Genomic DNA, 71,265 nt, shown 5'->3' with positions numbered 1-71,265 from the left:
TCGCCTTTGATTACAACAGTTCAAAGAAAAGGTCGTAAAACGGTTCAAAGAAGCGGTGCCTAGAGGGGAGTCTGGTCCTGCTTCCTCTCAGCTTTGTAGTTCTCGGGCATACGTGCCAACCTTGAGACCTCCGATTTCGGGAGGTGGGGGGCGTGGTCGGGGTGGGGTGGGGGGCGTGGTTAAGATATGTATAAGAAATACTTGACTTTCAGTGAATTCTAGCTATATATTTTTTTTTTATTACATATATATATATATAAGTAAATAAAATAAATACTTGAATTTCAGTGTTCATTTATTTACACATATACACACACATAACACTCATCTACTCATTGTTGAGTTAAGGGTTGAATTGTCCATCCTTGTTCTATTCTCTGTCACTATTTCAGAACACACACATTATACAAATATACATTATAAAATCAATAAGAAAACGGGAGCTCTAATTTGGGAGTCTGAATTAGGATCAGAAGTTCCTATATAAACATTGCGCACTCACGTCGCCTTTTTGTATTGATTACTGCAGCTGTGCACTGGATTCATCCACAAATACAAACTACAACTCACAAACACTTTAGAGTTAGGCTCCACCATCAGAATGTGTACTTAAACGTATAAAGATCACATGGATATTATTCAGTGAGTTGATTCACCAAAACTAACCTGTTATACAGGAGGAAAAAGTACACAGGACGTTTCAATTGTTCACAGACTGGTCGCGCTCATCAGAATGACAAGACACTTCCGGTCTGCAGGTGATAGCGTTCAATTGGGAAGAAACGCCCTACTGCCCTCTACTGACCAATGTGAATACTGATAAATGTGTAATGACAGCTCCAAAAACGAATTCAAACCACAAAATAAAATAAATAAATCAACACAAAAATGTGACACATTATGGGTGGGTCACATATGCATGTACAGTAGATGGCAGTATTGTCCTGTTTAAAAGTGTCACAACATTGCTGTTTACGGCAGACGAACTGCTTTACGGTAGACGGAAACTTGACTGCTGTTGTTGTGTGTTGTTACCGCGCTGGGAGGACGTTAATGAAACTGCCTAACAATAAACCCACATAAGAAACCAAGAACTCGCCCTCCATCATTAGCTGTTTATATTGTGGGAAAGCGGACGTGTGAACAGGCTGTCAACACGTCACTCAGGTCCGCATGGAGCTGGAGGGGGCGTGGCCTCCAGCTCCACCTGAATTTCGGGAGATTTCCGGGAGAAAATTTGTCCCGGGAGGTTTTCGGGAGAGGCGCTGAATTTCGGGAGTCTCCCGGAAAATCCGGGAGAGTTGGCAAGTATGTTCTCGGGTCAAAACAATATCTTTCTGTTGATTACAATACATCAAAGAAACAGAACACCTTCATGTTGCTTCCCATCCTACACAGTGGAGTTTTACAAGCCTTCTGCTTGGTAAGATTAAAGACAGATTTTGTCTGCTCGTCGGGAACTCATTGAAACACAAAGTTTTGTGATAACTTATATACAATTATTCTAACAGTTTGTATGCTTGAAATGCTTGATTTAGGGCAATAATATTTAAATATGTTAAAAAAAATGCGATTATGGTAAATAGGTTATACTTGTATAGCTCTTTTCTACCTTTAAGGTGCTCAAAGCGCTTTGACACTATTTCCACATTCACACACACATTCACACACTGATGGCGGGAGCTGCCATGCGAGGCGCTAACCACGACCCATCAGGAGCAAGGGTGAAGTGTCTTGCTCAAGGACACAACAGACGTGACGAGGTTGGTAGAAGGTGGGGATCAAACCAGGAACCCTCATGCTGCTGGCATGGCCACACTCCCAATTGCGCCACGCAGGCAAAAAGTTTGGACACACCTTCTCATTTCAATGCGTTTTCTTTATTTTCATGACTATTCACATTGTAGATTGTCACTGAAGGCATCAAAACGATGACACCTGTGAAGTGAAAACCCTATCAGGTGACTACCTCTTGAAGCTCATCGAGAGAATGCCAAGAGTGTGCAAAGCAGTAATCAGAGCAAAGGGTGGCTATTTTGAAAAACTAGAATATAAAACATTTCAGTTATTTCACCTTTTTTTGTTAAGTACATAACTCCACATGTGTTTATTCTTAGTTTTGATGCCTTCAGTGACAATCTACAATGTAAATAGTCATGAAAATAAAGAAAACACATTGAAGGAGAAAGTGTGTCCAAACTTTTGGCCTGTACTGTATATCCATCCATCCATTTTATACCGCTTGTCCCTCTCGGGGTCGCGGAGGGTGCTGGAGCCTATCCCAGCTGCAATCGGGCGGAAGGCGGGGTATATCCTGGACAAGTTGCCACCTCATCGCAGGGCCAACACAGATAGATATAGACAACATTCACACTTACATTCACACACTAGGGCCATTTAGTGTTGCCAATCAACCTATCGCCATGTGCATGTCTTTGGAGGTGGGAGGAAGCCGGAGTACCCGGAGGGAACCCACGCACCAACATGCAGATTCCACACAGAAATACCCAGAGCCCAGGGATTGCACCTAGGACCTTGGTATTGTGAGGCACACGCACTAACCCTTCTTCCACCGTACTGCCCTATACATATATATATATGTTTTAAAGGCGTCCATGCCTGGCTAACTTACCTCCTTTAAGTTCCTTCAACATATAACATTTCTCTCATTTCTGGTGTTTGTTTTTGCAGCATTTTTCTGTTGCATTTGTTTTATGGCATGTGTGTGTGTTAGGGTCATTTCTGTGTTTGGAGCCCGGCTAGCATAGTCATGAAATGCAAATATGAATTTATTTCTATAAGTTTACAAAATCAGCAGTTATTTTGACCTTCTTTTCCCAGCGTATATATTCTTAAGTTCCTCCTGCAGTGCCTGTTCTGTATGACTACCAGACGTTCACTGAGCTAAAGTCTCACGTGATTTGCTGACGTTTGGACTCCAAGTTTTGTTTGAGTTCCTGCAATAATATCTGATTTACTTTAAGACACGTCTGTGTCCACATTTGTGTGTCCAGTTGCCATGGTAACAACCACCTGCTGACCAGGCAAAATAGTTTGAGCTTAAATACAAAAAGCAGTGTGTGTGTGTGTTGTGTCGCTGTCCATGGTGCTGAAAACTACATGCTAACACTATTAGTTTGACAGATTGGCCAATTTAATGCAACCAAATTATTTTTGTTGACATTAAAGTTGTGTTTACACTCACTCATCACAGTATTTGGTACATAGGTGTCTCCATACTCACACCAACTTTAATATAAACAAACAGAAAATGTGTCGCATAGTCTGTGCACCTGCAAACACGTTTTGTATGCCATGTTTTTCAACCAATCTTGCTCCAATTTGTCAAACATGCACAGTGTATATTGCGTTTTTTCTTACTTACCATTGCATATACTGTCTATTTTTATTGTACTCATTTACATTTTTTAAATGGGACTATTTTATATATATTTTCCTCCAACACCTTTCCTTTATTCTTCCCTGCTTAATTCATAAGCATATTTCTTTTCTTTTTTTTATATATATTATTGAATTTTGCCTTTCTGTCAGAATGCTTCATTAATTATCTGTTGGTTGTACATGTATCCTAAATATTGTTACTTTTTGATATGATTAGCATTCTATTCATTCATATTTTATTCACACCTACTGAATTTTTTAAATCAAAATTTTAACATGTTCATTGCTTTTTCACATACCACTGCACACAATGTATTTTTTAAATCGACTGTTTTATCTATTTTACTAATTCAAACTTATTTTTAAAATTGATCATTAATTACATTTATTCTTAAGAACATTTTTGTAATCTTTGTTTCAACTTTATTTTTCAAACTACAAATTATTTACTTCAACACCTTTTTTTTTCTCCAATCCTTAATGTTTATGAATAGTGCATTTGTGTTAAAATTTTACTTCAGTACTTTTTTTTTAAATTTCTTCTATATATACTTAATATACAATCCATAGGTTTTTTTGGGTAATATTTTTATTTGTGTTATTACTTTTTTTTGGATTGCTTTTAAAGGGTCTTTGTCGAAATCTCAAGTTTTGTCGACTGATTTGCTTGTTAGCCAGTGAACGCTGGTAATCAAAGAGAGAAGGGGAGTGCTATTGCTGCTGGATCTAATAGAAACGTTATACTATACGTGTTCATTGCAAATATTTACATGAAATCAGAAGTGATGGCGTTAACAAACGGGGGCTGTATGTCCCTAAAAAGTATAAGCACAGGAAATAATGAAAAAAAAAAAAGCTGACGGACTACATCCTTTACAGTCAACATTGCCGCAGGTAAAAAAAAAAATGGAAACAAAGCAGCATCTTCACCAGGTTTCTTACGATGAGAAGACAAGCTCAGGTATAACGCCTGTTGCATGTGGTGCTCCTGATTGGCCGGAGCCGTGTTCCAGTTGCCAGGCAACCATGCAGCTGGGGCCTCTTGCCGACAGACGGACGTTAATGAAGGAAAAGGGTTGGGCCGGGTCGCTTTTTTTGTTTTCATGCCTCGCACGTCCTCCTGCCGCTGCGCACAGGTACATGCATTGAGACCCCCTGTACTTCCTCCTGTGTGTGTGAGTGTGTATTTGTGTGTGCAAGAGACAAGAGCTCCCGCTGGGAGCATTGATGCAATCATGTCTCATCGAAACCGACCCCCGGCTCTGAGTGGGGATGCAAAGACGCACACTCCAAACTTGATTCACGCTTAGTTCGTAAACACAATCTGCTGTTTTGTAAGTGTCTGACCAAACAGGTGGGAGTGAGACATCCTGACGCCGCCAGTGTCATCAGCACACATCAATAATTCACACGATGCTCCATTCCAGCAGACAACTGGTTATGAGAAGAGGGGTTGGGGTGGAGGGGTACACCCAGGACAAGTCACCACCTCATCGCATGGCCAACACAGATATAATTTTTTTATTTTCAAAACTTAATTTTGATTTGTTTATTGCGTCTTTTTACCCAACATTGTCTTTTACAAAGTCCTATTTTATTTATTTTACTTCTTAAAACATTTTTCAAATATTTTTTTATTTATATTTATTCATATTTGTTTAAAAAAATATATATATATACACACATATATATATATATATTTTAACATTTGTATTTTTCTTTTTCCTTAACACTGCATATACTGTCTTTTTAAGCTTGAGTACCGTTTTATTTGTTTTACTCAGTCAAACTTTAAATTTTTTTTAATTGATATTTCTATTTATTCTTAATTGTTTTTATCTTTTTTTTAACCTGCTTTCTCTTTTTTTGGCGATTGAAAGAGAGGACTGAGGTTTTCCCAGAAAGTAATGTCATGTCTACTTGTCCGTCGTCTGCTTCATTCTAACTACTGTTTTATTTATTAATTCAAAGTTTAAAATATTTTTTTAAATATTTATTCTTATTTATCTTTCTTTATCTTTATTTTATGGTGTTTATTGCTTCTTTTTAATTAACACTGCATGCACTGTCTTTTTCAAAACTACTGTTTTATTTATTTTACTTATTCCAAAAAATGTTGTACATTTGTTGAGTATATTTATTTCTATAAAATGAATAATTATTATAAATAATAAACTTTTTTTTCCCAACAATGCATATACTTTTACCTCATTTTGTTATGCTACATCCTTACTCCAAAATGAAATAAATCCATGTTTGGCCTTAACATTCTACACACAATACCCCATACTAATGACAATGTGAAAAGTTTAAAAAAAAATGTTTTTAATTAAAATTAAATAAAAAAACTTCACATGTACATAAGTATTCAGATTCTTTGCTCAATACTTTATTGATGCATCTTTAGTAGCAAATACAGCCTCATACGATGCCACAAGCTTAACACACCTATCTTTGGGCAGTTTCGCCTATTCCTCTTTGACCATTCCTTTTTGCAGCACCTTTCAAGCTCTATCAGGTTGGATGGGAAATGTTGGTTTACATCCAGGATGTTTCTGTATATTGCTACATTTATCTTAGTCTAGTCAAGGAGGTGACCAAGAACCCGATGGTCACTCTGTAAGAGTTACAGCATTCCTCTGTGGAGAGAGGAGAACCCTTCAGAAGGACAACCATCTCTGCAGCAATGCACCAATCAGGCCTGTAGGCTGGCCAGATGAAAGCCATTTATTGGTAACAAGTTTGCCAAAATGCACCTGATAGACTCTTAGACCATGAGAAAAAAAATGATCTGGTCTGATAAGACAAAAATTGAAATCTTTGGCGTGAATGCCAGGCATCATGTTTGGAGTACACCAGGCACCGCTCATCACCAGGCCAACACCATCCCTACAGTGAAGCCTGGTGGTGGCAGCATCATGCTGTGGGTATGGTTTTCAGCAGCAGGAACTGGGAGGCTAATCAGGATGGAGGGAAAGATGAATGCAGCAATGTACAGAGACATCCTGGATGAAAACCAACACTTCCCATCCAACCTGATGGAGCTTAAGAGGTGCTGCAAAGAGAAATAGGCAAAGTGGAATGGGTGAAACTACCCAAAGATAGGTGTGCCAAACGTGTGGCATTGTATTCAAAAAGATTTGAGGCTTTAATTGCTGCCAAGCACGCATCAACAAAGTATTGAGCAAAGGCTGTGGATACTTATGTACATGTGATGTAGTTTTTTTTTCTTATTACATTTGCAAAATAAAAAAATAATAAAAAAAATTACATTGTCATCATTGTCTGTAGAAGTTTAAGGAAAAAAAAAAAATGTATTCTATTTTGTAACATAAGAAAATGTGTAAAAGGTGAAGCCCCGTGAATAATTCCGGATGCACAGTGTTTGTTTATGAATAGCCGAGTTCTGTTCAAATGTTTACATCAGTATTTAATCATTCTTCTTCCATTTTTTCTTTATTCATTATTAATTATATATATTTTATTTATTTATTTGAACATTTTTCTTTAAAATCGCACAAGTTATGTACAGTTATCTTTTACTCATATTTTCCTATGAATAATGTTAAACTGTACATTACATTTACAATATAATAGAATGGAATAACATGTAGACATATTCATCCTTTAAATCTATAAAAGCCAACAATACACATTCTCTGTTATTTATCTGCTTCTTCCTTCTTCATGACAACATATTGTTAGCATGTCCATAAAAAGCAAAACGTAGACTCCGAGGTGACTGTACCTTTTTTGAGCTTGGAAAAGGTACAACATTCTCCAAACCCTGTGCATCTCCATGGCAACAAATATAATCAACCAAATACCCATCCCACTCAGATCCACAGGTGCACCCAGTGCAACCTGCAAGCTTTCGGAATGCAGATGACTCTTCCCGTGAATAGCATAACAGGAAAAAAAAGTCAATAAGACGACAAGAGAGAAGCTAATAGCGCCGTTTGTCCACCTTTTGGACGTTCCTTCCATGTGTGTTGAGCTGCTCCATGACTTATTCATGGTTACTTCCTGCTGGAGACGCAGGAAGGAAGGCCCGGGTGCAGATCGATTAAAGCCGGAGGGAAGAAAAGCTTTGCGTCTACCGGACTTACCGTATATTGGAATATTATCTTTTCATTCGTGGTATTGGACGAGCGTTTTCTGTGTGGTGCAGTAACGAGCAGTCATGTGCTTGCCGGAGCAACACCTGAGCTAATAGGAAACCCGAAGAAACGGGGTGTATAATGTGTACTTTCCTCTTAAAGTTACATTCTAAAACACAGAAATATCCCCAAAATCCTTGGCCAGTTAGCGTGTTGTTGAAAATGACATTTTTTATAAACTGGAACCCAAATGAACAGGAAACCGGTCCTTAATTAACCAGTAAAAAGGAGTTAAATTGTATTTTTCAACAAGAAGTGACCAAACATGGCAACTAGGGATGTCCGATAATGGCTTTTTGCCGATATCCGATATTCTCCAACTCTTTAATTACCGATACCGATATCAACCGATACTGATATATACAGTCGTGGAATTAACACATTATTATGCCTAGTTTGGACAACCAGGTATGGTGAAGATAAGGTCCTTTTTTAAGATATTAATAAAATAAAATAAGATAAATACATTAAAAACATTTTCTTGAATAAAAAGAAAGTAAAACAATATAAAAACAGTTATCGTATTTTTCGGACTATAAGTCGCAGTTTCTTTCATAGTTTGGCCGGGCTCCAGTGCGACTTACAGGTAAAAGCCAGTAAATTAGAATATTTTGAAAAACTTGATTTATTTCAGTAATTGCATTCAAAAGGTGTAACTTGTACATTATATTTATTCATTGCACACAGACTGATGCATTCAAATGTTTATTTCATTTAATTTTGATGATTTGAAGTGGCAACAAATGAAAATCCAAAATTCCGTGTGTCACAAAATTAGAATATTACTTAAGGCTAATACAAAAAAAGGGATTTTTAGAAATGTTGGCCAACTGAAAAGTATGAAAATGAAAAATATGAGCATGTACAATACTCAATACTTGGTTGGAGCTCCTTTTGCCTCAATTACTGCGTTAATGCGGCGTGGCATGGAGTCGATGAGTTTCTGGCACTGCTCAGGTGTTATGAGAGCCCAGGTTGCTCTGATAGTGGCCTTCAACTCTTCTGCGTTTTTGGGTCTGGCATTCTGCATCTTCCTTTTCACAATACCCCACAGATTTTCTATGGGGCTAAGGTCAGGGGAGTTGGCGGGCCAATTTAGAACAGAAATACCATGGTCCGTAAACCAGGCACGGGTAGATTTTGCGCTGTGTGCAGGCGCCAAGTCCTGTTGGAACTTGAAATCTCCATCTCCATAGAGCAGGTCAGCAGCAGGAAGCATGAAGTGCTCTAAAACTTGCTGGTAGACGGCTGCGTTGACCCTGGATCTCAGGAAACAGAGTGGACCGACACCAGCAGATGACATGGCACCCCAAACCATCACCCAACCATGCAAATTTTGCATTTCCTTTGGAAATCGAGGTCCCAGAGTCTGGAGGAAGACAGGAGAGGCACAGGATCCACGTTGCCTGAAGTCTAGTGTAAAGTTTCCACCATCAGTGATGGTTTGGGGTGCCATGTCATCTGCTGGTGTCGGTCCACTCTGTTTCCTGAGATCCAGGGTCAACGCAGCCGTCTACCAGCAAGTTTTAGAGCACTTCATGCTTCCTGCTGCTGACCTGCTCTATGGAGATGGAGATTTCAAGTTCCAACAGGACTTGGCGCCTGCACACAGCGCAAAATCTACCCGTGCCTGGTTTACGGACCATGGTATTTCTGTTCTAAATTGGCCCGCCAACTCCCCTGACCTTAGCCCCATAGAAAATCTGTGGGGTATTGTGAAAAGGAAGATGCAGAATGCCAGACCCAAAAACGCAGAAGAGTTGAAGGCCACTATCAGAGCAACCTGGGCTCTCATAACACCTGAGCAGTGCCAGAAACTCATCGACTCCATGCCACGCCGCATTAACGCAGTAATTGAGGCAAAAGGAGCTCCAACCAAGTATTGAGTATTGTACATGCTCATATTTTTCATTTTCATACTTTTCAGTTGGCCAACATTTCTAAAAATCCCTTTTTTGTATTAGCCTTAAGTAATATTCTAATTTTGTGACACACGGAATTTTGGATTTTCATTTGTTGCCACTTCAAATCATCAAAATTAAATGAAATAAACATTTGAATGCATCAGTCTGTGTGCAATGAATAAATATAATGTACAAGTTACACCTTTTGAATGCAATTACTGAAATAAATCAAGTTTTTCAAAATATTCTAATTTACTGGCTTTTACCTGTATATGTTTTTTTCCTTTTTTATAATGCATTTTCGGCAGGTGCAACTTATACTCTAGTGCGACTTATACTCCAAAAAATACGGTATATAGAAACTAGTAATTAATGAAAATGTGTAAAATTAACTGTTAAAGGTTAGTACTATTAGTGGACCAGCAGCACGCACAATCATGTGTGCTTACGGACTGTATCCCTTGCAGACTGTATTGATATATATTGATATATAATGTAGGAACCAGAATATTAATAACAGAAAGAAACAACCCTTTTGTGTGAATGAGTGTAAATGGGGGAGGGAGTTTTTTTGGGTTGGTGCACTAATTGTAAGTGTGTCTTGTGTTTTTTATTTTGATTTAATAAAAAAAATAAAATAAAAAAAAAAACAATACCGAAAAAACCCCCCGATACCACTCATTTCTGATATTACATTTTAAAGCATTTATCGGCCGATAATATCGGCAGGCCGATATTATCGGACATCTCTAATGGCAACCATCAAGGCGTCGCCCTACAAACAAGAGCAATCACGGCAGCTGATGACTGACAGGTGTAAGGAAGAGACAGACGCAAATTGATTGATTGCAGACAAGGAAGGCGACGGCGATGGCGCCCGCCCCGTGGCGGGCGTAATGGCCCTTTAAATCATCCGAGGACGCCGTGTGTAGTGTCAGCGCGGACGCCGAAGCCTCAACTCGGTCGTAGCCCGATGAGCGTCGCTTTAACAATGGCCGCACATGCACGGCGGCTGCTAGGGAGGGGTTGCCTAGCAACTAGTAACGGGCTGAGGTGTTTATCTTTACCCTCCGAACACGAGAAGAAGCTGGGGCCTTTTCTTTAATTGGCTCTTCAAGTGAAAATGGCGGGCGGGATACTCCATCACGTAAATCAACACGCCTTGGCGGCTTTACACTCCCAGCGCCCCCTTAAGGTGATAAAACTCCACAATCGATCAGCACCTCATCATTTATGCCATATTCCAATCCAAACATGGAAGACGGACGGCTCCATGTTTTTTCCATACACTGTTCAGACAAAAGTATTGGGACTCAGCTCCAAATCAGTGAACAAGTGGTATTTGTTTTTTGTTTAACTGCTGCGTTGTCTTTTTTTAAATGCCGGATTTTGCAGCGGAGCTTTTTTTCAAAAACTGAAATGCACAAGATTTTGACAAAGCTAACAAAATAGGCTTAATTTGCACCTAAATGTGTGCATAGTTGGGAAAAACAAATATTGATGTTTACTCGTTTTATTAATACGGAGTATCAGAATCAGAATCAGCTTTATTGTCATTACGCAAGGTAACGAGATTGAGGCCATTCCATACAGTGCGATGTGTGCATGCTAGAAAAACAATGTGCAAATATATAGAAATATAAAAAATGTAGAAGTGCAATGAATATGGTGTGAAATGAATATATACATGAAAAAAACAAAACAAAAACAGGGTGGTTGGTGGAATGGGTTATTGCACCGAAGAGAAGGCAGTTATGAGGGACAATGGGGCAGTCTGTTCAGGATGGTTATGGCCCTGGGGAAGAAGCTGTTCTTTAGCCTGTTTGTTTTGGTTTTAATGCACCTGTAGCGTTTCCCAGAGGGCAGCAGGTGGAACAGGTCAGAGCCAGGGTGGGTGCTGTCTTTGATGATGGCACTGGCTCTGTTGAGGCAGCGGGAGGTGTAGATGTCCGTCAGAGAGGGGAGAGGGCGGCCGATGATCTTCTGAGCCGTCTTGACCACTCTTTGCAGCCTCTCCCTGTCTGCTGCAGTGCAGCTGCCGTACCATACCGTAATACAGTAGGTCAGCAGGCTCTCGATGGACGAGCGGTAGAAGGTCAGCAGCAGGTCAGGCTTCAGGTTGTACTTCCCGAGGACTCTAAGGAAGTGTAGCCGCTGCTGAGCCTTCTTGATGATTGATGTGGTGTTGACTGTCCAGGAGAAGTCATTAGAGATGTGGACTCCAAGGTACCTGAAGGTGTGGACCCTCTCTACACGCTCGCCGTTGATGTAGAGGGGGGCAGGGTCGGTGCTGCTCCTCCTGAAGTCGACGATGATCTCTCTGGTCTTGCTGGTGTTGAGAGCGAGGTTGTTCTCCGAAGACCAGGCCGTCAGCTTCAGGACCTCCTCTCTGTAGGCAGCCTCGTCACCCCTGGAGATGAGCCCGACCACTGTGGTATCGTCGGCGAACTTGACGGTAAGGTTGTCACTGTGGGCCGGACTGCAGTCATGGGTGTAAAGGCAGTAGAGGAGGGGGCTCAGCACACAGCCCTGTGGGGAGCCGATGCCCAGCGTGCGGGAGGATGAGAGGTGCGGGCCAAGTCTCACATTCTGGGGTCGGTCCGTTAGGAAGTCCCTTATCCAGGCGTTTGTGAGAGGGGGGAGCCCAAGAGTGTCCAGTTCATTGCAGAGTCTGTCCGGGATTATTGTATTGAAGGCAGAGCTATAGTCCACAGAGAGCATCCGGACGTAGCTCTGCTGCTGCTCCAGGTGGTTCAGAGCAGAGTGGAGAGCAACAGCGATGGCGTCCTCTGTGGACCTGTTCGCCCAGTATGCGAACTGGTGGGGGTCGAAGTCTGGAGGGATATGGTCCTTGATGTGCTGGAGAACAAGTCGCTCGAAGCACTTCATGATTACTGGAGTGAGGGCCACTGGTCGGTAATCATTCAGGCTGGTGATGGGAGACTTCTTCGGCACCGGGATTATTGTAGATGACTTCAGGCAGGATGGGATGACTGCCTGAGCCAGGGAGAGGTTGAAGATCCTGGTGAGGGGGGGAGCGAGCTGGTGGGCGCACGTCCTGAGCACCTTTCCAGGTACTCCGTCTGGTCCGGTAGCCTTCCTGGGGTTCACAGCCAGGAGCACTCGTCTGACACTGTGCTCCTGTACAGTGAGTGGAGTGGCGCCGGAGCCCGGTGGTATGAAACCTAACTTACAAGTAGACACTAGATGGCAGTAAAAGCACATTCTAGAACAAACCTGGGCAAAATACGGCCTTTGAGCCACATGCGGTCCATTAAGATTTTCAATTCGGCCCGCCGGACGTTCTACATAGTTTTTTTTAGACCTTTAACATCAAAACTGTAGCCGCCATTATGATGTGCAGTGCTATTTTTAAATGACCGTACGTCTTGAACTATAGAAAGTATTTCAACGGTTGAAATCTGCGCTATTGAGTGTTGTACAAGTTATTACGGTCGTCTATGTCACAGCAGCTCTGACGAGGAACAAAGCAGAGTGGGTGGGGTTAGTTTTCAGAGCAGCCAGCCCCAAACACATGTGTCAGGAACAGATGGGTAAGCAAATGTGTACAACAAATGTAATAAATAAAAATAAAATCATATTGTAGGTGTTTATTACCCTTTGCGTTCATATTTTGCTGTTTGTTACATTTTTGTTGTGTTTTGCTTGATTGTAAAAGATACACAACTATCGAGGAGCTGGTTTGTGAAGTAAAAGAGGAACAATGTTCATATATTGTTAATAGGGATGTCCGATAATGGCTTTTTGCCGATATTGTCCAACTCTTTAATTACCGATACCGATATCAACCGATATATACAGTCGCGGCATTAACACATTATTATGCCTAATTTGGACAAACAGGTATGGTGAAGATAAGGTACTTTTAAAAAAAATTAAAAATAAGATAAATAAATTAAAAACATTTTCTTGAATAAAAAAGAAAGTAAAACAATATAAAAACAGTTACATAGAAACTAGTAATTAATGAAAATGAGTAAAATTAACTGTTAAAGGTTAGTACTATTAGTGGACCAGCAGCACGCACAATCATGTGTGCTTACGGACTGTATCCCTTGCAGACTGTATTGATATATATTGATATATAATGTAGGAACCAGAATATTAATAACAGAAAGAAACAACCCTTTTGTGTGAATGAGTGTAAATGGGGGAGGGAGGTTTTTTGGGTTGGTGCACTAATTGTAAGCGTATCTTGTGTTTTTTATGTTGATTTAATAAAAAAAAAACACGATACCGATAATAAAAAAACGATACCGATAATTTCTGATATTACATTTTAACGCATTTATCGGCCGATAATATATTATCGGACATCTCTAATTGTTAATATTCAGTGTTTTATTGTTCATAGTTAATATTGTAAATCACACTTTCTTCATTTTAATGTACATTTTGGGTGTCCCATTCCGTAAAAAAACTGTAAAATTCCATTCGGTTTTTTAGGTGGTCTGTCATAACATTTTTAGAATTCTATTAGACATTGTGACATTTGGTATTAGTGTTCCTGACAAAAAGGGACCCCAACACACATATACTGTACTTTACAGCAGATTTTTACAGCTAAATGTGTCTATATCAGTTATACACACATAAACATTGGTCCCCCAGACACATTTTTTCTCTCAATGTGGCCCCCGAGTCAAAATATTTGCCCAGCTCTGTTCTAGAATCACAGTGACAAATTAGTGTTTAATAAAAACAAACACCACCAGAGGCTCTCTTGTTGCCCGCTGTGTGCTCTGTCGTCCACAAGTTGCAGACATTTTCCACGCTTGTAAAATTCCTGTCCATCGTCAACTTTAATTTATGTTCCAAGAATTGCATTCATTCAGAACATCGCGTAACTGTTGAGCTTGATTTATGGCGGTGATTTTTGTCACTAAATGAAAGACGATGAGAGATTATCATCACACTTCAAGATCTCTAACATGAAACAAGAAGGTGCTAAATGTTTATATAGTACATTACCCAGAAGGCTTAGCGCTGTGTACAAAACAAGGTCAGCTACGAAGAACAGGGGGGCTTAGCCCCCAGGAGGTTCCTGTGATGCTCGCGCTGGCAAGATCTTTTCGCTCACAACTTTTTGGCACTGGATTAGAATTACACAACACTGAATACATCGAAATAGTTGATAGTGGAAGAAAGCTTTAGTCATCTTTAGTAAGCATGACATGTCATGCTTACTAAACACATAAGTCCAAACACATAAGGACAGTGTTGTTGCATGGAAAAGCTAGCAGGCAACGTGCAAACAAGGAAACATTGCACAGATGATAGCAGTGTAAACCAACTTGCACAGCACTACAGAGTTGACCTGAAAACATAGGCGGTTCTGGTAGAAAGAAACGTTCTTGCCTGGAAAACAAGGGGCTGGATGTCCACCCAAAGTTATGTTGTCTGTGCACAACATCTTTGACTCAGAATTTTTGCACTTGCAAGATTTTTTTTGCTTACGATTTGTTGTTACTGTATGAGAACTACACAGAAAATATTGAAGAAATCGTAAACTAATTTAAGACATTTAGACTACAGGTGTCAAATTCAAGGCCCACATGCAGGCCACACCTGGCCAGTAGGGATGGGTGATATGGACTATCACAATAACCTACCATTTATGGTGAAAACGCTAAAAGTGAAGATAAAAAACACCCATAGAACTCCACATTTTTGACTATGAGTCTGTCAGTGCATCCAGTCTTCAGAGCCCCCAAAACACGACTCTAACATAACACTAAGGCTATTAAACTACATCCATTAAGTTTAAGTAGCTGTAGTAGAATGCTTTGCTGATCATACGGTATGGAAGTTATTTTTCTCTCAGCAATATTATACACATTATTATTATGAGTTTTACATTACAAATCAATCAGATATTGTTGTGACGCGACTTCAGTGTGAACTCTCCTGCACTCCGGTCGCATAGTGGAGAATTAATCGAAATAGTGGGATACAAAATAATTAGTTGACATATTAGGCAAAAATAATGTTTAAGGAACTCACATCAACCAATGTTCCACCACTGATCCCCAATACGCTCCTCAGAGCAGACATCGAGGCAAATGTCTCGATAACTGCGGGAGACATCTTCTTTCATAATCTTCTCAGCGGTTTAGAAAATGTTGACTTTGATTGCACAGAATCCTTGAAATTGCCACAAATACGCCAGTACTGAGACGACTAGAATTGAAGCAGATTTACTTCTGTAAACACTGCAGGACGCACGTCATGACGCCACGTCTGTAATCGGATCAGTTTGCATTCACATTTGTGTCTGGACACATTTTTTTGTAATGTGAACGACTCCATAAAAAGATCAGATTTGACAAAAAAAATCTGAATTGGACACTGTTGTGAACGCACTGAACATAACCTTAATGCTGCTGTGGTCTGGTTCGACCTTGCTAAGGTAACAGTGAAAACATGGACTGGATTTTCAGTATAGTAATGCGGGCGTTACTGATGGAACAGATTGGATAATAAGCCCTGACAAAATGTCTTTCAATGATTTATAATCATACTGAATAATGACATGATATCATTATTTATTTAAACTCATATTCCTGCATATCTATATCGAAAAAAAAAAAAAGAAATCACACAAAATTATTTAGGGGGGCTTTAAAATAGGCCTAATGACACCAATGGTTGTATCACTAGAGCAGATCTGGGCAAAATACGACCAGTAACGATTTTTGTTTCCAAATACCTTTTTTTTTTTTTAAAGACCTTTAACATTAAAATTGTAGTGGGCATTATGATGTGCAGTGCCGTTTTCAAATTAACGTAAGTCTTTAAACATAAAAAGTATTTTAGTGGTTGGAATCTGCGCTTTTGAGTGATATACAGGTTATTATGGTAATATATGGTAGATAGCAAACGCAATCGGGGACTGGTTGTCAATGGCAACTCCTCCCCACTAACTCGTAATAAATGTTATCGCTCATAAATTCTTAAAGACTTTCGAAAAAAAAATCACATTCTCCAGCTGCATGACTTAGTGTTGAGTGACTGATGTGTACAATTAGGAGGGAAAAAGAGCACTAAACAGCTGGAATTGAGAATAGGCAATACATATATGCAACACTGCCATCTTGTGCGTGTAAAACAAACTGCAGCCGGCTTGTAAAGAAAAAAAATGCAAGAATCAGCCACAAAAATATGATTCTGTTCATTTCTTTCATGCACAATAACATGAATGGAACTGAACAAAAATAAATCAGCCCTTCAATATTTATATTCGCATGTTTTGGTTTAAGGTTATTTTTCCTAACTCTTTGTGGGCTCTCAAACATGAACTTGGCAAGCTGTGTTGTTGTGAGGCTGTAACTCGCCGGGAGGGGCGGGTTAGGGGGCACAGGTCACCTACTTGTCCCAAGTCCCGTGATGCAGGAATGCAGGCCTCCATTCACGCACAAATACTGCGCTATGGTCCAGAGATAGAAGTAGGAAGGTGTACTGTACTTGTATGAGTGTTGGATATGAACACGCTGTTGAGATGGAATGAAGCTGACATGCATTCAATGGTCAGACATGGGGAGGGGGGAAAGGGACAAGCGATGGTGGGGTCTCGCTGGATGTCTTGCTGTGCTTCACGTTTGTGCAGCTGTCTCCACATCATGGCCCCCTCCCCTTTCCCTTCTTCTGTGCACAAAACAAGTAAGCGTCCAGCCTATAAACGAGCATAATTACTGGGAAGAGTGCTGGCTTTGTTACCCCTTTTGGGTCAGGGTGGGCTTCCAGGCAGCCAATCAGGGAAGGAGGGAGAAGGGGGTATTTTGCTGTTTTTGCTAAACTTTCCTTCCTGCACAAGTTTCCAAAAGAGGCAGTGAAATCCCAAGGAGGAGGTTGCATACTAATAAGTAAGTAAAGTAGGGGGTCGTTTGGGGGGGCGTGCACCGTATACGACCGGGACCAAGATGGACGGGAGGCAGGCAAAGGAGGACGGCGAGCCGCAAGCGAAGGAAGGGGAGGCGGTGCACCTGCGCAGGGAGATCGGTTTGCTGCCCGCCGTGTCCTTCATCATCGGCACGGTGGTGGGCAGCGGCATCTTCATCGCCCCCAAGGGGGTGCTGATGAACAGCGGCAGCGTGGGCCTCTCCCTGCTGGTGTGGCTGCTGTGTGGCGTGCTCTCCTTGTTTGGTGAGATACTTCATATACTTCTCCTTTGGCTTGTCTCACTTCCTGTTTACTTTCCGATTTAGATGGCAGTCCGTTTAGGCGGCAAATTCCAATACTGTAGTTGGGCTTGGGGTTAATTGCACACTTCTGCTATGCCCCTATTAACACAAACTGCACTGAACTGCACTCACTTCCTGTTTTCTGCTCTGTATGTATTTGTGATTTTAGCCTGTTTAGGCAGCAAACTAATAAGCTTTGCATCAACTGCGTTCTCTGTTTGCTGAAAGTTGCGAAATGTAAATGAAATACCTTCATTTACAAACAATTTACGAAAACAACCACGCACAAAACTTCTGTCGCCTTCCGTTCATGTTTTGGTTTCAGCTGCAGCCCTTTTGGGCAGCAATTTACAAGGATTTGACCCTCTGCTGGTTGTTGACAAGTACCAAACTCTTTTAGCCCTCTTTTAGGAAAACTGTACAAAACAACCCAACCTAAGACTTTTTTCACTTTTTGTTCATGTTTTTATTAGACTGGCAACCCGTTTAAGTATCAAACTAGCAGGATTAGATCCTTTGCCGGTTGTTGACAAGTACTGAACTCCATTACCCCTCCTTTTAGGCAAACGGTTTGTACAAAGCAACCCAAAACAATACTTCCTCTTCATGTTTTTATTTCAGCGGCAGCCCGTTTAGGCAGTCATCTAACAGGATTTGAGCCACTTCCGGTTATTGACAAGTATTGAACTCTGTTACCTCTCTTTTAGGCAAACTGTACGAAACAATAATTATTCTTTTTTCACTTCCTCTTCATGTTTTTATTTCAGTGGCAGCCCGTTTAGGCAGCTAATAACAGGATTTGGCCCTTTTGTCGGTTGTTGACAAGCACTGCACTCTAATGTTCGTACAAAACAACCCAACACAATACTTTTGTCACTTACTTTTAATTTTTTAAGTTCAGCAGCCCTTTGAAGTAGCAGACTAAATTAGATCCTCTGCTGCTTGTTGACAAGCACTGAACTTCCATTACTCATTTATTTAGTTATGCAAACTGTGCAAAAGGATCTAACACAAAACTTTGCCCATTTCCTGTTTATGTTGTGGTTTCAATGGCAGCCCATTTAGGCAGCAAACTAGCTGGATTGGACATTCTGCCGGGTGACAAGTACTGAACTCTATTATGTCTTTATTTGCACAAACTGTTTGTACAAAACAATCTATTGTGCAAAACAACCCTGCACAAAAGATGCTGATTAACTGTTAACTGTGTGTTGGTTTGATTGACAGACAATATAGGCAGCAAACTAGTAGGGTATGGATAGATTACATCCCCTGATGGTTGTGAAACAACTTGGCGATAAACGTATTTATTTCCTAATGTTCGGATTTCAGCAGCAGCCCGTTAAGGCAGCAAACTGGTTGGATTTGTATCACTTGTGCTCTCTACCAAGCCAGGAAACCTGTTTTGTTCTATATACATAAAATATTTGTTCATCACAAATCTAACAAAAAACATGGCTCTGTTTTGGATTCAGTGGCAGTCCGATTAAGCAGTTAACTAGTTGGTGTTGAATAAGTTTTACCATCTACCAAGTCATGAAACCCTTTTTCTTATATTTCCAGAAAGTATTTCCTTACGAAAATCTCACACAAAACGTTGCACTATTCCTAATTGCTTTGAAATTCAGCGGCAGCCCGACTAGGCAGCAAACTAGTTTTTATTGGATTAGTTGTGCTCTCAGTTGGTGTTTCCAAGTACTGAGCTCCAATGCATAACATAGCTTAATGTTGCTAACTTATGCGTGGTGCCACATGTCCCATAGGCGCACTGTGCTACGCTGAACTGGGCACCACGTTCACCAAATCCGGGGGCCACTACACCTATCTGCTGGAGACTCTGGGGCCCCTCCCGGCTTTCTTACGTCTGTGGGTCGAGTTCCTGTTCGTCAGGTGGGTCTTTCAACTTGCTGCATTGCGAGTCGCACGAACTAAACGTCAGACTCTCCGCCCATGTCCAGGCCGGCCGTGGCCTCCTACGTGTCGCTGGCTTTCGGGCGCTATGTGGTGGAGCCATTCTTCACCCCCTGTGAGGCTCCTATGGCGCTCATCAGAGTGGTCAGCCTCCTCGGAGTAAGTGAGTAGCCCCAACCCCACCCTTGCTTCCATTCTATCCCCACGCAAAGATGCTTTTAAGGTTGCACTGTTGTGTAACCCTGCAGCCTTCATTGTGGCCATCAACTGCTGGAGCGTCACCCTGGCGTCTCGCACCCAAATCACCCTGACCTTCATCAAGACCTTTGCCCTGGTCCTCATTATAGTTCCTGGCATCATGGCGCTGACCAAAGGTGGGCTGCAAAATGTCCTACACACCCTGACATCCTTTAAAAAAATGTGGTCTTCTCGGCAGGGAAGACGGAGAACTTTCAGAATGGCTTTGAGATGGAAGCGCTAACTCTGGATAGACTGCCTTTGGCCTTCTACAACGGCCTTTACGCATACGGTGGATGGTGAGCGACCTTAAATAACAAAAAACTAGCATACAATGTCTATTAATACCTTCTTTTTTAGGTTTTATCTCAACTTTGTCACAGAGGAAGTCATCAACCCAAACAGGTACTAATTTTAGATCCTTTTGAGAACTTTGAAAGAATCTTAAGAGTCTTACATTGCGGCTCAGGACCATCCCGCTGGCCATCATTTGCTCCATGGTGACGGTGACCGTGCTCTACGTGCTCGTCAACGTGTCCTACTACACCGTGATGACCCCCGCCGAGCTGCTGCTGTCGGACGCCGTGGCTGTGGTCGGTGAAGACACTTCGTTAAAGCACACATGCACAACCCAGACATAAGAAACACTACGATAACTAGATGAGGCAATTTCAGTGATTGCTCTAATGCTGAAGCTGAACGGAAATGCTGGTGAAATGTAGAATGAATGTTTAAATTGTTTGAATGTAAGAACAGTTTGAATGTTGAAGAGCGGACGCTGAATTGAAATGCTAGTGAAACGTAAAAATGGTTTGAATGTTTAAGATCGGAAGCTTTGCCGAAATGTAGCTTGAATATTGTTCGATGGGATACTTCATATACTACACAGTGGGTTCTCCTTCGGGTTGTCTCTTTGTCGATTTAGATGGCAGCCTGTTTAGGCAGCAAACTCCAGTACTGCAGTTGGGCCTGGGTTAATTGCACCCTTCTGCTATGCCCCTATTAACACAAACTGCACTGAACTTCACTCCCTTGCGGTTTTGTGCTCTGTATGCATTTGTGGTTTGAGCCCGTTTCGGCAGCAAACTAATAAGGTTTGTATGAACAGTTCTCTCTAACAATTGGCTGCAAGTTGGGAAATGTTTTATGCTTTGATTTACAAACAATTTGTAAAAACAACCACACACAAATCTTCTGTTCATGTATTAGTTTCAGTTTCTGCAGCCTGTTTAGGCCACAATTTAACAGGATTTGACCCTCTGCTAGTTGTTGACAAGTACCACACTATGCTACCCCTATTTTAGGCAAACTGTCTCTACAAAACAACCCAAAATAATACTTTTTACACTTTTCGTAATGTTTTTCAGTGGCAGCCCGTTTTGGTAGCAGACTAATGTTTAAGATCCGAAGCTTTACTGAAACATAGCTTGAATATTTAAATGGTAGATGTATTTTCTAATAGATTAAAATTAACAAACTATATGACTCTTAGGTGTAATGCCTGCAGAATTAGCTTAAAAAAGGTCACATACTTCCAAGAGTCCAACCGTCCCAAGCAACGAAACCTGTGTTTTTAGCTTTAAAAGTAAAACATTAAAAAATACAAACATTTTAGCATAAAACATTAGCATGCTAACAGGGGATCAGCTGGCATTTACACAATACATAACTATTAGGTTAAAACATACATACTTAGCTAAAATGCTAGGATTAAAAACGTTAACATGCTAGGGTTAGCTTGCTAACAGGAAAACATTTGCCTTGGTGCATTCACACAATATTGCTGGCAGACAACCACAATGTATCCGTATAGACCAATTCTAAATCCAGACTGTGATCCGAATCACCCCAAAATGTAACTGCTTATTCCTTATCCAATTTCCGACACTTCCTGAAAGTTTTCATTAAACATTTAAACCTCTAATTCCATTCATGGAATGGAATTGGAATTTGGGAAACATTCTCTGTCGGCCAGTCTGTTCTAATGCATGAGGTGTACCTAATGTTGTGTCTGCCATGTTGGTCCTCTGCAGACGTTTGCCAACCGTGCGCTGCAGGGCGTGTCTTCTGTCATCCCTCTCCTGGTGGCGCTGTCCTGCCTGGGAGCCCTCAACGGGGGCTTCTTCTCATCACCCAGGTCTGCTGTTGTTAAACATGAATATCAGCACAGGACTGATGGAGGGTCTTACATACATGCTGGGTGGCCGTTGTGTTGCAGGATGCTGTTTGTGGGGGCCAGAGAGGGTCACTGGCCCCCCATCTTCTCTATGATCCACATCCGCAGACACACACCACTGCCTGCTGTGTTGCTACTGGTAAAAGCACTTTCAATCCTTAGGAGTCCAAAAACCAGTTCATCTGGGTTTGTCTCTTTTTTTTTGACATCCTTTAAAATCATCCAAAAACCTTAAATCTAACTGGTGAATATTTTAGATTTTATTCAAATAAAACTAAAAAGTCAAACATGGCCTTCTTATTATGGAGGATCAGATGGGAAATTAATAAATAAATTGTTAAATACTTTAATGTGTTATTCAACATAAGATACATAATCAACATAGATATATAATACAACATAGATATATAATCAATCAATATACAAAATAAATGTCTTCAATATTTAATTATCTCACAATTTCCTATTTTCCCCACAATTCAATAACTTATTTCATGATATAATTATTTTACGATTAAAAAAATTATTCAATACACCTGAGTGTCAGTGCTTTATGAATGTATTTTATCCGTTAAACTTACCCATCAAAGTCCATGGGCGGGGCTAACACAAATCTAGTCGGTATAGTAGTTGGAAGGATAAAATAAATTCTTGGAGAGGCCACAAATTAAATAAATCACGAAATAATTAATGAAAATGTGAAATAATTGAATCATGACATAATTAATTAAAACATGAACTCATCAATTAAATAGTGAAATGATTAAAGCATGAAACAATTAATTAAAACAAACTAATTATTTAAAACATTAAATGATTAAATAATTAATTAAATAGTAAAATAAACTGTTAAATAAATAAAAAGTTATAATTATAGTAATAATATAATGATGACAAATGTAATTACATATTTATCAATAAAAATGCTCAATTTCTATTAATTAATAATACATTTCAATCATTATTTAAAGATTTATTTCTGAGACTTTTTTTTTGGTCATACTGTCCCATTTGACTCTCCATATCTTTTCAAGTTGCATTTATAAAATGTATTATTTAAAAACTCATGTACAGACTAAGCAAACAACAAAGTTAAATGTAGACAAATAATTATAATAATTTTACCTTCAAAGCCTGCCAAGGCTACTACTCAACAAATATGTCCTCTTTATTGAAAAAATAATACAAAAATAAAAGTTTTTGTCCACTTGATGGCAGTTTTGACTTACCTACCACTTTCTCTCTCTGCAGCCAAACAGCCTCTAATGCTTTGATTGATGGCAAGTTTTATCCACCAATAGGAAGTTACCATTCCTGCACAGAGAGCAAATTGAAATGAGAAGAAACGTAACAACAAAATCAAGGCGACTATAATTGCTCGTTTCTGGTTTCACGTGATCGATTCACACCATTTAAAGACTCCTAGACTTTAGACGCGAGTTGAAAGGTAGCATCTGTGTAGCTGCGTCATCATCGGACTCCTCAGAGCTGAAAACAAAAAGCAGATGGATGAGAAGTATTATGACGTGTCTCCAGTACCCCTTAGTGGCGCTCATGTTGATCTCCGGAGAGATCCAGCATCTCATCAGCTTTGCCTCCTTCGCTCGCTGGTTCTTCATCGCCCTGGCGACGCTGGGGATGCTCATCCACCGATACCGCTTCCCCTTGCACACTCGGCCTTTCAAGGTGAGACCGCTTTGGTACTGCGTAATCATCCAGAACTTATCCGTCACCTTTTGACACTCCAGGTCCCTCTGGTCATTGCCGTCACCTTCACCGTGGTCTGCTTCTTCATCGTGGGCTTGTCTCTGTACTCGGACCCTTGGAACACGGGGCGCAGTTTCGCCCTCACGCTGACCGGGGTCCCGGTGTACTACATGATGGTCCACCGCCGTCGCTTACCACCCAAGTGGAGACGGATATTCAGTGAGTGGTTTCGTACTGTTGTGTGCAGGGTTAGCTAATACAGAGTAAAACATCCAGCACAGTGGTACAAGCTTACCTTTTTTGGGGGGTTACGAGCCACCCCACTGCTATTTTATCAATGGATGTCACAGTAAACCCCGAAAGATCCAGCCAAAATATATTCCATAGAATTAGTTTATAGCTCGAGATTGACGTAATTTTGTTTTTCCAACCATGGGAAGGAAGAAAGTAAGTAGGCGCTGTAAAAAAAAGTGTGAAACTTTATGGTACAAGCACATTTTTACCATAAAAATAACAATAGTACCGTTTTTCAATGTTCTATGTAAAAACTATTAGGAAAATCAGTTTTTTTTTTTAACACTGTCAAAGACAGTGCTGAGAAGAAGCGGTTTATATTCATTGAATTAAAGAAAGACATAATCAAAAGCATGACAGCGTGTAGCTTTGATTGATTGATTGAGACTTTTATTAGTTTTATTAGTAGATTGCACAGTACAGTACATATTCCGTACAATTGACCACTAAATGGTAACACCCGAATAAGTTTTTCAACTTGTTTAAGTCGGGGTCCACGTTAGCTAACTTGGTAATGCAGTTGGAGCGTAGCACTGTTAGTCTGCACCATACTGAAGCAGAATGAGTCGATAATGCTTAAAATAATATCTAAACTCCTGACATTTATCCGTTATAATATGGAAAAGCCGCTGATGGCATGTTTGACGAAAAAGCAGCAGGAAGTGGATGCCGCAAAGGTCCACTCTTATAGGGAAATCCTGTACATTATTAAGTTACTTTATAAAAACTCTGTAGTTGTTTGTACCTATTGTATTGTTTTTGTACAATATTTCTTATCTAAAAGCTGTTCTTTATTAAAGGGCAAGTTACATGGTAAAATTGTGCTTTTTTGGGGGGGGCTAAGCATGACGTTCTTGAGTGATACGATTTTGATAAATAGTTCTGTGATGCAGTATGTACCCCGAGGTACCATTGCATATATGTTATAAAAAATTAAGAAGAAGACATGAATATAAAGAATATATGCGCTCACAGTTTTCCGGTCTCTTTGTTCCCAGATTACTGCAGCAAGCAGCTTCAGATCCTTCTCGAAGTGGCTCAGCAGGAGGTGAAGACCTACTGAGGACACAGAAGACACAATCCTTTTTAAAAGACAGCCTGTCTGCAACATCATATTTTAAAATCGAAATTGTTAAATTAAAAAAAAAAAACTGTAAACTGGCGTTATGCAATCCCACAAGCCACCATTAACGAACACGACATAAAAACTGTGCTTAAAAGCGCAGACACCAACACATTTATTGTATAACGGTTAAAAAACAAAGGACATGATTATTTAGTGTTTCCAGGTGTCACTGCATGGATTGTTGCACTAATACGAGCCTGTAAGTGGAGTTTCTGTTCTGTTACCCTGTACAATGTGTCTAATCTTCAACGGGTTTGTGCTGAAAATGAAATATTGTTGTACTTGTGCAATGACAATAAAAGATCCATCTATCTATATAACCATCCATCTATTGCTAATATATTATAATATGTACCGGTAGTAGTGTTTTTGGGAGTATTTTCTGTTTTAAATATCTTGTTGCTAACAAACCTGCACCGTCTTCTAAAGTCCCATTCCAGAACTGACCCCTGGAAGCATTGTGCTGTTTTTTTCACACCATAAAGAAACAGAATTAAATAAGACCGTGTGCAAATTAACGTACATCCATCCATTTCCTACCGCTTGTCCCTCTCGGGGCCCCGGAGGTGAAAATTACACAAACTAAATCCTCTATTGACATAGGAACAACAACAAAAAGTGTCATTAAGGCAGTTTTCCCCCAGACAAAAAGTGACTACAGGTTGAACTACAAGTGAAGAAGAGCAAAGCTGGAAGCATAAAAGTGATGTATTATCGTCTTTGCGGTTCTTCGTGTAGTAAGTCAAGCTACTTGAGCTGAGGGATGATGTCTGACAGGCTGACGTCGGCCAACTGCAGGTTGTCGTCCTCCAGGCCAAAGCTGAGGTCCACCAGGATCTTGCTCAGGCTGTCATCCATGGTGTCCAGGATGAGACCCTCGGTAAGTGAGCATTTGGAAGGCGTGGCGCCGCCGGCCAGGAGCAGCTCTCGGGAGCAGCCGCTTTCCCGGCACCCGCTCGGCGAGGTGGCCGGGGAGCAGAAGATGGCCCAGTCTTTAAAGGGGGTGCTGTTCAGGCTGAAGGTGGTGTAGTCGTGCATGGGCGTGACCGCGGGACCGATGGGCGTGCGGATGGGGCTGAAGTCCAGAACGCTGCAGCCCTCTTTCCCCAAGGGGGTGACCTTCCATGGCTCGGCTTGGACGCTGGAGGGGGGCTTGCTGGGCGTGGAGGAAGTCAGGCGGCTGCGGCTGATTTTTATGGGGGTTTTGTAGGAGAAGTGCCGGTCGGGACTGCGATGCTCCTCTGGGTCGGGCTCGGCGTCCTGCTCGTCCAGGAGGGTGGGCGAGGTGGCGATACCGGAGTCAAAGTCAGAGCGTTCCGAGTAGATGAGGACGGGCTCGTCGTGCAGAGAGTGGACAAGATGTTGCTTCCGTCTGGACACCTTTGCAGGTTTCTCTGCCAGCGCTTTGGAACCCTTGCGCTTGACGGCAACATTCAGCAGCTCAGTTTTCTCTTCCTCTCCGGACACTTTGCTGCATGGAGCGTCGCCATGGTTGCTCTGCGACACCTGCTGGTCACATTAGTAATCGCATCATTGATAATTACTTCAAATCTTGCAGGGAAAAAACCTCACCTTGGGAGCTTTTCTTGAACTCTTGGCTTTAGGAGGACTATGAGGAGGCGGCGTGTGTGCTGTCAAAGAGGAGGAAAAGGTTTTGACAGGGAGCTGGATGGGAACTATGTTGGAAGGCGTTGGAAGGGGGAGAAGCTTCATCCCCCTCTCTGAACGTATACAGGGGGGGGGGGGGGGGGGGGGGGGGAAATCAGAGCAAATATAAATTAAATAAATAAATATGTATATTTCTCTTAGTACAATACAGTAAAAATTGATGTATTTCAAATATAGTTACCGTAATTAATTTGTAAACTGTGATTAATCATTTTTTTAAATTACAATTTGACATCTTTCATATTTTTCTGTGATGTCACTTGACTCACCCAAGCCAGTCTGGCATCTCCTGTCAGCATCAACTGTTTGCTGCTATGAAACAAAACAAACAACAAAGCAGCGTGCATTACTTTTTACACTCGACAAAGGAGGGATGTTCACATATTTAATACGACAGTACACCACTTTAACAAGAGTCATATAAAGCAAAAAAGTCTTGTTTTACCTGTTGGGGGAATGAAAGCATGGGCGTGGCATAAGAGGTGGGCACAGGGGCACAGCCGGGCTGCGGGAGAAACGGCACGGAGGTCAGCGTGAAGCAAATGACAATACACAACATTTTATTCAACATTGGAGAATCTCACAAATGTCACCAGTTTTTTAAGAACACAAAGTGCAGTCGCTCCTCGCCAGATCACGCGCCGAGGTTTGCACCTTGACTCTATTGCAGATATTGTAAAGCATTTTCAACAAAATGATGCATTTTTAATTATGAAAATAGGAATCAGAGCGCGCTGATCATCCTCACGGCTACTGATTGGCTCAGCCTCAGGTAGCAAATCTATATTGGCTTAAACGGATAAAAAGAGTGTAAAGCTAACTAAGTGGGTGTTATTTCATGTACAGATGGCTCTCATAACCGTAAATAGTTTAAACAAAATACTTGAGCTATGAAATATTAAATGTATAATTAATAATTCCTACTTTGCAAAAATTCCTAATAATCAATCAGTCATAAATGAGGGTTCAATGTAATAAAAAAAACAAGACTGATGATGTGGGAGATGGTGTTCTTAATTAGTTTGTCCAGTAGAGGTCGATTAGTACAAAAGAGTAAAACTACATTTTAAAAACAGTATTTTTAATTATTAAAACAATTATTGTATACATTTTTAAAATACAGTCCCTCCAAAATTTTGCGATCTTTTTTTTGGACTGTTGGCCTAAAATACATGAATTCGCGGCAAGTTTTTCAAAAAGTTGCGGCAAAAGTTGCAGTGTTTTGGGCTCACTTTTTTCAATATTTTATTAATTTGTTATCCTTTTATTGAAACCGTAACCTCAAAAAGCACAGAATTGCAACACAAATTGGAAAACAAATACTGTACTGCATTTTGCCCGTTTTATACTGCACACTTAAAAGTAGACACTAGATGGCAGTAAAAGCAAATAATCAGGGGCTTAGTGTGAAATGAATGTACAGTACTGTTCTAAACTAAAACTAGTGCTAATTATTTAATATTACAGAAAGAAGCAGCAACAAAGGCATCCTTTGGCAGTGCTCTGCTCGGTCTTCCAAAAGTTGCAGACATTCTCCATGTTTTACATTTTAAAAGTTTTTATCGATCTTTAACATTTATTGATATTCCATATGTTTACCACAGTGCATTAAAAGCATTTGTGAACTGTTGAAAGCGATCTATTGTGGTCATTGTTGTTGGTAAATGAGAGACAATGAGAAATTATCATCCCACATCAACAACTCTTGTCTTGTAAATTGTTTCTTTGTTCGGTCAGCATTGCAAATGAAAATCCATCCATCCATCCATTTTCTACCGCTTATTCCCTTCGGGGTCGCGGGGGGCGCTGGAGCCTATCTCAGCTACAATCGGGCGGAAGGCAGGGTACACCCTGGACAAGTCGCCACCTCATCACAGGCAAATGAAAATCTGTTCCTAATTGCCTAATTCTGCAAAAGATAAGGGATAAATAAACATTTTAGAATCTGTTTGCTTTTAACAGTCCTCTTTCAATGCACTTTGCTTTTTGTTTTTAATGCAAGTTGTTTTTATTGTTGAGCCTGTCAAAGGAGAAGTTCTGTATGTGTTGGGACAGACAATAAAGTGTATCTATCTATCTATCTAAACTAGGAAGTCAGCAGGCCAGTGTGTGGTTTATTGTTTCTATACAACATTACCTAGAAGGCTTAGAGTCGTCGACAGAAACCGGAAGTGCAGTAGGTCTGAGCTATGGAGAGGACGACAATTGTGCGGCTTAACTTAGTCGTAAAGAGATGATATATTGTTACATGTTTTTGTTCCTGCTTTGTCTACACAAGAAACAAAGATGAGTTTTGATTAGAACGTTGACATGCTCGTTTGAGAACCCCTTAGAGGCAAATTCAATTGGCGAAAATGACGCTAATTGGATTGGACAAAGTTACGAGGGAGCTTATAATTTGTGAGAATTGGTGTGAAATTGTGGAGGTACTGTACATAAATATCTTTAAAAAGAAAATATTCTTAGATATATTCTAAATAAAACAAAATGTGCCAAACTTGTTGCACCAGATTAAAAACATGCATGTAGACTTGGCAAGTAAGTATTATGAACAAATTATTTCTACACCTGTTTTCCAACTCCAGGCTGTAAAAGTTGAATGAATATTGGGTTTAATATGGAAGTGCTTATGTGTGATGAAGGAGGGCGTGGCCTAACGAGATCAACACCCTACATCATAGTCTCAAACTCAAGGCCCGGGGGCCAAATCTAGCCCGCCACATTATTTTGTGTGGCCCGCGAAAGCCTGGAAATAATGTGTTAATAAAATGCTTAATCTTTTCTTACTAAATATATTAGTTAGTTCCCTTTTGACATTAAAAATCAGGTACTGCATGCAATTGCATATCTTTTAAAATGCAATATTATCATAAATCTAAATATTATATTATCATGTATTCCAAAAATAAATATAAATATCTGCTTGACTTAGGATTTCAAAACAAGTTATCCATCAAATTGTAGACTGTAAATTTGAAAATAGATTTTACGGTTAAATTCCTCTGACTGAGTTTTTTTTTACCATAAAATCAAATTTAGAATAGTTTTTTTTCCATATGGAGTAAGACACTAAAACGTTAAAAAACAAACAAAAAAAAACATTAAAACAAGAAGATTTTACGGTAAAAACAAACAAACTGGCAGCTCTGATGCTTGAATTTTACTGTTAAAAACAGTGGTATTGTTTTTACATTACATTAACTACATTTTTTTATATGCTGTAAAAACCCACTGCTTTTACTGTAAAATTTTGGTAACTGAGCTGCCAGTTCTTTAAGTAAAATGTTTATACTTTTTTGCAGCCTATGTAAAAAAATATACTGTTAATGTATTTTAAATATATGTATATTCATATATTTCCCATTGTTAAAAGCGGCCCTCTGAGGGCAACCATAACTGCGATGTGGCCCTCAACGAAAACGAGTTTGACACCCTCGCCCTATATCGAGGTGTGCAGAATTGTTTGAGATTCATTTCCTCATGCTAAATAGGTGGAACTTTAGATTTTGCCGACATTTACCAAACCGTATAAAAGGTGGGCTGCACAAAAATGAGTCACCACTGTGTGACTCTGCCTACATATTCTTCCGCTGCGCACACGGAGAGTGCATTTGTTACCATGAAACCCCTCAACACAAGGTCTACCTGTATGTCATTGTCCATTTAGTGCGTCTACCTTGTACACCTGGTTCAGGGTGAGACCTCTGTTGGCTTCGGGCCGAATGGTCCAGAAGGAAACTTTGCCGTTGGGCGTGGGCTTCCGTAGAAACATGTTGTGAATGGAGAGGTTGTGACGCACGGAATTCTGGAAAAAGCAACACAAAAACTGAGTGAGTGTTTCAGACCACCAATTCCTCGTTATAGAAGTGGTCACTCACCTTCCATCCGTGCATCCGAGTCTCATCCCTAAAGAAGAGGAAATGATCCTGGAGCCACTTGTAGATCTCGCTCAGCGTCATGCGTCCGTCCCTGCGGCTGTTTATGGCAAACTGGATCATGGTCATGTAGGAGAACGGTGGCTTCTCGCACTCGGGCTCCTCGGGGGCGGCGTCTGCATCCGAAAACTGTGGGAAGACAGGAAGTGGACACGGTGGCGTCATCAGTGTCTTTCTGAACAAGCACACTGAGATCCCACAGTTGACCTGAAGAGTCTTTTGGTTTTCTTTATTGGCATCCGTAGCGTCATGTCCGGCTAGAAAGGCATCGCTCCTTTCTAGCCACTGCATGCAGGTAAGGCTGTCGTCAAAGGGGACGCCACCCTCTTTCTTTTTAACTGCAACACAACAGGAAGCATACATGAACTCAACACGCTTGAGCGTGCCAGAAATGAAGCAATCAAGTTCCTACATTGTTTGATTTCAATGGAAGCAGTGCCATGCGTGGAGTTGTGTCCACTTTGTTGCTGTTTGGCTGTACTCCCCGTAAAGTCATCCTCCGTCTTAGCCTGGTAAAGACAGCCACTGTCCAGGGCGCCACTCTCCCCCAGAAGAATGAACTTGTTGCGGCCCTGGGCCCCGCGCTCTTTGCCTTTCAAAGTGAGAGCGTTGATGACGCTCTGCAGGTCAGCCCTTTTGGGAATGATCACCACCTGCGTGTTGGGCAGGCTGGGGTGATCCAGGATGCGGATGCCGTCAGGGAAGGGCTGAGTGGAGGGTAACTTTGCAGCCTCCTTGGGGCTTCTTGATGGTGGGTCATTTTGCTGAAAGGGCAGCTTTCTTCTTTTGAGGATCAAGGGTCTTCTGGGGCTCCGCCTCATTGTCAAAAAGCTGCTCAAAATGTTGCTGGATGTCCGCAGATTTACTGATAAAAGACAAATATTGGTATCAATAGAGAATATATTTTACTACAGTCAGTATGTGTGTATTTTCCGCTGGCTAGATCTCTGCAGTGGTCACCCAGAGCATTTCACGCTTGATCGCGCCATCGTGAGTCACAACCGGACCGCTGTTTTCAGAGTTCAACTGCGTACACACAGAACACTTTTATCCATAATATCGAAATTTTCGAAATTGACAAGTACTCGTGCCACAAAGCTCTAACAAAGTTTGGCAAGTTTCCACTCGTCAAAACTCCCCTGCAAAACATTTGCAGTGAGTAAAATGTTCAATGGAACCCTTATAATCATACAAGTTATACTGTACATATATCTGTGAGATTGCCAAATATTGTTTAAATAGATTGATTTGCACGGTGGCAGAGAGAAAGAAATTACAGGGGGTCATAAACGCGTCCTCTTACATCTCTAGAGGACCTGTATAAGAGACACTGCAACAGGAGAGCAAACAGCATCCTCAAGGACTCATCCCACCCAGGTCACCACTAGCTTGAACTCTTGCCCTCAGGGAGGCGTTTTAAGACCATCAAAGCAAGGACAAATAGACTGAAAAACAGTTACTATCCGAGAGCTGTTATTGCCCTAAACTCTGCACTTACCTGAACACTCACCACTTAAATTACTTGCTTACCTCTGATAAAGATCTACTGTGCAATATGCTTTTTTTTACATTTTATTATGTTTTTAAATTTTAAATTGTTTTATTATTGTTGTTGTCTTAGCTCTATTTCATGTAGGTTTGTTTTAAAAGCACTGAGCTGGATTGCTGTCCAATTCCGTTGTTTCCATACAATGACAATAAAGGTATTCTAATTCTGATTCTGATTTTCTGAACCCACCGATTGCCTGGCCGTTAGTTTTGTGACTCAATGTTTAGTCAAATTTTTCGTCACTTCCAGAGCTAATTTCATGAATTCAATTAAAAAATACACTGTAACTTTGAAACCTCTGTTTTCTGTTGTATTGTTTACCAAGTTTTCCAATGATACCAACCTTTTGTTTTTTAAATGGGCTAAATATTTAAGAAAGTTATGACATTTCTAACAAAAGGGTTACACCTAAAATATTGAAAGGCATTGACTTTGTACTAAAGAAGCTGTCCATAAACTAGTGCATTTTCACCGCTTTTAAAAAGGCCCTAACTTTCCTAATATTTATCACAGGAAAATGATACTTATTAGAGATGTCGATAAATGCTTTAAAATGTAATATCGGAAATTATCGGTTTCAAAAAGTAAAATTTATGACTAAAACGCCGCTGTACGGCGTGGTATACGAACGTAGGGAGAAGTACAGAGCGCCAATAAACCTTAGCAGTTGCGTCTCCCAGTCATACTTGCCAACCCGCCCCATTTTCCCGGGAGACTCCCAAATTTCAGTGACCCTCCTGAAAATCTACCGGGACAACTATTCTCCCGAATTTCTCCCGATTTCCACCCAGACAACAATATTGGGGGCGTGCCTTAAAGGCACTGCATTTGCGTGCCGGCCCAGTCACATAATATCTACGGCTTTTCACACAAGTGAATGCATGCATACTTGGTCAACAGCCATACAGGTCACACTGAGGGTGGCCGTATAAACAACTTTAACACTGTTACAAATATGCGTCACCCTGTGAACCCACACCAAACAAGAATGACAAACACATTTCGGGAGAACATCCGCACCGTAACACAACAGAACAAATACCCAGAACCCCTTGCAGCACTAACTCTTCCGGGACGCTACAATATACATCCCCTCTAACCCCCTTACCCCCGCCCCCCCAACCCCGCCCACCTCAACCTCCTGTCTCAGGGGAGCATGTCACAAAACCCAAGCTGCTGTTTTGAGGCATGTTAAAAAAAATTATGCACTTTGTGACTTCAATAATAAATATGGCAGTGCAATGTTGGCATTTTTTTGAGTTGATTTATTTCGGAAAACCTTGTTACATTGTTTAATGCATATAGCGGGGCATCACAACAACATTAGGCATAATAATGTGTTAATTTCACGACTGTATATATCGATTAGGGATGTCCCGATCCGATATTTGGATCGGATCGGCTGCCGATATTTGCCAAAAATTGCGTATCGGCAAGGCATGGGCAAATGCCGATCCAGATCCAGTTTAAAAAAAAACTCCGGTCCGTGTTTTCCAACGCACCTATTTAAATAATACATTCCACTTTTCTGCTGCTCCGTAATTTCCGTTCCGCATTTTCCAGCACACCTTCAACACATCCACAATTCTCACGCAGTTGCTTTTAGCTGCTGGCATTACACGACAGGCTCTTCTCACTCTTTCCTGTGTCTCCCTCTCACAGACAGCGAGCGCACCTTCTTACACACGTCACATACTGTCACGTCATACGTCACATACTGTCACGTCATACGTCACATACGTATACGTCCTCTCCCAGCAGAGCGCGAGGTAGCGGCATGGCTAACGTTAGCTGTGATGCTAGCGCAGCTGCTAAAGTGCGCGCCTGCTCAAGCGTCCTCTGCGCACGGCAAATCTATGCCACGCACAAAATCAAATAAAAAAATAAGCGCATAACAATTTTCGACACACGGACACGACAGAGAAAACAGTTTTCGTCATCATTGTTCAAATATTGTGACATCTGTCGAGACGCTTATCTCCATTCGGTGCCACACGTCCAGACTCCACACCATCAAAATGGCAAAAATTTCCAGATCAACACCGTATGAAAAAATTAGTGATTTTTTTAGTTGTGATTTCCTTTTCTGCATGAAAGTTTAAAAGTAGCATATATTAATGCAGTATGAAGAAGAATGTTTTAATGTAGACATGCAAGCCTTGAAAGAACATTTTGAAAATCAAGACTAAATTTCCTGCAAATGGGTGCATTTCTACCCTATATTTTAACTTTAGATTTATTCTCATATCAAACTCTTTTGGCTGTCTTTTTGACACTTACATCAGGCGCCCCCCTCCACACCCTGGATTATAAATAATGTAAATAATTCAATGTGATTATCTTGTGTGATGACTGTATTATGATGATAGTATATATCTGATAGTATATATCTGTATCATGAATCAATTTAAGTGGACTCCGTCTTAAACAAGTTGAAAAACTTATTCGGGTGTTACCATTTAGTGGTCAATTGTACGGAATATGTACTTCACTGTGCAACCTACTAATAAAAGTCTCAATCAATCAATCAAAACACATAGAATCATCATACTGCTGTGATTATATGCATCAAATGTTCATTCAAGGCTAAGGCAAAATATCGAGATATATATTGTGTATCGCAATATGGCCTTAAAATATCGCAATATTAAAAAAAGCCCATATCGCCCAGCCCTAGTTCAATGATGCCATTTCTGTTTGTCATGTATAATTTTGTCTATTTTGTGTTTATCCTTGAATAAACATGTCAGTTTTTTGTTACCAACCATTGTGTATTATTTAAACTCCCCTAATTCAGCTGGCTAGTTGTTATCAAGAGTACTAAAACCCTTTTCAACATGATTCTGACAACTAAGTAGGCTAAATAACTTTAAACTTTAATACATGCTCGGATAGGCCAGTATCGGTCAGTATCGGATCGGAAATGCAAAAACAATATCGGTATCGGATCGGAAGTGCAAAAACCTGGATCGGGTCATCCCTAATATCGATATCTGTTGATATCGGAATCGGTAATTAAGAGTTGGACAATATCGGAATATCGGATATCGGCAAAAAAAGCTATTATCGGACATCTCTAATAAAGACGATTTCAGTGATAAAAGTACTACTTATATCACTGAAATCGTCTTTATTAGACCGGTCTTATAATACTGATTTCATGTAAATTAATGCATTTTAAAACGTTACACACATACCTATTGTGAGTTACAAGTTAATCTGTACTCTTTACACATCTAATAATTTTCACCCCCATGTTGAAACACATTATCCCCATTTTAGTTGCAGGTTGTAGTTGGTGGATAAGTTGTCAACACACGCGTTATAGAGCTTGTTTTTGTCTTTTGCACAATTAAATGAGTTTAATTGTCTCCTAATGACGAGCTAGTCTGCCATAAGAACACATTACATACTATTCGTACACAATCATTGCTAGCTCGCTAGCTAAGCGTCTGGCATTTTTAACGTCACTTAAACATTGTGTTTCTTGTAACTACCGTGCTATTATGGCACTGAACACACAAGTTCAGCCATTTATTAAAGATGGTATCCATTATAAGTTTCGGGCTTGTTGGTGTTGAAGTCAAAGCAGAGTTAGCTAGATAGCAAGCTAGTATGCTAACCAGCTGCTAAATTATTAAGACAAACCTTCATATATCCGTGATGGACGCGTCAACTGGCTGTATTCTTGCGAATTCTTTTGTCGGTGAAATCATCTTAGGTGCAAAATAAAAACGAAAAGTCGCAGTTTTTAAAGAAACGTATTTTGAATTTTGGCGCTGCGGGTGCTGTGCCCGTGATGTAGCACCTGGTCACGTGGAAGAAACTAACCAATGGTAGCAAAGCTGGGGTGACGTGCTGGCCAATCGGGCGCACGACTGACGACAACCAGGAAGTATATTGTTCGAAAACTCTGAGAGAGTCAACAAAAGCAGCTTAAAGACAGCAAAACAGAAAGCAAATGTACATTATAAGCATGTAACACTTGCGATGTTACAAAAGAAGACCATCTTTAAGGTGAGTCGACGTGTTGGCGATTACGTGTAAATATTCTCTGAAGAGTGTCGTCCGTGCATAATGAGTGTACTGGAAGTGTGCAGAAAAGTGCATATATGTACTAACAACACGACATTTGCATCCCGACAGGTCTTCTAATATGATTTCTATTAATGCCACGCAAAAACTCAAAGACAGCGAAGCCTCCGTTGCTGTTCGTGGAGCAGCCTCTGTGCGGCGCTGGACTGCAGTCTGGTCCTGAGGTGCGTGCTGCCATCCATCCTAAGGAGTATTTCACAGAAGAAGGCAACAGCAGCACACATCTTCACTCTTGGGTAATGTTGTGACATGCATGCATCCAATCAATGTGCATACTAGCAAAATTGTGCGTTTGTCCATCCATGTGGACTGGACACTGGCCGAGAGTTGGTGGGCGGCCGAGGGTGGAGTGGGCTCTCTTGTCCATTTTGTAATAAAACGCTTGGCCTTTCTCAGTGAGTTTTCTGGGTCTATATGTTTTTGTTGTTGTTGTTGTTTTACTTTTGTGGCTGGTTGCATCAGCGCTGCTCTTTAAATGTTTTTAATGTTGTCACTCTGTGGTGAGGGATGTCTTGTCTTGGTTTTTTCTGTCTTGCGAATTGCATGTTTTGGTTTGAAAAGTAAGGAGTTCAAGTACCTAGGAGTCTTGTTCACGAGTGAGGGAAGAGTGGATCGTGAGATCGACAGGCGGATTGGTGCGGTGTCTTCAGTAATGCGGACGCTGCATCGATCCGTTGTGGTGAAGAAGGAGCTGAGCCGGAAGGCAAAGCTCTCAATTTACTGGTCGATCTACGTTCCCATCCTCACCTATGGTCATGAGCTTTGGGTTATGACCGAAAGGACAAGATCACGGGTACAAGCGGCCGGGTGGCGGGGCTCTCCCTTAGAGATAGGGTGAGAAGCTCTGTCATCCGGGAGGAACTCAGAGTAAAGCCGCTGCTCCTCCACATCGAGAGGAGCCAGATGAAGTGGTTCGGGCATCTGGTCAGGATGCCACTCGAACGCCTCCCTAGGGAGGTGTTTAGAGCACGTCCAACCGGTAGGAGGCTACGGGGAAGACCCAGGACACGTTGGGAAGACTATGTCTCCCGGATGGCCTGGGAACGCCTCAGGATCCCCCGGGAAGAGCTGGACGAAGTGGCTGGGGAGAGGAAAGTCTGTGTTTCCCCGCTTAGGCTGCTTCCCCCGCGACCCGACCTCGGAAAAGCGGAAGAAGATGGATGGATGGATGGATACTTTGAAAAGTAACTCTCCTCTCGTGTCTGGTCACTTGCACTTCCTTTTGTGTCATCAGTCTGACGTCATCCCTGATCCCTGATTGTTTCCACCTGTTCCCCATTACCCTCATGTGTTTTATAAACCCACGCCTCCCTTTGTTCTGTGCCAGATTGTCTCGTTTGTTCGTGCCTCTCTCGCACCCTGTCCAAGCCTTGCCTCGTTTCTTGTTTGAATGTTTTGATCCTGAATTCCCTTGTTGAAATTTTGAGTTTTCTTGTTCTCCTCCTCAGCAGAGGGATTTTGGTTATTTAGTTTTGCAGCCGAAGTGGTGAGTTTTCAGTTTTTTTCTTACAGTTCTTCCTTTTCCTCCATTTTTTGAGTGACACCTTTTGTTAACGTTTTTTAGATAAGAAACAGTGTAGAAGTTTTATAGCCATTGTTTCTCCCTCCGTTTGGAGCGTTTTTTTGTTTATGATAAATTTCATAGATTATATCCTGCGCCAAGTATAGTTCGTCATTGTTTTTGTGTTTCCTCCTTTCGGAGTGATTTTCGGTTGTTCCTTTTTGTGGAACTTTTTTTCGCCGACTAGTCAGGTTATAGGGCAAATCAAGATAGGCTGACTCTGGAGGTGAAAAGAAACTTTCAAAATAAAAGACTGCCGGATTGTTCCCTACTCTGCATCTGAGTCCCTTTTTTGACCAAGCCTGACAAATGTCCTTTGTGTTCTTTAATGTTTTCGTCTTACGCACATGTTTATGTGTGCTATGGCTATGAGATTTTTTCCCCTTGGCCTCAGTCTGGACTGAATGTTTTATTTAATTTTTTTTCTTTCTCACCCCCTAACCCCCCAACCCCCTTTTTTGTAAGGGGCGCCAGAAGTTGGCAGTTCCGTCAGCGATCCTGTTCTGTCTCTTTGTAATGTTTGTCTGCTCTTGAAAGGGATTGTGCTGAAAATCTTAATTTCCCCTCGGGGATTATTAAAGTATTTCTGATTCTGATTCTGATAATAGTGCATCCCTGCAGCCTTGTTGTTTACTCTTTTTTTTCTTTAAGGTCACCTCACAGTTTGACACTTCAGTCGCACCACGACGAGGGAGGAGGAGGAGGAGGGGGAAGTGCCGCTCGGTCAGCAGCATTCTTGACGCTTGCAGCCAACTGCATAGGAAGACCAACAGCGTGTGCAAGTTCCCCCCGTTGTCGTTCAAGTCCGGGTCAAAGGGGCAGCACCGCGCTCAGCAGGCCGCCAGCAACGTGGCGGATTTCGGAGGAAATGGTTTGGAAAACAATGCAGCGTGCCAGAAGATGCCAAAGAAAGCGGTAAGAAAAAGGAAGAATGTGGAGGCTGCTTCTGATGATGGCGCTTCCGTGGGCAGCATCTGCGCGCCACCCAATGTGGACACTCCTAAAGTAACGCGAGAAGACAAGCGCTCCTTGTCGTCTACTCCTTCTGCGCACTGGATACTGGCTCAGCCGCGCTCGCCGCCACGTCGTCAAACACCTGACGTTCTCGCGCCGGACACGCCGGAGCGGCACTACGGCGTGAAAGTGACATGGAGGAGGAGGACAGATCTGATGTCGTTGCTCAAGGAGCGAGGCCTGTTGTCGGAATGTGACGTGCTTATTGGCAGCTAAACAGTCTGGTTACTTTTGTACAAAATTATTGGTTTGACGCAAAATGGAGGATTTGTTGTGGTTTAATTTATTCATCATTCATTAGGGTCACGGGTGATCTTGAGCGTGTCACTGTGCATCCATCCATCCATTTCCTACCGCTTAGGGCCTGGCAAAACCTAATGATTGACAAATCAAGTATATGGTTAGTTTTCTGCCAGTAACATGGATTTATAATTATGAGTCACTGTGTAACATCAGTGTCAAAATAAGTTGAGCATTTACTCTAATTGTATTATGTAAAATACATGGAATAAACCCACTTTGCATTGAGTTTAGTGAACAAATGATGCATTGCAACACAATAAACAAAAAAATACACTATAACAATCTGCAAACCTTTGATTTATCTCACAGCGTCAAAAAACGTTATCTTTGTGACTGAGAAACGATTAAAAAAAATCCATTAATGCAAGCACTTTTACGACAAAAACACGCGCGCCGAGCCCGCCCCCTTTGGGTGACATCCACCAATCACACGCGACGTAGCTGAAGCGCCCACCAATGGCGGCGTGCCTTGTTGGTGTGTGTGGTAACTAAGGACGGCGTTGCTGAGTTTTCTCGGCGGAAAAAAAAGTGGACAGGAGGATCTTCCTTAGCAACCGTGGATAAACATGAGTTATTACAGCATCAGGTGAGGGAAAACACTTTCTTCCTAATCACTTGTAATGACTAATAATCCTCCTTCGTGTGTATTGTTAAACAAGAAACTCGTCGCCGTGGCTCCAAGCTTCACTTGGGACCCCAAAAAGTTGTCTCGTCGACGGTAACTTTTAGCCCCGGAGGGGGGCTAGCGCTAGCTGCTAACGGTAACAAACTCGCTAACAACATTACACGGCTAACAACAACTTGAGTTAATAACTTTTAAAAAAAACACACATTCTTAAAAAGAACAGTTTACAGAAAGACTGTAAAAACTAATGTAAAAACAGATTCTACAGCATAACGTTATTTTAATTTATATCTTTTTTTTTTTTTTTTTTTCCATCCATTTCCCGTTTTTTCACGTTAGGTAACCAATGTTGCAGCACACTACACGACAGGAGGCATTGCAACGTTACAGGAAATAATACACGTTTGAACTTGCTCTCCTATGTTTTGCTTCTTACTACATTCCGATGGAACTTTGTCATGAAACAACGTGTGTGCCTAAAAGTCCATCTGTACAGTATTCAAAGACTTTAAAGAAATTAAAGTTGTATTATTAATAATACTTACAGCTGTGGCAGAATGAATTACATACTCCTTTTCGGCATGTATGCGTTACTGTAATCCTGGGTATGTCATGTCTGACACATCCATCCATCTATCCATTTCCTACCGCTTGTCCCTTTTGGGGTGGCTGGAGCCTATCTCAGCTGCATTCGGGCGGAAGGCGGGGTACACCCTGGACAAGTCGCCAACTCATCACAAGACCAACACAGATAGACAGACAACATTCACACTCACATTCACGCACTAGGGCCAATTTAGTGTTGCCAATCAACCTATCCCCAGGTGCATGGTTTTGGAGGTGGGAGGAAGCCAGAGTACCCGGAGGGAACCCACGCAGTCACAGGGAGAACATGTAAACTCCACACAGAAAGATCCCGAGCCTGGGATTGAATTTAGGACTACTCAGGACCTTTGTATTGTGAGGCACATGCACTAACCCCTGTCCCACTATGCTGCCCAACCCCTGTGCCACCGTTCCGCCCCCGCGACCCCAAAAGGGAATAAGCGGTAGAAAATGGATGGATGGATGGATGTTATATTATGTCTATAACATCCATCCATCCATCCATTTTCTACCGCTTATTCCCTTTTGGGGTCGCGGGGGGCGCTGGAGCCTATCTCAGCTACAATCGGGCGGAAGGCGGGGTACACCCTGGACAAGTCGCCACCTCATCGCAGGGCCTGTCTATAACATATATAGAATATATACCAATGACCATGTACATTATTACAGCATATACAGTATATGTGACAGCAGCAGCATAAAAGAGAGAGTATATTCAGCAGGAAATATAAAATTGACATTATATACATTATAAAGAAAGAGAAGTAGCTAACATGTCAGGTGTCAGGTAATAGGCAGATGTCATCTACCGCTGTATGGCGAGTGATTATACAGCTGGATGGAGTGTGGAATGAAGGAGTTCTTGAATCGCACAGTGCGGGAAGGAAGTTGAAGGAGCCTGTTGGAGTTTGAGCTCCGCTGTCCCTTGATTGTCAGGTGGAGTGGGAGGGCAGGATTGTCCATGATGGCGAGCAGTTTGTCCAGGGTCCTCCTGTCCCTCACTGACACAAACGCCTCCAACTGCGTGGCAATAGTTTGGCCGGCTTTCCGGATCAGTTTATCAATCCGGTTTGAGTCCCTTTTGCTGGTGCCTGCAAAAGTCAAAATTAAGCAATTAAGCAACATTTTTCAGTGGTGTGTTTGTATTTGTTTATTTGAAGGACAATGTGCAGGTACAATAAAAAAGATGACTGCACCAGATTTAGCACCATGCTAATTTCTATCTGTAGTCTTTTTATGGCGCATCTAACATCCACAATAAAATCAAACATGATTGAAAATACACAACAATATAAAAAATTACGGGCAGCACGGTGGAAGAGGGGTTAGTGCATCTGCCTCACAATACGAAGGTCCTGAGTAGTCTTGGGTTCAATCCCGGGATCGGGATCTTTCTGTGTGGAGTTTGCATGTCCTCCCCGTGACTGCGTGGGTTCCCTCCGGGTACTCCGGCTTCCTCCCACCTCCAAAGACGTACACCTGGGGATAGGTTGATTGGCAACACTAAATTGGCCCTAATGTGTGAATGTGAGTGTGAATGTTGTCTGTCTATCTGTGTTGGCCCTGCGATGAGGTGGCGACTTGTCCAGGGTGTACCCCGCCCTCCGCCCGATTGTAGCTGAGATAGGCTCCAGCGCCCCCCGCGACCCCAAAGGGAATAAGCGGTAGAAAATGGATGGATGGATGGATAAAAAATTACACCATGTTAAACAATTAAAAATAAAAATGCAATACATAGAGCAGGGGTCCCCAAACTACGGCCCGCGGGCCGGATCCGGCCCCCCAGCATCCAAAATCCGGCCCACAGGATGTCCCAAGTGAAAATGTTTTTTTTAATTTAAAAAAAAACCCCAAAAAACTTTTTTTTTTTTTTTTTTTTAAGCTTTCCTTTCTAATCCATTTTCTACCGCTTGTTACTCTTGGTGTCTCCTAGCCGCTCAGGCAAATCATATTGTCTAAAAATGAATTTTCCCATCGATAACGTGACAATGTTAAATGTTGATGAACATCAATGTTAATTGATGTTAAATGACAAAACAGATTATAAAGACAATGTATATATACCTGCATATACCTATATACCTGTATATACAGGTAAAAGCCAGTAAATTAGAATATTTTGAAAAACTTGATTTATTTCAGTAATTGCATTCAAAAGGTGTAACTTGTACATTATATTTATTCATTGCACACAGACTGATGCATTCAAATGTTTATTTCATTTAATTTTGATGATTTGAAGTGGCAACAAATGAAAATCCAAAATTCCGTGTGTCACAAAATTAGAATATTACTTAAGGCTAATACAAAAAAGGGATTTTTAGAAATGTTGGCCAACTGAAAAGTATGAAAATGAAAAATATGAGCATGTACAATACTCAATACTTGGTTGGAGCTCCTTTTGCCTCAATTACTGCGTTAATGCGGCGTGGCATGGAGTCGATGAGTTTCTGGCACTGCTCAGGTGTTATGAGAGCCCAGGTTGCTCTGATAGTGGCCTTCAACTCTTCTGCGTTTTTGGGTCTGGCATTCTGCATCTTCCTTTTCACAATACCCTACAGATTTTCTATGGGGCTAAGGTCAGGGGAGTTGGCGGGCCAATTTAGAACAGAAATACAATGGTCCGTAAACCAGGCACGGGTAGATTTTGCGCTGTGTGCAGGCGCCAAGTCCTGTTGGAACTTGAAATCTCCATCTCCATAGAGCAGGTCAGCAGCAGGAAGCATGAAGTGCTCTAAAACTTGCTGGTAGACGGCTGCGTTGACCCTGGATCTCAGGAAACAGAGTGCACCGACACCAGCAGATGACATGGCACCCCAAACCATCACCCAACCATGCAAATTTTGCATTTCCTTTGGAAATCGAGGTCCCAGAGTCTGGAGGAAGACAGGAGAGGCACAGGATCCACGTTGCCTGAAGTCTAGTGTAAAGTTTCCACCATCAGTGATGGCCAACAGGACTTGGCGCCAGCACACAGCGCAAAATCTACCCGTGCCTGGTTTACGGACCATGGTATTTCTGTTCTAAATTGGCCCGCCAACTCCCCTGACCTTAGCCCCATAGAAAATCTGTGGGGTATTGTGAAAAGGAAGAAGCAGAATGCCAGACCCAAAAACGCAGAAGAGTTGAAGGCCACTATCAGAGCAACCTGGGCTCTCATAACACCTGAGCAGTGCCAGAAACTCATCGACTCCATGCCACGCCGCATTAACGCAGTAATTGAGGCAAAAGGAGCTCCAACCAAGTATTGAGTATTGTACATGCTCATATTTTTCATTTTCATACTTTTCAGTTGGCCAACATTTCTAAAAATCCCTTTTTTGTATTAGCCTTAAGTAATATTCTAATTTTGTGACACACAGAATTTTGGATTTTCATTTGTTGCCACTTCAAATCATCAAAATTAAATGAAATAAACATTTGAATGCATCAGTCTGTGTGCAATGAATAAATATAATGTACAAGTTACACCTTTTGAATGCAATTACTGAAATAAATCAAGTTTTTCAAAATATTCTAATTTACTGGCTTTTACCTGTATATATACATACAGCCTGGGCCCCGGCCAAATTTTTTTAACCCAACGCGGCCCCCGAGTCAAAAAGTTTGGGGACCCCTGACATAGAGGGTATGTGAATTGCAAATCAGTGGGCGGTGAAGTTACAGTATATTAGCAGCTTCATTTAAGGTGCAGAAGTTTTTATCAAAGTCCACATACAGTTAAAGTACCAATGATTGTCACACACACTAGGTGTGGAAAATGTATTCTCTGCATTTGACCCATCACCCTTGATCACCCCCTGGGAGGTGAGGGGAGCAGTGAGCAGCAGCGGTGGCCACACCCGGGAATCGATTTTGGTGATTTAACCCCCAATTCCAACCCTTGATGCTGAGTGCCAAGCAGGGAGGTCATGGGTCCCATTTTTATAGTCTTTGGTATGACTCGGCCGGGTTTTAAACTCACAACCTTCCGAGCTCATTGCAGACACCATAACCACTAGGCCACCGAGTAGGTCTTCAGGACTATAGAAATAAACTTTGATTGATTGATTGATTGGTACAGTGCAGTAGCCATCAGCTGATACCCATAAGGGTATCATTCAATAGCTAGCTACCCCATTGATATTACATACATAAAAAAGTTTGCGATGTTACCAGACTGGAATGGTACTCTGGTGGTACTCAGGTTATCATCTGATGTTCAACTGCCTGTCTGGTATTGCTAATGTGAGCAGGACTGGTGGTCTAAAAGCCGGTCTCTGACTGCCTGCTTGGTATGCACAGTGTTTACAATATTTACTGTCATGCCCCCATGTAGTGTTTTGCACCTGATCATATTTACAGTATTTGTAAATTTCCACATACTGAAAAATCAAAAGGATGCATCGGGGCCACTTTGATATTTTTACCAATCAATCAATCAAAGTTTATTTATATAACCCTTAATCACAAGTGTCTCAAAGGGCTGCACAAGCCACAACGACATCCTCGGCACAGATCCCACATCAGGACAAGAAAAAACTCAACCAGGAGGTTATATGATGCCTGGGTTTGTTAGACAATCTTCCCACTGCAGGTCAACTCCGATTTTTGTTTACACCCAAATGTGACCTGTACAAGATTATACCAATGCATACTATAGGCTACAATTACAATGTTTTCAAATCCGACTCATGCAGCTGTAAATCGGATATATATCTACCGGTAATTTGACTGCCGTCTGACCATTCTGGTTGTGTTCATCGAGCACACGTGTCAAACTCATGGCCTGGGAGCCAGATCTGGCGTGTCCCCATGGTTTTATGTGGCTGCAAAAGCCTGGAAATAATGTCCGTCAACAAAGTACTTTTTTTAATTACATATTCGTTATTTCAATTTTGGCATAAAAAAATGCATGTGCTGCATAAAATTGCATGTCTTTTAAGCTTTGACCATGTAAAAACATTGTTAACACAGGGGTGTCCAAAGTGCAGCTCGCAGATCCAGTTTTGTTGACCCGCAGCATATTTTTGGATAAAAAAACAACAGTAAGAATTAAAAAAGAGCAAAACTTGTGATGTAATGACAGAAAAAAGCTGACCGTTTTGATACTAATACCTCAGGGGTGTCCAAACCTGCATACTGAAAAGTCAAAGTATGTGGAGACCATTGAAAAATTAAAAAAAAAAATTTGTAAATAAAAAATATATATATACTTAAAGACAAATATTAGGGTCAGCTTTGTGTTATAATTGACAGAGTGTATTATTATTAGTTATTAGTATCAACATTTTAGCCTTTTCTCACTACATTATATATTTTTGCTCTTTAAAAAAAAAAGAATCTGTTGTTTGAACAACTATATAAAATATCAGATTTAACAAAAATCATATCCTGCAGTAGGAATGTAGCCTTAGCTAGTTAGAAAAGTAACTCAAAAAGTTATTGGCGGTTTTTAATTAATCTTTTAGGAAATGTCAGAAATGGAATAAGGAACACGTAATTAGATTTTGGGGGTGATCTGAATCATTTCTACCATTTTCCCTTGCATTACGCTACGAGACTCCTCTGTGTGTTTATGCTTGCATACCCCCCTCCACCCACAGATACAAAGAGAGTGGATGGTATGGGTCACTTTGTTTATTTCATTTCGCTCTAGCTCCAAAACATAACGGTAGATTTTAATGAAACTGTTAGAAAATGTCTGAAATGGGATAATGGGACAAGTGATTAAATTTTGAGGGTAATCCAAATCACCATCTGCCTTCAGGATTTTTTAAAAGGATTCTTTAGGTTATTGGGAGTTAGGGCCTGGCAGAGGTATGCGCTCTCTGAGGGTGTTTTCTTGTTATTTATATTTTTTTGTTAGGTAAAAAGGCTAAAAAATAAAAAAGATGTGTTATTATTAGTTATTAGTACCAATATTTCAGCGTTTTTTTTTTTACATTACAATTACTGCAAATGTGTCTATTATTACTCTGTCTTGTTCGCTCCTTTCCGTCATTTGTTTTGGATTTACTTCAGCAATTACTCCCACCGGTGAGGCCATTCCGCTCCCTTGCTGTTCATCAGTCGACTTTCATGTCATTTGAACGCCATCCCCGAGGACAAACACTCACAAACAGGCTCCCACGTTGTCGCTCTTACGCGTGAAGGAAACTAAAATAGAGGACAGAGAGGTTCTGGTTTCCTAGCACCGAGCTTGCTGTCTTTTTCGGATAGGAATCTTACAGGTGAGTGTTACTTGGAACATCTCCCTCACATCCTGTCAGTTATGGAGGCTGTTCCAAACCTTATGGGCTCTCAACATTAAGCAGTCATCGAGCACCTTTGGATAAGTTGCAGCAAAGGTAGTCAGGAAGTCCAAATATTCTTCCCTGGAGAACATCCACACCTTGACTTTTTCTAGCCAAGCATTTGTGCATTGTGTGAAGTCATGGCAACGACCCCCTCCCCCGGGTGGGACCTCGCCGTATTAGCTGTCGCCCGCATACGAGCGAGGGATCTCTCAGGGAGAAAACTCTGGAATGAGGATGGAGTCGATGAAGAATGGTGCCTCACAGCCGGTCTACAGCCGCTGGTCTTACAGGTAGAGCGCATCATCTCATGCAGGATGATTGCAAGTAAAATATGCTTGAAAGGAGCGCTTGTTTTGATTTTGGGGCAAGCTGGGTTGTCAGTAGCATGCATCAGATTTGCTTAATGCTGTCAAGTGAATTATGTGAGTAAAGATGAGTTGACGTTTGTTGCTTTTAACTGTTACAAGCTCAACTTGCACTTATGTCTCTCATTGTGGCAGCGGTATTTTTTTTTCTCCAACTGAGAATTAAGGATGGAATCTAATTTTATTGCCTGCAGCACAGCTTTGTCGCTCACGCGCCCTTGTGAGTCAATTAAACCTCCAACAAAGAGACCTAACAGGGAATTTAACAGTAATAATATGACCAAATCTGCCTTTACAAAGATAATAATGCTTACTTTTTTACTGTGTCATAATGAAAAATGTTTTCTAATTGTTTGCTTTCATTATTTAGCTGTGCGAATAGAATACATGAAAACAAACATCCGTCAGATACGATTGTGACAGTATAAGAACGCGTTTCTTTGTTCTCATGGTTGTAGTTAGCGCTGGTCCAAAACTGTAAGCCAAAAAAAAGTAGATGGTCAGCTTTGTCACAGCGCTCGTATTGGACCGCAGGTGTCGTTCTGCTCACGGTAATTGGACAATCTGGGATCTTTGGCGCCAAAGTGAGAAGGTGTCCAATTACAGAGGAGCTTACAAGCGTTTAAGCCGCTGTTAATTGTTTCTAAATGAGCCGGAGCAGCAATCTCCATGGTTACCTCTGACCGTGTTTTCTCACCTAAGCCTTATAAAACATTGATAAGCCAAGCCTGTGATCATGTGTTGTTTCACCAAACTCTCTACCTTCTCTTCTGCTCTTCCCTCGGACACCAAATTGCCGTTTTCCCCCAACCACGAAGACCCCCCAGCTCCACTAGCTTCTCGTCCAGCTCGACAACAACAAGGTAAACAATGACAACACCCTTCCTTCAAACCTTTCACTTTGTCACCAGCACCTGTTCTTACCATAGTCCTTAGGCGAGAAGCTGTCGTCTTTAAGTACAAATTAATCAATGTTGTCTTAACACAGTTGAATATGTACAGTAAATACAAATGCTAAAGCATGTCACGGAAGAAGAGTCCACATCAGATACCTTACACCCTGCTGTTGACCTTCTGACCGTAGCCAAGCAACACATGGCCTCTTGCCCTCTGAGAGGCGTCCACCAAGAATTCTGGTCGGCATTACCTGGTACAGGCGCTCGCATGCCCTCCCTTCTTAATAGTATTTGACCTAAGAAAAGTGCTATACAAGGAAAATCCAATTACTATTTACTAGGGCTGTGAATTTTTGGGCACCACACAATTTGATTTGATTCTTGGGGGTAACAATTAAATTCAGAATCAATTCTTGATTCAAAACGATTCTTGATTCAAAATCAATACTTTTTAAAAAAAAACACTGGATGCCAGTTCTATGATTAACTACATTCCTTTATAAGATAGATAAACAACTTTGATCAATTTCTATATTACTTAAAAGAAAACTGGTTTTGTCTCATAAAATTCTACCCAAACATTTAATAAAGTCAAATACAAATAAGGCAACAAGACAAGTATCCAACACTTTTATTTTCCAAAGTAAATCTCTACAGCAAATATGGGCATCTACATCAACAATATGATTTGCCTAGTTGGACTGGACAGATAAAAAAAAAAAATTAACAAACAATCTTTGATTTTTTGTAATCGATTAAGTATCGTTACAAATAAGCATCACAATTCATTTGAAAATCTATAATATATATATATATATATATATATATATATATATATATACATTTATATACAGACATATACATATATATATATATATATATATATATATATATATATATATATATATATATATATATATATATATATATACATACATATAAACATACATATACATACATATATATATGTATGTGTGGGGAAAAAAATCACAAGACTATTTCATCTCTACAGGCCTGTTTCATGAGGGGGGGTACCCTCAATCATCAGGAGATTTTAATGGGAGCATTCGCATACCATGGTTTATATAGGGCACAGAGTGGGTGGGTACAGGCTGGCCTAGGGGCGTGGTGATTGGCTCATGTGTTACCTAGGAGGTGTTTCCGTCTATGGCGCCATAGACGGAAACACCTCCTAGGTAACATATATATATATATATATATATATATATATATATATATATATATATATATATATATATGTATATATATATATATATATATATATGTATATATGTATATATATATATATGTATATATGTATATATATATATATATATATGTATATGTATATGTATATATATATATATATATATATATATATATATATATATATATATATATATATATATATATATATTATATATATATAATATATTATATATGTGAAAGTTCGACTCCTACCTTGTTTACCTCAAAGACGACCTCCTTAAAGTTTAGTAATCAATCAGAAATATCAAGCAGCTTAGAGTTCATAAGTCTTCTATTTGTGTTAAACACAGCCTTATTCAATGCAAGCTGATATATCGTACTTATTATATTAAGGTCCGATTGGCTAAGATGTACGTATGACAGAATATCGGTATTATGTGATCGGTGTCAACAGTCTCCAGCTAACTTAATACATATTTTTTAGCTTTGGCCATCCCTGTGCTGTTATTGGATATTTGCTAATTGGCAAAAAGATGTCTACGAATATGATGTCCATTGCTGCGTTCCATTCTATTGCTAGCAATGTACAGCATATATACCACATGAAATAAATGTAGTTTACTCTACAGTGACGTGACCATATGCAAACGTACAATAATACTGTACCTTGTTTATGACCGATTTAGTGCAACAAAAACCAAGTGCTAATAACGGGTATTATAAAAGTGGACATCATTGTTTACATCCAGAGCAGCCATCTTTGAAGCGAACTCGGGGGTGGTGAGAATGCTCCAACTTTCCGAGTCGGAAACCCAACCTCGAGGAGCTTTCCAGTTGAAATTCGGACAAGGAACTTGGAAATGTGGACTTCCCAGTACAAATGGAAAACACCATTTGTTCCCATAGACTACAGAGAATATGAATGATGCATCCTTCTTTGGATCATGTGATTTAGGAATATTGAAACATTTTCAGAGGGGGTCATATTGGGGTAACAGGACTGAGTTAAAACCAAGGGGCACAACTAAAGTGTGAATTTAATTTTAACTTAAGAAAAAAAAAAGCTTGAGTATGTTTAGAATAAAGATAATCTAAAATGTATCAACTTTCTGAACGATTTAAATTATTATATTTAATGATAAAGTCTAATTCTAAGAAACGGGAATGGGCAATAGAAAATGTTTCATAGTGGTCCAGGCAGTTTAAATTAATGTTTTACATTATATCAATGACATATGCAATCAGATCAATGTATAAGACACTTTGCCTGATAAGAAAAACACATTTTATACTTAATTGTATCATGTATCCATTTTATTTCCCAGGGAGGCAATTGACACTGATTTGGTAGAATGGCACAAGTACAACGTGTTGACAGCAGGTGCATGATGGGAATGTTTCTTCTCTGTCCTGCAGTGGATTTGAAGATCACAGCAGCATCATGCAGCAGAAGCTGGAAAAGCAGGTGTGGAGCTAATTCCGAACTCTTATTAAAACTCTACTGAGAGAACTAGTAGTTAGTTTGGTGCAAGTATTTGCTACAGAATGGAGTACCAGAATGTGTTATAAAATACATTTTGGTGCCACAGAGGTCTTTGCTGGAGCAGAAGCAGCGGAGGAAACGTCAAGAACCCCATATGGTCCAGCCCAACACGGAGGCCCGGCAGCGGCTGTCCCGCATGCGGCACGGCGAGGAGCAGGCTCCGCTGGTGGACTCTTATCCTCGCAATGCTGGCGACATCAACGTGGACGGTAATCGCAGGACAGCGGACAACTTCAGCTGGGAACTATCAGATTTGTGAACTGTTTCTGTCCTCGGCGGTAGGTATTGACGGACCGGCAGCTGTTCTGGGACCCAAAACTCCCAACAAGGGAATAAAAACCAAAGTTGCGTTGGTGAACAAGGCCCAGTGTCTGTCCTCGCAAAAGAGCCAGCCCCCTCCTCCTCCTTCTCCTACTTCAGTGGCAGGGGAAGCGGAGAAGGTCGCAGACAGACAGACGTTGCTGGAGCCCAAGACGGTCATCCATGAACTACTGCTGAAACAAGGTGAGGCTTGGAAACTGCTGAGCGCAACCATCTAACAAGAGCGTGGAAAGCCTCCGTGTAAAGTTAGCAGTCACGACAAAAAGACAGAGCTCTGTTGTGTTTGCTACTCTACAAACCTTCACATGATGCAAACTAGAGGTGGGGGAAGTAATCGATTTTTAGATGCATCGCAATTCGGACATGGATGATTATAAAATCATTAAGTAATTGTCGATAACCGATAAATGATTTATTATTGTAAATAAAGTAATGCAGACAGATCTAAAATTTGGCTGACTGCAGCGAGCCACCTCACCTAGAGGTACGACCAGCTTCTTTATTATAGGGCACTTATGTTCAAGTTTTGCATACATTTCCATGAATTTAATAAATGTGATGGGAATTTCTTATTAAATTTCTGTTTTTAAAACTTGCAAGTGATAAACGCTTATTCAGTGCAACAAAAAACGGCATCAATATACATACTGTATATTAAAGATTAGTTAAGTTAAAGTACCAATGGTTGTCACGCGCACACTAGGTGTGGTGAAATGTGTCCTTTGCATTTGACCCATCCCCTTGATCACCACCTGGGAGGTGAGGGGAGCAGTGGGCCGTAGCGGTACCGCGCCCGAGAATCATTTTTGGAGATTTAACCCCCAATTCCAACCCTTGATGCTGAGTGCCAAGCAGGGAGGTAATGGGTCCAATTTTTATAGTCTTTGGTATGACTCGGCCGGGGTTTGAACTCACAACCTACCGATCTCAGGGCGGACACTCTAACCACTAGGCCACTGAGTAGATGCATAAATAATCGGTTTTTAATCAAATCGTAGCTCCTGAATCATATCCGTAATCTAATCGTGAGGTGGCCAAAGGTTCCCACCTCTAATGCAAACCATGTAGGATCACGATGAAGTACCGAGTACATATAGTACAGTATTGGACTGGGAGCTGTGCATACAGGGCTACTCAGTACATACTGTACATACACATATCATTTTTGGTCATAAAGTAAGCATTTTCAAGCATAGAAATGAAGTGAATTATATTTATATAGTGCTTTTCTCTAGTGACTCAAAGCGCTTTACATAGTGAAACCCATAATCTAAGTTACATTTAGACCCATGTGGGTGGCACTGGGAGCAGTTGGGTAAAGTATCTTGCCCAAGGACACAACGGCAGTGACTAGGATGGTGGAAGCGGGGTTTGAACCTGGAACCCTCCAGTTGATTGCACGGCCTCTCTACCAACCAAGCCACGCCACTCGGCTGTAGTCTTTTGTTTATTCAGCTGCAAAAATAGCAATACAACAACCACTAAATGAGACCAAACCAATTAGGGCAGGCTGTTCAGTATTGTGGCCGCTGATTAGTTCAGCTTCATGCTTCATTTAAAATTTCCTGAGGGAACTCTCCTGAAGGAATCAATAAAGTACTATCTATCTATGCAACATTACTATATTGGATTGTAATTGTGTAAGACTGTAAAGGTGACTAAAGGATGTTATTCCATGTCCAGAGTGCTCTCATATTGTTTAAAACACATATTTGGAAGGTCGTAAATAGGTTGTTTACGCTTTAACTATGAAAATATTTGATTTCAAATGAATCATTTCTATTTCGCAGATATTCATTAATCAAAGTCATATTTGGAAGCAATTGACAGCAATAAACAAGGGACGACTGTAGTACTTTACGAACACTTACTTATTTGTGGCCGCCTGCAATGGATACATTTAGAACGCTACGAACAAATGTAGCCCTGTCTGAGTGGCTTGTAGTTACAACTCGAGACAGCAGATGGCATCATTGCTCCGCATAGTCAGAGGTTTGTTTGAGGAAGGTGGTCTTTAATTTTTGTGAGCAGTCCTTTCCGGCTGTGCTCACAAGTGTTCCTCCTGTGCTTGTTCAGGGCTGTCAGGCAGCATGAACTTTGACGAATCCAGCGAGGACAACGAGGACGAGCGTCCGCAATCCCCGACTCCGAACGTGGACGCCATAAGGCCCGCCTCTGCCTCCAGCGCCAAAGACTTTTTCCCGGAGGTAGCTGGCAGCTCGCCTTCTTCCCGCAGTTCGCCTCTGGAGGTGACAAATTTAGAGGAGTTTGTTTTGGTCCCAGCCCCGCGCGGCGCCACCGTCAAGTGCCGCATCAGCCGCGACAAGAAGGGCATGGACCGCGGCTTGTACCCCACGTACTACATGCACATGGAAAGGGAGGACGGCAAAAAGGTAACCGTGCGGCACATTCGGTCGCCACACTGCAAAAAGTCAGTGTTCAAAAACAAGAAAAAAAAATACAAAAATTAGGGGTATTTTATTTGAACTAAGCAAAATGATCTGCCAATAGAACTAGAACATTTGGTTTGTCAAGACTTTCCAAAACAAGCAAAATTAGCTAACTTCAATGAACCCAAAAATACCTTAAAATAAGAATATTCTCACTAATAACAAGTGCACTTTTCTTGGTAAAAAAAAAAAAAAAGAGACCTTTTTGCTCAATATGTTGAAAAATATTCTTAAATTAAGTAAACACTAGTGCCATTATGTTGACATAATGATATGCGCTCGGCATTACATTTCATGAAACCAGAAAACTTATACTAAAATTATTGTTCTTAATGGAAAGGCAACAAGGCAACCGCTTGTTACTCTCGGGGTCTCCTACCCACTCAGGCAAATAATATGGTCTAAAAATGCATTTTTCCATTGATAACATGACATCATCGCACCAAGTGCGTGCTCTTTCAGTCAATTAGTGCGCATGTATACAGCCCGGCCCCCGGCCCAAAAATTTTTTTATTGTAATTTTGAAGAATTCATCTGAATGTGCATGAACTATTTCTGTTCAAAATTGTTAGAAATGTCACATGTTAAATGTTTAAATATTAACATTTAGTTTACTGTACTGTGCCAACTGTACTACTTTATGAGTACATATTTTATATTGTTTCATTGAAAATAAAACAGCAAAGTCCATCCATTTTAATTATGAGACAAAATTGTGTCAAAGTCATGATTTTTTTTTCATGCTTGAAATAAGAAATGATTACTTTAAAAAAGTAGTTTTATACCTGTGAGTGTTGATGACACAGCTTTGCAACAGTTGATATTCTAGTTTCAAGCATATTTTACTCAATATAGGTCATCAAATCTCAGTTACAAGCTGTAATATCTTACTGAGATCATTTGGACCAAAACCCTTAAAACAAGTAAAACACTAACATAAAATCTGCTCAGTGAGAAGAATTATCTTATCAGACAGAAAATAAGCAATTATCACCCTTATTTGAGATATTTAATCTTACTTAGATTTCAGTTTTTGCAGTGCATTATGCTGCTTGACTCAACAGTCTTCTTTGTCTCGCTGTCCTTAGGTGTTCTTGTTGGCGGGCAGGAAGAGGAAGAAGAGTAAGACGTCCAACTACCTCATCTCAGTAGACGCCACCGACTTATCACGAGAAGGAGAGAGCTTTATCGGCAAGCTGAGGTACGACTCAACGAGGGGATGATTAATCGCATTCTCTAAAGTGCTTCCTTTGGGCTCCCCGCCAGGTCCAACCTCATGGGCACCAAATTCACAGTGTACGACAACGGCACAAGCCCCTGCAAAAACCCTGCGGCGATGGTAGAGGGCTGCAGCACTCGACAGGAGCTGGCCGCTGTCTGCTACGTGAGTGACACACACAGGCCAGATTGTATTCACTCACTCTCCATCTGCCTTCTCTCCACCGCCGCGTAGGAAACCAACGTGCTGGGATTCAAGGGACCCCGCAAGATGACCGTGATAATCCCAGGCATGAACGCCAACTTCGAGCGGGTGCCCGTTAGGCCCCAAAACGTGAGTCCGCCGCCCCCTTTTGTGGACCCCCATTTTTCTCTTTTGCATTTGTACTCTTGGTGCAGGATCAGGAGAGCCTGCTGAGCCGCTGGCAGAGTCAGTCCCTGGACAACCTGATCGAGCTGCACAACAAGAATCCCGTTTGGAACGACGACACGCAGTCCTACCAGCTCAACTTCCACGGGCGCGTCACGCAGGCTTCCATCAAGAACTTCCAGATAGTCCACGACAACGACCGTAAGTGTCCCTCGCAGACGTTTAAATCTCCAACAGCTGAACGTAGCTTCACCTGTCTTCTCCCTCTGTTCCCAAAAGTCGACTACATCATCATGCAGTTTGGCCGAGTGGCCGAGGACATCTTCACTCTGGACTACAACTACCCCATGTGTGCCCTTCAGGCCTTCGCCATCGGCCTGTCCAGCTTTGACAGTAAGCTGGCATGCGAATGAACTGCGAACTGGACGTCGCCTCCTCCCAAGACAGGTGACACAGGCGCTCCGTCAAGCGGATGAAGTTACGTTGTCACGCTAACTAACAATGCTCGTCCGCCATTTATTTGTTCTCATGTACGCGACTTCAGCAAGTCAACACTTTTAAACAATTACCTCCACTGTGTGAGGGTGAAATTTATCAACCTGACATCGCCTGTCAAGAGGAACAGTCGGAGACACCACACTGGTAGCATCTCACTAGTATCGTAATATTTTCATATCAGTCTAGATTTTATCACCATTTTCTCTTGTGCGGGAAGTGCATTGTGGACTTGTTTTCTTTTACCTTGCGACTTACAAGACTCCATTGCAAAATTGCACGTTGATAGATGAAACATCCTGTAAATAAAACACCTCAGCATTATTTTGCCTTGTAAAGGACATACATTTCAAGGATTCAAAAACAACAATAAATCATTTGGAACAACAGCGACTTTAAAATAGTCAGTAATTTACATGTTTTTTGCTTTGTTTTTTTAACACGTGCTAGCAGTGTATAAACTACGGTAGCTTTTGAAAATAAAAAAGTGCATTATGAAGAAAAGTTTTATCGAGATTTTGTTTCCAACGCAAAAGAGGTCAGTGAACCCAAGTACTTTTTTTTTTTTCTATCACTGATACACCTTGAAATAAAATGTCCTGTACATTAAAGTGCTTCACAGTACAGAATTGTACCTCAGTATACAAGTTTAATTGGTTCTTTGACCCAGGTCCATCCATTTTCTACCGCTTATTCCCTTCGGGGTCGCAGGGGGCACTGGAGCCTATCTCAGCTAAAATCGGGCGGAAGGCGGTGTACACCCTGGACAAGTCACCCCCTCATCACAGGGCCAACACAGACAGACAACATTCACACTCACATTCACACACTAGGGCCAATTTAGTGTTGCCAATCAACCTATCCCCAGGTGCATCCAGGTCATACCTCAAAAATGTGTATTACGAAACAGCGTCGCCCAATAAAATGTATAAAACAGCACAATTTTAACATGAAACATGCCTTTTTTAAAAGAAAAAAAAAAGTTTGATAATAACTGCATAAAAAACAATACAATAGAATGTATTACAAACAACTACATTAGTTTTATGAAGTAATGTAATAACAATGGACAGCATTTACCTTGAAGAGTGGACTTCTACATCTATCTTCAGGCTGCTTCTACGTCAAACATACCATCAGCAGCTTCTCCATATTTTCATGTATAAATGTTCGCCGTTTAGATATTTTGTCGTATTGACTGGCGTGATCTACTCATTCCGTTTCAGTATGATGCAGACTGGCAGTGACCCGCTCACACTGCTGTTTTTCATGATTTCTTTCCTTATTTCAATGATTATCATCCACTTCTCAGCTCTGTCCTTCTCTTTTTTTCTTTCCCATGGTTGAAAAAAACAAAGTCATGTCGATATCTAGCGATGAGCTAATGTTAGCCAGTAAGACCGGCTGTTTTTGTCGAATCTTACGAGGTTCACTGTGGCATTCGCGACGCCAACTAACGGTGGGAGACTCGTAACCGGAATGTTTGCTCGCAACCTAAAACATAACAATTAGCCGAGAGACTACTCATATACGGAGGTACGACTGCACTTTTTTTTAAAAACATTGCTGGTACACCTTGAAGATTAAAGTGTTTCACGGTTAAGTGGTACCTCTGCTTTTGTTAGGAATCTGCTCCAAAAGGTCCAACAAAAAAATGACTCATACAAAAACACATTTTAGTAAGAAATAATGAAAACACATTTATAGAGAATAATTATTTGTACATGCAGAAAACAATGTGAAATACATATAAATGATAAAATATAGAAATGAACATTTAACATTACTGTTACCTTTATTAAAGACTTTTTGTTACTGTTCTTTCTTGAATTCAGTAGTGTGCATCACCTTCTTATCAAAGTGCTGGTATTGCAAATTTCTCTGGCCCCAAGATGGATTTTTTTTTTGCAGTTGTCCTTAATTAAAAAAAAAACAGTAGAGACTGAGTCACTAACGCGTGGGATTCATCCATTATGTAGAATGATACATGCACCAAGGGACTAGATTGTTTGGCCATACGATAAATGAGACGGTGTACAAAAACCGGGGAAATCTTTTTTGTCAGAAACCAAATCAGACAAAAAGTGGGGTGCACAAAAACCCAGATAATGCTGTAATGTAAATAAATAACACTCAACATTGTAATGACTTTAAAATGATTCGCTAAATTGGACAAAAACTTTAAAATAGTCGAGAATTACAATCATTCACAACCAAAACTTTTCTCAACAAGTGTCGGCTGCGAACAAAAAAGTTTTAAAAGTGCAATGTGGTTTAAAGGGAGAAACATTTTAAAGCAGGGTTGTCCAAAGTCATTTTAGATCGGGGGCCACATGGAGAAAAATCTACTCCCAAGTTAGCCGGGCTGGTAACATCACGGCACGATGACTTAAAAATAAAGACAACTTCAGTTTGTTTTCTTTGTTCAAAAATAGAACAAGCACATTCTGAAAATGTACAAATCATGTTGTTGTTTTTTTACACTTACACGTTGCGGTTAGTAGTATTCTATCTTTATTTGTCGTTATTTATACTCTCTGAATAAATTATGTGATAATGTTCATCAGTCAACTCATTGGTGTTAATTTTCAATTTATCAAGATAAAAAAAATATCAAAATCAAATTACAGGATGTTATTTAGTTTGATCATTTTCCTCGACTGGTGCACTAACATGTTTTTTGTTGTTGTTTTTTTTACATATGGACCATCATATACAAAGAAACAAATTGCTATTGCGACATCTAGTGGACACATTTACAACAACAGTTTCTTTCAAGAAAATTTCCGCTCATTTTTATACTTGGCAAACTCATCTTGTGGGCTGGATAAAACCTGTTTGCGGGCCTAATCTGGCCCGCGGGCCGTACGTTTGACACCCCTGATTTAAAGGGCAGCCTCTTTCACTCCACTGCAGGAGGAAGGCCTCTTCACAAACTTTCCATTTTGTTGCCAAGCAATGTCACTCTGGGCTGGTAACTCTTTTATATCTTACATCAAAAGAGGTCAGCGAACACCTCATCCTTCTGAAAGTAGTCTTTTCTCTGGTATGTCTGGTACATCTAAATGCTTAACGTTATTTGTGGAGACAAACGAAGCATTCTCTGCCAACATGGACTGCTTCGCGTTGGACACGTTTTTGTACCTGATGAGGAAGGAGGAGTAGGTCTGAAAGCAGTCTACGGTGATAAACACATCGGGCTGGTAACGCACTCTTGGCATTCTTCACCCTTGCCACCGGTGAATGAATGAGTTGTAAAACTGAATGATGGGTTCTCACTTCTCTGTGAAGCGCTTTGAGTGTCTAGAAAAGCGCTATATAAATCTAATTATTATTCTCTCGATGAGCTTCAAGAGGTTGTCACCTGAAATAGTTTTCACTTCACAGGTGTGCTTGAATTTCATCGAGAGAATGCCTAGAGTGTGCAAAACCGTAATAAGAGCAAATGGTGGCTATTTTGAAGAAAGTAGAATATAAACATGTTTATTTCACCTTTTTTGTTAAGTACATAACTCCACATGTGTTCATTCATAGTTTGGATGCCTTCAGTGGCAATCTACAATGTAAATAGTCATGAAAATAAAGAAAACACATTGAATGAGCAGAAGGTGTGTCCAAACTTTTGGCCTGTACTGTATGTATGTTTATAAATATAAAATGTGTACATAAAACATTAATGTTTTGAAGTTGTATAAGAAGGCTTTGAAGGCTACAATGGTGACTGACGGCCCTTAACCGCATCTCAGAATCAGAAATACTTTATTCATCCCCAAGGGGAAATTAACATTTTCAGCACAATCCCATTCAAGAGCAGACAAGCGTTTTAATCTTTAGGATCCTCAAAAAAAATAAATACATGTGTTCTTGTGCCGCATAAATTCCAAAAATAAGTGCATTTAAAATAATCCTTGATCAACCTGACACTTTTTAATCAACTTCTTTAATTGACTTAATTTTACTTACTACAAATACAACCCAAAGTACCGTATTTTTCAGAGTATAAGTCGCACCTGCCGAAAATGCATAATAAAGAAGGAAAAAAACATAAGTTGCACTGGAGTATAAGTCGCATTTTTTGGGGAAATTTATTTGATAAAACCCAACAACAAGAATAGACATTTGAAAGGCAATTTAAAATAAATAAAGAATAGTGAACAACAGGCTGAATAAGTGTACGTTATATGACGCATAAATAACCAACTGGAACGTGCCTGGTATGTTAACGTAACATATTATGGTAAGTCATTCAAATAACTAACATATAGAACATGCTATACGTTTACCAAACAATCTGTCACTCCTAATCGCTAAATCCCATGAAATCTTATACATCTAGTCTTACGTGAATGAGCTAAATAATATTATTTGATATTTTACGGTAATGTGTTAATAATTTCACACAAGTCTCTCCTGAGTATAAGTCGCACCCAAACTATGAAAAAAAACTGCGACTTATAGTCCGAAAAATACGGTACATCAAAATAATATTGCACATTTTAGTTAATTGGAATATTCTATTAAACACACAGTTGAATCTTTTTGTATATAAATTTAAATACAAAGACGAGTATTAATGTTTTCAATCAATACTCCCAACAGTCACAGTTTTTGTAGGTGGATCACTAACGTGCAGGTAATGATATATAAAAGTCTTGATCTGAAACTTGTAAGAAGTATTTAAGACCTTGAAATAAGGCAACTCTCCGTGGCCAGATGAGAGTTCGATAAAAACGATGCTGACATAGCAAGGTACTCAAAAAGTGTCGGCAGTGACTTTCACTAAGACTTCAACAGGCTCCAGCTTGATGGGGCAGCGCTGACAGCCCACCCAGAAGTAAGGGTACAGCCTCTCTGTGGAGACAAAGTGGAAGGTGTAGATGTGGGCTTTGTTGTGGCCGTCGAAGAAGGACACGCACCCGTTGTCGTAGTCCAGCTGCACGCGGATCTTGCGCAGGTTTTTCTTCAACGAGAGTTTGGTCAAGGGGGACGTTCCCGCTATGTACATCTGCTGGTAGAAGTAGAGCGTCAGGTAGCCGTTCTTCAGCACCGGCGCCTCCTTCTGCTTACGCTTGACCGACTCCTTGGCCACGCCCACCACCCACGCCATGTTGGCGCCCACGTTGACGTCCCACACGTGTTTCCCCGACGTGAAGCCCTGGCGGCCCAGCACCACCGTGTCGGGGTTGAATCTCTCCGGGGTGTCGGGCAGCATCTGGCGCTTGTCACTGTCGCTGACGCTGGTCAGGTCGTGGGAGAGGACGAGCCAGGGGGCGGCCGTGTTAGGGTCCAGGACCACGGGCGCTAAAGAGCACATCGTTTTTACAGCTGACTCTTTTTTGTTACTACGTTAAAAAAAACAACACTCACTGTATTTGACGATGTGTCGCATCTTTTCCCACACGTGGAAGCTCAGCGAGCCCAAGTATTTGGCCTCGTCGATGAGTCCCCCCGTCACCGGCGGCGCCTGCTCGTCAACCAGGCTGACGTCACTGAGGTTGGAAAAAAGAAAAAGAAAAGAATGACGGCTTTGAGACAGTGAAGGAGCCGGGAGACCAAGAGCCATATTTACCAGGCTGTTGCTGGCATTGAGCGCTTTTCTTTCTGAAAAATCCAAGAGTGTGGTGTTAGCGAGGCGTCACAAGCGAGCATGGACATGTTTGTTGACGTTTGGAACATCAGGCCCAACGGGTGTGTAGAGCTGGCCCGATATTCCAATAAATGAAGTAACCGAACGATAAATGAAAACGGACTCTAAGTTTTCCAGCGCCGATAATGGCCGTGTTTAGGCCTGCAACTAACAACTAAATTTGATCATCGATTAATCTGTCGATTATTACTTCGATTAATCGATTAATAATCGGATAAAAGAGACAAACTACATTTCTATCCTTTCCAGTATTTTATTGGAAAAAAAACCCAGCATACTGGCACCATAATTATTTTGATTAATGTTGTTTCTCAGCTGTTTGTAAATGTTGTAGTTTATAAATAAAGGTTTATTAAAATAAATAAAATAAAACGTAGCCTCTGCGCATGCGCATAGCATAGATCAGGGGTCGGCAACCCGCGGCTCTTTGATCACTCTGATGCGGCTCAACAGCTTACTTGCTGAACCCCCCAATTTTTCCGTGAGACTTCCGGATTTCAGTGCCTCTCGCAGAAAACTCCCGTGATAAATATTCACCGATTTTCACCCTTACGGCTATAATTAGGGCGTTCCATGATGGTACAACATTTGGCGCCCTCTACAATCTGTATTAACAGCGTGCCAGCCTAACACTTGTTATACAATATACATTTTCTGCTTGCACACTTACGTGACAGCAAGGCATACTTGGTTAACAGCCACACAGGTTACACTGACGGTAGTCATATAAAACAACTTTAACACTCTTACTAATAATGCGCCACACTTTGAACCAAAACCAAACAAGAATGACAAACACATTTCGGGAGAACATTTGCACCTTAACACAACATAAACACAACAGAACAAATACCTAGAATCCCATGCAGCCCTGACTCTTCCGGGCTACATTATACACCCCTGCTATCACCAAACCCCGCCCCCACCCCAACCCTGCTCCCTCAGCCTTATATAAGTGTTATAATGAAGGCAACACATGATGTGTCTATATTAGCCTACTATCAAAGGCTGACGCAAATCTTCGTTGACAGAAATGTTGTATTTGAATTTTTATTCTACACATTTTTGCAACATTTAAAATCATGAGTAAAATGGAGGCTTCTCACAGGATGAGATAATTTCTGGAATTTACTGGCTCAGAATGGCCAACGGTATAGATGTGTGCGTCCAAGTTTAAGGAAACGGCAGGCTGTCTTCTTCTAATAGGTTTGTTACAATCTTTGCAAGCTGGGTAATGTTTTCTGTGGTCTGGAACAACATGGCACACAAACAACTATCAGAAATGCAGCCAATATTACATCAGATAATGTGTCATGAGACATGCAAATATAAATTAAATACACACAGGACATCAGTAAAGGATATTAAAATTATCTCAAAAATACCTACAAACCATTAGCACTCCAGCAAATCAATAAAATCAACAAAGCTCACCTTTGTGCATTCACACACACACACACACACACAGCATAAAACGTTTGGTGGACAAAATGAGACGAATGAGTTGACATAAAACACGTCTTTCTGTGGCAACATCGGAGAAAGTTGTACATGTAAACAAACTAGTGTGAGTTCAAGGATCGCTGAAATTAGTAGGACAAAACGGTGCTTGCCAAATGCTCCCATCAGTGAAGCATGTATAACATAAACAGCGGCATTTCTAACAATTAGGAAGGTTTGTCTTCCTACAAAAATCATATTAAAACAACTCTAGAGCCGCGGGTTGCTGACCCCCGTTCTAGCGTTAGCTTGCCAGCTCGCTTAAATGCTAACACAAAAACAATACCACGATAATAAAGATAACCTTGATAATTTGGGTCACAATAACTTTATTTAGCCATTGTATTTATTGTTTTGGTTGTGTATATTCGGGGGTCACCCAAACCCTCAACAGAGACACAACCTATTTTATTGCTTTGGGTTGTGATTTTTAATCAAATGCAAAGTTTTGTTAACAGTTATTAACTTGGATATTTAGAAGTTTACGTTCAAATTACACCGTTAACCTTACACTGTTAAACTATTACGCCTGCTCAGTGGCCTAGTGGTTGGAGTGTCCGCCCTGAGTTCGGTAGGTCGTGAGTTCAAACCCCGGTCGAGTCATACCAAAGACTATAAAAATGGGACCCATTACCTCCCTGCTCGGCACTCAGCATCAAGGGTTGGAATTGGTAGTTAAATCACCAAAATTGAAGTGAAGTGACTGGGATGAGAATCAGCACCTCCAAGTCCGAGTCCATGGTTCTCGCCCGGAAAAGGGTGGAGTGCCATCTCCGGGTTGGGGAGGAGATCTTGCCCCAAGTGGAGGAGTTCAAGTACCTCGGAGTCTTGTTCACGAGTGAGGGAAGAGTGGATTGTGAGATCGGTGCGGCGTCTTCAGTAATGCGGACGCTGTATCGATCCGTTGTGGTGAAGAAGGAGCTGAGCTGGAAGGCAAAGCTCTCAATTTACCGGTCGATTTACGTTCCCATCCTCACCTATGGTCATGAGCTTTGGGTTATGACCAAAAGGACGAGATCACGGCCGAAATGAATTTCCTCCGCCGGGTGGCGGGTCTCTCCCTTAGAGATAGGGTGAGAAGCTCTGTCATCCGGGAGGAGCTCAAAGTAAAGCCGCTGCTCCTCCACATCGAGAGGAGCCAGATGAGGTGGTTCGGGCATCTGGTCAGGATGCCACTCAAACGCCTCCCTAGGGAGGTGTTTATGGCACGTCCGACTGGTAGGAGGCCACGGGGAAGACCCAGGACACGTTGGGAAGACTATGTCTCCCGGCTGGCCTGGGAACGCCTCGGGATCCCCCGGGAGGAGCTGGACGAGGTGGCTGGGGAGAGGGAAGTCTGGGCTTCCCTGCTTAGGCTGCTGCCCCCGCGACCCGATCTCGTATAAGCGGAAGAAGATGGATGGATGGATCATCAAAAATGATTCCCGGGCGCGGCCACCGCTGCTGCCCACTACTCCCCTCACCTCCCAGGGGGTGATCAAGGGGATGGGTCAAATGCAGATGACAAATTTCACCACACCTAGTGTGTGTGTGACAATCATTGGTACTTTAACTTTAACTTAACTTAAAATATACGAGCAGAGCAGTTAAAATTGCATACTTGCATTATTATTATTGTGTGCAATAATCAATCAATCAATGTTTATTTATATAGCCCTAAATCACAAGTGTCTCAAAAGGGCTGCACAAGCCACAACGACATCCTCGGTACAGAGCCCACATAAAGGCAAGGAAAATCTCACAACCCAGTGGGACGTCGATGGTAATAATGTGCAATACATTTTCATAACATGGTGACTACTGCCTAGTTTCTCTTGTTATATTCTTATTTTTACTGTTATATTTGTATTCTTATTGTTGCTTTTTATTTGTATTCTTATTGTTATATTTTCTATTTTGATTCCATTTATACCCCCATTATTATTTTCTCAATTCTGTACACTGCTGCTGGAATTTTAATTTTCCTGAGGGAACTCTCCTGAAGGAATCAAAAAAGTACTATCTATCTATCCATCTATCCATCCATCCATCCATCCAGGCCCGGCCCTAACCAATCTGGCGCCCTAGGCAAGATTTTAGGTGGCGCCCCCCCACATCGGCAGTGAAGTGTATATACTCACAAGAAACCGAATAGCTTTGTCTTTGACCTTTTTTTTTTTACTTACAACTATACCTAATATATAAAGGGGTGGAAAAGTGACTATTACCTGCAGGGCAAACATAGCTAACCAGAAGGCAATAACAATGTAAACAAAAAACAGCTGCTTAAAAGATCTAATACAAATGTCCCTGAAAAATGTAAGGTGGGAGTACTGTAATTACCTAACGTTACATTATTATTTTCCATAACAATTTAGCCCCCTCCACAATATTAACCCGACGTTAAAACAGAACTAGCTATTTATTGATTAGCAATTGCCGAATCATGTGACATTAGCTTAATGCTAAAAAGCCGGGTTACTATCACATTCTGTAACAGACAAATAATTTCATGTTCGGCTCACCTACCTGCTACCTCTCGTTTCTCCTCCTCTTCTTTTCTCTTTTTTCTTCCCTGGGCACCTGACAGTTTTGGCCGTTTTGACATCTTGTGTTGATTTTTTGATGTGGTGACGTCCAAAAAGAGTCATGATACGGGAAGGGAGGGGGCGTAATGTTGTAACAAATAATATTTCTATTAAATAGGCTTTACTTTGCATTTTAATTAACGTGGGATTATTTTTTGTATTTAGAAATAATAGTACCAACTTTTTTTCTTTTCTTTTTTTTTCTCCAACATTTGTGGCACTGGCGTGGCGCCCCCTGATGGACGGCGCCCTTAGCATTTGCCTATACGGCCTATGCCACGGCCTATGCCGGCTATTATTATATCAGTAATTAATTTGGTCTCAAAATAATGTTGACAATAATATGGTTTATCTGCAATAATTTGGAGGTCAATATATCGCCAAGCAAAATGTGTTATCAACCCAAGACTAAGGGTGTGCAGTAGCAGATGGTGGTCAATGACGAGCTCCAACGCTGAACCAAGTTACCGCGTCAAAGCACCGTCTCCTTTTCTTCGTGAGCTTGTGCAAAGTCGCTCTGAGCCTCAGCTTCCTCACCTGAAAGACGGAGATGCCCGTCATAGCCAGCCTGTCCTCCAGCGCTTTTATGGTCTCGCACGCAGACTCCAGGCTGGTGTTGGCCTTGTTGATCTTCTGCGTCATGGCGCGAGCCTTCTCCTCCACCTCCTTCTGCAGCATCACCATGCGGGCGTCCTCCTCCGCCTGGAGGAACCTGCGCAGGCGGGCGAACTCGTCACGGGTGCACTTGCGCACGTACTGAGCCTGGACCTGGAAGGACGGGAAGAAGCGTCAAGCGGCGGCGTGGGGGTGGGCCTGGGATCGGGGGCGGGTGTAGCCACCTGAATGTGTGCCTTGGCGTCCTCAAAGCTTCCCTTGGTTTTCTCCAAGGTGTCCTTCCTCTGTCTTAAAGAACATAGTTCTGCCTTCAGTTTGGCCTGAAGAGAAGAAGTAATCACAAAAAATGTTTTGTTCTATTTCGTCAAAGGACAATAGAAAATAAATTCAGCTTGGGTATACTTTAGAGTAGTCAGTGTGAAGCTTACATAGCAACATAGATTTACTGTCAACAGTCAGGCGTGAAGTGAATTATATTTATATAGCGCTTTTCTCAAGTGACTCAAAGCGCTTTACATAGTGAAACCCAATATCTAAGTTACATTTAAACCAGTGTGGGTGGCACTGGGAGCAGGTGGGTAAAGTGTCTTGCCCAAGGACACAACGGCAGTGACTTGGATGGCGGAAGCGGGGATCGAACCTGCAACCCTAAAGTTGCTGGCAGGGCCTCTCTACCAACCGAGCTATGCTTTACAATGTCACAGTGTATGTAGGAATTCAATGTGAGCCTCAATGAACCGTAGCTCTTCCATTGCCGGCAGCACTTGTGCATAGGGCCAGGGGTCGGCAACCCAAAATGTTGAAAGCGCCATATTGGACCAAAAATACAAAAAACGAATCTGTCTGGAGCCGCAAAAAATGAAAAGCCATATATAAGTCTTATAATGAAGACTACACATGATGAAAGTGTCTATATTAGTTATAATAGCCTACTATCAAAATGACAAGGTGTCGCAGGCTGACACAGATCTCCGCTGACAGGAATGTTGAAATTTAGTATTTACACATTTTTACTAAATTAGAAACCATTAGTAAATCAGTCCAGTCAGATGGTGAGATAACTCCTGGAAATTACTGGCTTCTAATGGCCAAAAGGTATAGATGTGTGTCCAAGTTAAAAGGAAACGGCAGGTTGTCTTCTTTTAAAAGATTTATTACAATCTTTGGCAAGCTAGGTAATGTTTGCTGTGGTCTGGAACAACACGGTAATGTTTGCTGTGGTCTGGAACAACATGGCACACAAACACCTATCTGAAACGCAGCCAATATTACATACAGATAATGTGTCATGAGACGTGCAAAACTAAATTATATGCAAAGAGGATAAAAGTAAAGGATATTTAATGAGCTCAAATATACCGACAAACGATAATGATGCAATATGTACATACCGCTAGCCTAAATAGCATGTTAGCATTGATTAGCTTGCAGTCATGCTCTGACCAAATATGTCTGATCAGCACTCCACACAAGTCAATAACATCAACAAAGTTCACCTTTGTGCATACACGCACAGCATAAAACTTTTGGTGGACAAAATGAGACAAAGGAGTGGAAGATTTTACATGTAAACAAACTGTTGCGTTTGTTTGTATTTCCCCCCCCCCCATCTTTTCTGCATTTTCAAACCTTTTCTAAAACTGCTCCAGGGAGCCACTAGGTTGGCACTAAAGAGTCGCATGTGGTTCGAGAGCCACGGGTTGCTGACCCCCGGCATAGGCCAATAGTCAATAAATCAATTAACTGAACGATAGATTAAAACGAACTTAACTTAACCACTTCTGTGTTTGTTGTATTGTCTCTCATTTTCAAACAAAGGGCAAGAGGGTTCACTCTGTGCATCGCTCTCAGCCATACTTGCCAACCTTGAGACCTCCGATTTCGGGAGGTGGGGGTGGGGGCGTGGTTGGGGTGGGGTGGGGGGCGTGGTTGGGGGCGTGGTTAAGATATATATATATAAAAAATATTTTACTTTGAGTGAATTCTAGCTATATATATATATATATATATATATATTTTATTACATATATATATATATATATATATATAATAAATTATTATTTATTTATATATATATATATATATATATATATATATATATATATATATATATATATATATATATATATATATATATATATAAATCATTTCAGTGTTCATTTATTTACACATAAAACTCATCTACTAATTGTTGAGTTAAGGGTTGAATTGTCCATCCTTGTTCTATTCTCTGTCACTATTTCAGAACACACACATTATACAAATATACATTATAAAATCAATAAGAAAACGGGAGCTCTAATTTGGGAGTCTGAATTAGGATCAGAAGTTCCTATATAAACATTGCGTACTCACGTCGCCTTTTTGTATTGATTACTGCAGCTGTGCACTGGATTCATTCACAAATACAAACTACAACTCACAAACACTTTAGAGTTAGGCTCCACCATCAGAATGTGTACTTCAACTTATAAAGATCACATGGATATTATTCAGTGAGTTGATTCACCAAAACTAACCTGTTATACAGGAGGAAAAAGCACACAGGACGTTTCAATTGTTCACAGACTGGTCGCGCTCATCAGAATGACAAGACACTTCCGGTCTGCAGGTGATAGCATTCAATTGGGAAGAAACGCCCTACTGCCCCCTACTGACCAATGTGAATACTGATAAATGTGTAATGACAGCTCCAAAAACGAATTCAAACCACAAAATAAAATAAATAAATCAACACAAAAATGTGACACATTATGGGTGGGTCACATATGCATGTACAGTAGATGGCAGTATTGTCCTGTTTAAAAGTGTCACAACATTGCTGTTTACGGCAGACGAACTGCTTTACGTAGACGAAATGCTGTTGTTGTGTGTTGTTACCGCGCTGGGAGGACGTTAATGAAACTGCCGTACAATAAACCCACATAAGAAACCAAGAACTCGCCCTCGATCATTAGCTGTTTAAATTGTGGGAAAGCGGACGTGTGAACAGGTTGTCAACACGTCACTCAGGTCCGCATGGAGCTGGAGGGGGCGTGGCTTCCAGCTCCGCCTGAATTTCGGGAGATTTTCGGGAGAAAATTTGTCCCGGGAGGTTTTCGGGAGAGGCGCTGAATTTCGGGAGTCTCCCGGAAAATCCGGGAGGGTTGGCAAGTATGCTCTCAGCACCTGAGCATGTTTATTCAATAGCAGAATTAAATGAACGAAGTCATCTACAATCTTTGTCTCGGTGGGCAGAGGCGGGACTGTTAGCTTTTAGGATGCACTGATAATGAGCCTTGCGAGTCCATAGTCAAATATAAGAAGCACCCCAAAATACAAATAATTAGGAGGAAAAATGACAATTGCAAAGTGTGGGAATATTTTGACTTCAAACCGAATGAGCAAGATTATTGCATCGACAGAGGCAAACGGTTTGCCACTAAGCCTATTTTTGTTGGAAAGTGAAACCAACATTGACAATCAAGTGAAAAGTTTTTGACATTCAAATTACAATGTTAATAAAGCTGCGAGCAACATTACACGGGCCCTCGCCCACACTGCACAAAGCGGCGTTTGGTCATTTTAACGTGAAATAAATTATATCGATATTACAAAATGTTCTTAATTAATGTCTTGTTTAAAAATATTTTGATTAATCGCCCAGCCCTAGGATATTGTGACTTTTGGTATTAGTGTACCTGAAAAAAAAAGGACCCACACACATATACTGTATATCAGATTTTTACAGCTAAATGTGTACATATGATTTATACTAGGGATGTCCGATAATAGCTTTTTGTCGATATCCGATATTCCGATATTGACCAAACCCTTAATTACCGATACCGATATCAACCGATAAATACAGTCGTGGAATTAACACATTATTATGCCTAATTTGGACAACCAGGTATGGTGAAGATAAGGTACTTTAATAAAATAAAATAAGATAAATAAATTTACCTGGATGCAGAAACTGGGTGAGGTTGGGACGCAAGAAAAGATTTCTTAAAAAAAATCTAACATGCACATTTTAATTAATTCACTTTCTTTGAATGGCTATCCCGCCCTAGCAACATACTTGCCAACCCTCCCGATTTTTCTGGGAGACTCCCAAATTTCAGTGCCCCTCCCGACAATCTCCCGGGGCAACCATTCTCCCGAATTTGTCCCAATTTTCACCCAGACAACAATATTAAGGGCGTGCCGGGATAGCACTGCCTTTAACGTCCTCTACAACCTGTCATTGCGTCCGCTTTATCACCATACAAACAGTGTGCCGGCCCACACACATGTTGTATGCGGCTTCTGAAGACACGTAAGTGACTGTAAGACATACTTGATCAACAGCCATACAGGTCACACTGAGGGTGGCCGTATAAACAACTTTAACACTGTTACAAATATGCGCCACACTGTGAACCCACACCAAACAAGAATGACAAACACATTTCGGGAGAACATTCGCACCGTAACACAACATAAACACAACAGCACAAATACCCAGAACACCTTGCAGCACTAACTCTTCCGGGCTACAATATACACCCCCGCTACCACCGATCCCGGCCCCCCACAACCACGCCCACCTCAAGCAAAGCACGGAGGGAGGGGGGCGGGGGGTTTGGTGGTAACGGGGGTGTATATTGTAGACCAGAAGAGTTAGGGCTGCATGGGATTCTGGGTATTTGTTCTGTTGTGTTTATGTTGTGTTACGGTGCGGATGTTCTCCCGAAGTGTGTTTGTCATTCTTGTTTGGTGTGGGTTCACAGTGTGGCGCATATTTGTAACGGTGTTAAAGTTGTTTATTCGGCCACCCTCAGTGTGACCTGTGTGGCTGTTGATCAAGTATGTCTTGCAGTCACTTACGTGTGTGTGTACAGAAGCCAAATACAACATGACTGCGCTGGCACGCTGTTTGTATAGGTTGTAGAGGGCGCTAAAGGCAGTGCCATCACGGCACGCCCTTAATATTGTTGCTTGGGTGAAAACCGGCAGACATTCGAGAGAATGGTTGCCCTGAAATTCGGGAGTCTCTCGGAAGATTCGGGACGGTTGGTAAGTGTGACGCTGTCAAGCGCCATTCATATAAAACTTGCGGGCCACACTAACATTACATTTTCATATTAAGGTGCGGGCCGCAAAATAGCGTCTCGCGGGGCGCAATTGGCCCGCGGGCCGCGTGTCTGAGACCCCTGGTTTAATGCATCCAGTGGGGCCTCACAACAAAATTAGGCATAATAATGTGTTAATTCCACGACTGTATATATATCGGTTAATATCGGAATCTGTAATTAATTCTAACATGTATTTTTTTTTTATAAAGGAAGGTAAA

The 71,265-nt window shown here is 41.2% G+C and overlaps 5 protein-coding genes across 13 annotated transcripts in view; 3 read left to right on the top strand and 2 right to left on the bottom strand.

Moving 5' to 3' along the window:
• The first annotated feature begins 17,317 nt into the window (after positions 1–17,317).
• LOC133606075 (cystine/glutamate transporter) lies at positions 17,318–25,333 on the top strand. The gene is made up of 12 exons (XM_061959629.1): positions 17,318–17,629; positions 19,431–19,557; positions 19,626–19,741; positions 19,827–19,952; positions 20,015–20,114; positions 20,176–20,220; positions 20,285–20,408; positions 21,849–21,952; positions 22,034–22,130; positions 23,528–23,677; positions 23,740–23,917; positions 24,991–25,333. Exons 1-12 carry the CDS (start codon positions 17,407–17,409, stop codon positions 25,053–25,055), a joined length of 1,455 nt encoding a protein of 484 aa, XP_061815613.1. The 5' UTR covers positions 17,318–17,406; the 3' UTR covers positions 25,056–25,333.
• Positions 25,334–25,349: 16 nt separating this feature from the next.
• foxm1 (forkhead box M1) lies at positions 25,350–36,114 on the bottom strand. 7 transcript variants are annotated; one of them, XM_061959625.1, is made up of 9 exons: positions 35,919–36,114; positions 31,134–31,586; positions 30,929–31,059; positions 30,665–30,850; positions 30,463–30,591; positions 27,232–27,291; positions 27,056–27,098; positions 26,691–26,839; positions 25,350–26,627 (listed from the first exon to the last, which is right to left on the bottom strand). In XM_061959625.1, exons 2-9 carry the CDS (start codon positions 31,540–31,542, stop codon positions 25,866–25,868), a joined length of 1,869 nt encoding a protein of 622 aa, XP_061815609.1. In that variant the 5' UTR covers positions 31,543–31,586; positions 35,919–36,114; the 3' UTR covers positions 25,350–25,865. The 7 variants fall into 7 exon arrangements, with proteins under 7 accessions (XP_061815609.1, XP_061815606.1, XP_061815607.1 ...); XM_061959622.1 differs by having other exon boundaries at positions 30,665–31,059; XM_061959623.1 differs by having other exon boundaries at positions 25,350–26,624; positions 30,665–31,059.
• A 32-nt stretch (positions 36,115–36,146) lies between these two features.
• rhno1 (RAD9-HUS1-RAD1 interacting nuclear orphan 1) lies at positions 36,147–39,450 on the top strand. The gene is made up of 3 exons (XM_061958914.1): positions 36,147–36,287; positions 36,417–36,601; positions 38,578–39,450. The coding sequence occupies exons 2-3, from the start codon at positions 36,440–36,442 to the stop codon at positions 39,154–39,156; spliced, it is 741 nt and encodes a 246-aa protein (XP_061814898.1). The 5' UTR covers positions 36,147–36,287; positions 36,417–36,439; the 3' UTR covers positions 39,157–39,450.
• A 211-nt stretch (positions 39,451–39,661) lies between these two features.
• tulp3 (TUB like protein 3) lies at positions 39,662–56,420 on the top strand. Of its 2 annotated transcripts, XM_061959619.1 has the most exons (11): positions 39,662–39,829; positions 47,936–47,980; positions 50,639–50,687; positions 50,812–50,974; positions 51,048–51,269; positions 53,163–53,479; positions 54,625–54,737; positions 54,803–54,920; positions 54,990–55,088; positions 55,154–55,325; positions 55,404–56,420. In XM_061959619.1, the coding sequence occupies exons 1-11, from the start codon at positions 39,810–39,812 to the stop codon at positions 55,535–55,537; spliced, it is 1,452 nt and encodes a 483-aa protein (XP_061815603.1). In that variant the 5' UTR covers positions 39,662–39,809; the 3' UTR covers positions 55,538–56,420. The 2 variants fall into 2 exon arrangements, with proteins under 2 accessions (XP_061815603.1, XP_061815604.1); XM_061959620.2 differs by lacking the exon at positions 39,662–39,829 and having other exon boundaries at positions 47,947–47,980; positions 50,548–50,687.
• Positions 56,421–60,181: 3,761 nt separating this feature from the next.
• Positions 60,182–71,265, bottom strand: part of LOC133606072 (E3 ubiquitin-protein ligase TRIM35-like) — a 12,134-nt gene continuing 1,050 nt past the window's right edge. Inside the window, exons 2-7 of one of the 2 annotated variants that reach the window (XM_061959618.1) lie at positions 66,173–66,268; positions 65,871–66,101; positions 61,189–61,220; positions 60,987–61,108; positions 60,536–60,920; positions 60,182–60,470 (exon numbers count right to left, since the gene is read on the bottom strand). In XM_061959618.1, coding sequence (XP_061815602.1) covers positions 60,407–60,470; positions 60,536–60,920; positions 60,987–61,108; positions 61,189–61,220; positions 65,871–66,101; positions 66,173–66,268 — 930 coding nt within the window. In that variant the 3' untranslated portion in view covers positions 60,182–60,406. Of the gene's footprint in view, positions 60,921–60,986; positions 61,109–61,188; positions 61,221–65,870; positions 66,102–66,172; positions 66,269–71,265 lie in introns of both variants that reach the window. The other variant, XM_061959617.1, reaches the window with a different exon arrangement.

This window comes from Nerophis lumbriciformis, linkage group LG05 (genome assembly GCF_033978685.3).
Source record: "Nerophis lumbriciformis linkage group LG05, RoL_Nlum_v2.1, whole genome shotgun sequence".
NCBI lineage: Eukaryota > Metazoa > Chordata > Actinopteri > Syngnathiformes > Syngnathidae > Nerophis > Nerophis lumbriciformis.
This window is presented reverse-complemented; position numbering and strand designations above follow the sequence as displayed.

Bases quoted from the DNA above. Each gene is read 5' to 3' on its own strand.
- LOC133606075 (XM_061959629.1), top strand. From the start codon at position 17,407: ATGGACGGGAGGCAGGCAAAGGAGGACGGCGAGCCGCAAGCGAAGGAA. The intron at 22,131-23,527 runs GTAAAAGCACTT...ACGTGTCTCCAG, and splicing joins TGCCTGCTGTGTTGCTACTG to TACCCCTTAGTGGCGCTCAT. The intron at 23,918-24,990 runs GTGAGTGGTTTC...CTTTGTTCCCAG, and splicing joins CAAGTGGAGACGGATATTCA to ATTACTGCAGCAAGCAGCTT.
- foxm1 (XM_061959622.1), bottom strand. From the start codon at position 31,542: ATGAGGCGGAGCCCCAGAAGACCCTTGATCCTCAAAAGAAGAAAGCTG. The intron at 31,060-31,133 runs GTAGGAACTTGA...GTTGTGTTGCAG, and splicing joins TTCCATTGAAATCAAACAAT to TTAAAAAGAAAGAGGGTGGC. The intron at 30,592-30,664 runs GTGAGTGACCAC...TGCTTTTTCCAG, and splicing joins CTCGGATGCACGGATGGAAG to AATTCCGTGCGTCACAACCT.
- rhno1 (XM_061958914.1), top strand. From the start codon at position 36,440: ATGCCACGCAAAAACTCAAAGACAGCGAAGCCTCCGTTGCTGTTCGTG. The intron at 36,602-38,577 runs GTAATGTTGTGA...TTTTTCTTTAAG, and splicing joins GCACACATCTTCACTCTTGG to GTCACCTCACAGTTTGACAC.
- tulp3 (XM_061959619.1), top strand. From the start codon at position 39,810: ATGAGTTATTACAGCATCAG. The intron at 39,830-47,935 runs GTGAGGGAAAAC...CCAACCACGAAG, and splicing joins ATGAGTTATTACAGCATCAG to ACCCCCCAGCTCCACTAGCT. The intron at 47,981-50,638 runs GTAAACAATGAC...TCTGTCCTGCAG, and splicing joins TCCAGCTCGACAACAACAAG to TGGATTTGAAGATCACAGCA.